The sequence below is a fragment of the Canis lupus genome, chromosome 34 (genome assembly GCF_048164855.1).
Source record: "Canis lupus baileyi chromosome 34, mCanLup2.hap1, whole genome shotgun sequence".
NCBI classification, from domain to species: domain Eukaryota; kingdom Metazoa; phylum Chordata; class Mammalia; order Carnivora; family Canidae; genus Canis; species Canis lupus.
This window is the reverse complement of record NC_132871.1, coordinates 10,894,749-10,960,538: the sequence shown is the minus strand read 5'-3', so window position 1 is coordinate 10,960,538 and position 65,790 is coordinate 10,894,749. Positions and strand designations below refer to the sequence as shown.

The 65,790-nt window shown below is 55.8% G+C and overlaps 7 protein-coding genes and 2 long non-coding RNA genes across 12 annotated transcripts; 6 read left to right on the top strand and 3 right to left on the bottom strand.

The window, feature by feature from the left end:
• Positions 1-743: 743 nt before the first annotated feature.
• On the bottom strand, positions 744-4,469 carry EVX2 (even-skipped homeobox 2). The gene is made up of 3 exons (XM_072811519.1): positions 4,043-4,469; positions 2,823-3,103; positions 744-1,466 (listed from the first exon to the last, which is right to left on the bottom strand). Exons 1-3 carry the CDS (start codon positions 4,467-4,469, stop codon positions 744-746), a joined length of 1,431 nt encoding a protein of 476 aa, XP_072667620.1.
• A 9,186-nt stretch (positions 4,470-13,655) lies between these two features.
• HOXD13 (homeobox D13) lies at positions 13,656-17,085 on the top strand. The gene is made up of 2 exons (XM_072811039.1): positions 13,656-14,436; positions 15,299-17,085. Exons 1-2 carry the CDS (start codon positions 13,656-13,658, stop codon positions 15,547-15,549), a joined length of 1,032 nt encoding a protein of 343 aa, XP_072667140.1. The 3' UTR covers positions 15,550-17,085.
• A 19-nt stretch (positions 17,086-17,104) lies between these two features.
• On the bottom strand, positions 17,105-20,018 carry LOC140624279 (uncharacterized). Its single transcript, XR_012023767.1, has 3 exons — positions 19,360-20,018; positions 18,825-19,078; positions 17,105-17,676 (listed from the first exon to the last, which is right to left on the bottom strand). It is a non-coding gene; the product is annotated as an uncharacterized lncRNA (long non-coding RNA).
• On the top strand, positions 19,756-23,418 carry HOXD12 (homeobox D12). Its single transcript, XM_072811038.1, has 2 exons — positions 19,756-21,224; positions 21,379-23,418. The coding sequence occupies exons 1-2, from the start codon at positions 20,651-20,653 to the stop codon at positions 21,615-21,617; spliced, it is 813 nt and encodes a 270-aa protein (XP_072667139.1). The 5' UTR covers positions 19,756-20,650; the 3' UTR covers positions 21,618-23,418.
• A 1,255-nt stretch (positions 23,419-24,673) lies between these two features.
• HOXD11 (homeobox D11) lies at positions 24,674-40,067 on the top strand. Of its 3 annotated transcripts, XR_012023698.1 has the most exons (3): positions 27,926-28,979; positions 29,723-30,177; positions 39,931-40,067. XR_012023698.1 is itself a non-coding variant. In XM_072810917.1 (2 exons), the coding sequence occupies exons 1-2, from the start codon at positions 28,193-28,195 to the stop codon at positions 29,956-29,958; spliced, it is 1,023 nt and encodes a 340-aa protein (XP_072667018.1). In that variant the 5' UTR covers positions 27,926-28,192; the 3' UTR covers positions 29,959-32,346. The 3 variants fall into 3 exon arrangements, 1 of the variants encoding a protein (XP_072667018.1); XR_012023699.1 differs by lacking the exons at positions 27,926-28,979; positions 39,931-40,067 and adding an exon at positions 24,674-25,491 and having other exon boundaries at positions 29,723-29,862; XM_072810917.1 differs by lacking the exon at positions 39,931-40,067 and having other exon boundaries at positions 29,723-32,346.
• On the top strand, positions 37,622-40,904 carry HOXD10 (homeobox D10). Its single transcript, XM_072810916.1, has 2 exons — positions 37,622-38,559; positions 39,931-40,904. The coding sequence occupies exons 1-2, from the start codon at positions 37,815-37,817 to the stop codon at positions 40,206-40,208; spliced, it is 1,023 nt and encodes a 340-aa protein (XP_072667017.1). The 5' UTR covers positions 37,622-37,814; the 3' UTR covers positions 40,209-40,904.
• A 2,663-nt stretch (positions 40,905-43,567) lies between these two features.
• Positions 43,568-45,977, top strand: HOXD9 (homeobox D9). Its single transcript, XM_072811443.1, has 2 exons — positions 43,568-44,666; positions 45,013-45,977. Exons 1-2 carry the CDS (start codon positions 43,697-43,699, stop codon positions 45,252-45,254), a joined length of 1,212 nt encoding a protein of 403 aa, XP_072667544.1. The 5' UTR covers positions 43,568-43,696; the 3' UTR covers positions 45,255-45,977.
• Positions 45,978-51,548: 5,571 nt separating this feature from the next.
• HOXD8 (homeobox D8) lies at positions 51,549-54,048 on the top strand. Of its 2 annotated transcripts, none has more exons than XM_072810981.1 (2): positions 51,549-52,173; positions 52,593-54,048. In XM_072810981.1, the coding sequence occupies exons 1-2, from the start codon at positions 51,564-51,566 to the stop codon at positions 52,883-52,885; spliced, it is 903 nt and encodes a 300-aa protein (XP_072667082.1). In that variant the 5' UTR covers positions 51,549-51,563; the 3' UTR covers positions 52,886-54,048. The 2 variants fall into 2 exon arrangements, with proteins under 2 accessions (XP_072667082.1, XP_072667081.1); XM_072810980.1 differs by having other exon boundaries at positions 52,590-54,048.
• A 2,486-nt stretch (positions 54,049-56,534) lies between these two features.
• Positions 56,535-58,477, bottom strand: LOC140624250 (uncharacterized). The gene is made up of 3 exons (XR_012023751.1): positions 58,325-58,477; positions 57,014-57,126; positions 56,535-56,649 (listed from the first exon to the last, which is right to left on the bottom strand). It is a non-coding gene; the product is annotated as an uncharacterized lncRNA (long non-coding RNA).
• Positions 58,478-65,790: the final 7,313 nt, after the last annotated feature.

The window sequence follows — 65,790 nt, the reverse complement described above, 5'->3', positions numbered from 1 at the left end:
CCCTCCCGGCCTCGGCTTTGCCCTTCCTGGGGAAGACCGACCGCCGCAGCCCCCCCCCCCCCCCGCGGCTCCCAAAGCCCCGCGGCCGCCGCGCCCTCCGGCCGCCCTCGCGGCCCTCCCGGGCCTCGGCTCCTCCGCTCTCCGTGGACGGGGCCCCTGACCCGCTCAGGCCGCGAGAACAATTGCCACCTCCCCAAACCCTCGTTTAAAGAAAAGAAAGGATGGAAGAAAGAGAGCAGCAGCAGGGGAGCCTCGGGGGTGACGCCCCCACCCACACACCCCGCGCGGAGCACCAGCGCACCCCAGCCCCTCTTTGTTGTGGCTCCGCGTCGCTCCTGGCCACGTGGTGGAGCAGCCCGGGCCGAGGGCTCGCAGCCAGGGCCGCGGCCCCAGAGGACTCACTGGGGGGCAAGGGGATTGTCTTCGGGAAGACCGGGAGCTCCGGAGCGAGGCGGGAAACGGGGCGTGGGCGGTGGGAAACGCCAGGAAGCTGCTGGGGAGCAAATACAAAAATAGAAATAATTTGAGGGTACACCCGCCGGGTTTTCGCGCGGCTCTTCTCCCCGCATTCGGTCGGGGCAGCTTCCCTTCGGCCTCCCGCGCCGGGGCGCCCCCTGGCGGCAGCTTTGGCAGCGGGCAGCGCGCAGAGGGCACGTGGGCGCACGGAGGGCGCGGGGGGCGCTCAGGGGACTCCCGGGCACACTCTGAGCGGCGGGCACAGCCCCCTGGCGGCGGCGACGTAGTTATCTGGTGAGCGGCGCCTCGTCCCTCTGGTCCGGCGGGCTCACGGCGGTCTTGCTAAGCACCGCGGCCGAGTAGGGCAGGAAGCCGCTCTCGGAGCGCGGCGCCGCGGCGCTGCAGCCGAAGTCCGAGCCCCCCGCGGCCCCCGCGCCGCCCCCGCCCCCGCCGCCGCCGCCGCCGCCACCTCCCCGGGAGCCCAGGGCCGCGGCGGCGGCGGCGGCGGCCGCGGCGGCCGACTGACTGCTGTGGCAACTGAGGCACGAGCAGGGCGCGGAGCCGCCGCTGGGGGGCGCCCCGGCCGCCGCGGCCGAGGAGGCCGCAGCCGCCGCAGCTGCTGCAGCGGCCGCGGCCGAGGCCGCGCTGTTGAGCCCGGCGGCGGCCGCCGGCGTCTGGTAGAGGCCCGGGTGGCGGAAGCTGCACAGCAGCTCCGGCCTCGAGTAGGGGTGCGAGAGCGCACGGAAGGTGTCCAGCGGGCGGATGGAAGTGGCGAACGGCGACGAGGCCGCGGCCGCGGCGCCGGAGGCCGCAGCCGCCGCGGCCGCGGCCGTGACCCCCACGTGCGGGTAGTAGTGCAGCGGCACGTGCGAGTGGAAGGGGTAGGGCAGGCTTCCGGTGGCGGCCGCGTGCGTCATCATGTAGGTGTAGAAGCTGGGGTCGGCCGGGTGCGGCCACGACATGGCCAGGCGCTGCCGCTTGTCCTTCATGCGCCGGTTCTGGAACCACACCTGAGGGGAGAGCCGCACGGCGGCCGGCCCGGGTTAGGGGCTGCCCTGGGCCTCGGCCCCCGCCCGGCCCGCCTCCACCCGCCCCGGCCTCCCGCGGCCCGACCTGCTCCTCCCGGCCGCGGCCCAGCTCCGAGACCCCTCCGCTCCCCGGCCGCCAGGGAGGCAGGCGAGGACGGGAGCGGCCGCGGGCACCCCTCCTCAGCGGAAATAGGCCCCTGCCCTGGGTGCGACCGCCGCGGCTCCTGCCCCCCGGCTTTTCTGCTGCATTTTAAGGTCCCAACGCCACCTTTCCTCTCCTTCCCGCCACCCAGGGGTGCCCAGTCTCTCAATCCCAGGCTTTGCACGGGATTCCAGGCCACCTTCGAAGAGCGGCTACCGCGGCAGCTTTTCTAAACGGGTCGCCGCCCGAGGCCTTGAGTCCCCTGAGCTGCAAGGCCCTGCCCCGAGGGCACGGGTCCGGTCGTGCTATCGAAGGGGACGATTTTGTTGGAATCGTTGGCCTCAAATGAGTGGCGGGAGCCACAGCCTCTTAAACTGGGAAGGAGACTTTTCTACCCCTCCCAACACAGTCTAATGAAGACATCATTCGTCACGACTCTAAACTTTAAAACGCCCGATCAAACCAAAGGGTGACTTCCACGACCTCCCTTACCCCTTGCAGTTTACTCTTTTCTCTCTGTGGAGTGTGAGATCCTCCGTGAAGTGTTCGCCAAGTCGCCCAGCCTCCCAGCTCTCTCTCCCGGATTAATAAAATTAACCAGCTAGAGATCCAGAAGTAAGGACCACTCCGTTGCGTTCTTCACCCCCACCCCCACTAACCGAAGGTTGCTTTTTTTTTTTTTTTTCCCTGCTGCCCAAGAGAAAAATGTTTAGGAAACTACTTTCTCGACCCAATCGATTTTTAAAATCCAGTATTCTTTCCTCCATGTTGTAACGATTTATGTGGAAAATAAATCTCCAAGATCAAGAGCAGATGAAAAGTTTCACCTAGGGTTCGAGCCAGAGGAACAAAGACCAGCCGGCTTTGCCGCCGAGGGGGCAGGGGGGCCAAGGACGTGGGCTCGGGGCACTGGGCAGGCGCTGGGCGAAATCGAGCAGAGAGGCCAGCGTTTGCGGCCTCGGCCTCGCCATTCCCGGGGCCTTCCCAGGTCAGCCAGGCCGGCCAACCCTTAGGATTCGGCAGCTGAGAAATAAATAGGCCAATTCCTTCGGCGTCCCTGCGCCCCTGCGGATTTGCAGGCCCTCAGCTAAGGGTGGCCACGCAGGAAGGAGGCAGGAGAACCAAAACTCAACTCAGACCCCCCACCCCCACCCCCACCCCGGGGAGGCTGGAAAAGGCGCCGCTGGAATCAATACCTTGATGGTGGTTTCGGGCAGGTTGAGCGCCGCGGCCAGCTCGCACCGGCGGGGCCGCGACACGTAGTTCTCCCGGTAGAACTCCTTCTCCAGGCGCGCGATCTGCTCGCGGGTGAACGCCGTGCGGTAGCGCCGCACCTGATCCGCGCCGGAGCCGGAGCCGCCCAGCGCCGCGCCCCCGCCGCCGCCGCCGCCGCCGCCGCCACCTCCGTGCAGGCTGCCAAGGCCAGAGCCCGACGCAGACGTCGTGGTGCCCGCGGCAGAGCCGCTCTCCGCGTACCCTGGCAAACAAACGGCCGACAGTGCGAGAGTCACCGCAGGCCCGAGACCCGGGCGCCGGGGCTGAGCGCGGACGGGGGCAGCCGGGCGAGGACGGCGAGGCGGCTGCCCGAATTGATAGGGTCTGTCATGCTTACAAATTGCTGCCTTTAATGGAATCAATAAAGTTTGGGGAGCCCTTCATAACCAAATAATAAGAACTCAATTAGGAAGGGCGTGTTGTTTGTTGTTTGTTTTTTTTTCTAGGTAATTGGAAATTTTCAACTCGGGAGAAAAATTGGCCAAGGGAAAATGCCTATATGTAGGCGCAGTTTGGGAAGCTCCGGGTTTCCCATGGTCTGAGGAAGGTAGGGCAGCTTTCTGCAGGGCTTCCGACCTTTCTTGGGTTGTCTTTTGGGTTTGGTTAAAAATATTTTTAAGACTGGAGAGACAGCAGCAGCTCAAGCCAGAACCCTTAGGGGGTGGACTCTACTTTTCAACTCTTTCTCCGCTGACCCCAGCAGGTCTCCCAGAGGCGCCCGGCGACGCTCCCTCCGACTTACTCAGGCTGCCCCCTCCGCTCGGCCTTGGGGAATCAGGGGTAACGGAGTTCGGAGCAGCTACCAGGGCACCCTTCCCGTAGCGCGGCGCGGCGGCTGGCTGGGGGCCGGGCAGCCCGCACAGGCTTGAGACCAGCCCGCAGGAACACTCTCTGGGACTCGGGCGCCGGCGGGCGGGTGGGCGGGCCCGGCGCCCCCCAGGCCTGTGCCTGGCTGGGAGGCTCGAGGAGCCAAGCACCAGTGCGGGGTCCCCAGCATGCGCCCCCTCCCCGCCCGAGCCCGCTGGGTGCAGCTTGCCCGCCGAGGGTCGGGTAGGGGCAAAGGCAATCGGAAGGGCCAGCAGGAGCCGCGGAGGAACGGGGAGAGCGGGAGCCGAGAGCGCGGCCAGGGCGGCGCGGTTACCTTTGCCATTGTTTTCCTTGAGCGGCGCGGCAGCCAGGCCGCCGGGGGAGCGCAGCGCGGAGCAGCCCACCTCCACGTCGCTGCTCATGTCCGCCTCGGCGGCCGCCTCTGAGTAGTGACCCGGCTTTTTACGGCCTTCGGCGGCGGAGGCGATTTCGGAGGAGACGGTGCTCTCGCTGCCCGGGTGCTGCAGGTTGAACAAAGTGTCTATTTCGAATTTGCCCTTGGCAGGGAGGTCTCCCAGAGCGCCGTGCAGGGGGGCGGACGGCAGGCGCGGGCTGAGGCGAGCCGGGTGCTGCGAATTTTCCAGGGCCTCGAGCACAGCATTGCCAGCCGAATCGGACAAATTGGAGAACCGCTTGCCGGCCGTGGGGCTGTGCAGCCCTCTCTCCATCAGAATCATCTCTTTTCTTATTCTTTCCATCATCTCAGCTTTCTAAAAAATGTCACAGTGGCCCGGCTGTCCCGTCCTAATGATGGGCTGCGCCTAGGGCTAATTCTCATTCAGCCCCAGCGAGCGCCTCTAAATATTATTATCTCTTTTGGAGGGAGGCGGAAAAATTGTGGGATGCCAGAGCGAGGGAATGACTGGTCAAAATGACCCATACATCCTTCCGAGCCCGAGATGTCATTCATCAAAAAGTAGCGCTCGCTCGTCATTAAGGTACGAATGACGCCGTTCGAATAATCATTTATTGTAACAGGTTTATAAGCAAATAAATACACGCTCCTGTCAGTGGGTAATGAAGGCGGCTTCGGAGCAGACAAATAGATCCAGGTAGGAGGCGAGAAGAGACAAGAAGTGAGGAGGAAGGCTCCGGTCCTTTGCCCGCTCAGAGCCGGTTCTGTTCGCCCGGGGGTTTGGCCTCGGGGGTGAAATTGACAGTCTGATTAATAGAGCGCGCCGCGGCACATTTCCCCCTTCATTTAGGGGCATCATTACGCTCTCAGTTTGCTGGGTTGCCCCTTAGGTCCTAATCATGCAGCGCCTTCCTCATTTTTCCTCGGACATAGATACGTGTTAAATAATAGATAATGCTTTGATTTTCCAGAGTAGATCGTCGGGAAGGGTTTTTTTTTTTTTTTAAAACATTTACAAGCGGGAGGGGGGTAAGGGAGGGGACAAGAGGGAGGATGTAGGAAGAGTTGCGTAAGGAGACCTTGTGCTCCTGTCTGGATTACTTATCTTTTGAATTTCAGAACCAAATATGTATTTTATTTAACAAGTAGGACACCGAGTTTTCTCTCTCCCCACTTCTTCACCTCAGCCTGGCTGCTTTCCTCCCACCCCAGGCTGAGAGAGAGAGAGAGACAGAGACAGAGACAGAGACAGAGAGAGAGAAAGAGAGAAAGGGAAAGGAAATATCTCGGAGTTTTGAAAGCACTTTAGTGCTACGTGGCTGGGGAGGTGCGTTGGGCCCGCGCCTCCAAACGGAAATCATTAGGTCCTCTCTGATTTTTTAACACCGTTTGCGGAGTGAGTTCTGAACTTGAAGTCCTGGGTTTTTTACTTTTATAACCCGGCTGATGGATAGGCTTCTCGCCTACGCATTTTCCCTGGGGGAAATGAACTCGGCTGGACGATTTCATAGTAGAATCCGACAGCTAACTTTAAACACAGTCGCGATTTACAACGCCATATGGGCTGCCCCAGATCCACTTTTCACGTTGCCAGCTTTCCCCCTCCCTCCTCAAATCGAATTATTTGTGGCAAAGTTGCCGAATTTCTAGGTCAAAGGAGAAAAAGAAGGGCCATAGCCTCCTTCCCCCACCGTCCGCTGCCCTCCCTTCTCCACCCTGCTCGGCTTTCTCCTCTCCTTCCCCTCCTCTCCCAACCCAGGCTCTTACCTGTGGCCCTGGGTACTCCCGGTGCTGAGCCTGGGCGCCGAGAGTCGCGGACCCGCCTTGCTGCTGCTTCTTGCGGCCTGAGCTTGGCGGCTGAGCCTCTTGGCGATAACTTTGATGGTCATAATGACGCCGGTGGCGACCATTTTAACGAAGATCAATCTTCACTCAAGGCCTTTGCACATCTCCTCCCGCGCTTGCGCCCCACCCTGTCCGGACCCCCAGTGCACCGTGCGGGCCCGCCAGCCAGCCGCCAGAGAGCACAGATCCGCGGCCACAGGCGGGGACAGGACGAGACGGGGACGCGACCCAGAGGTCGGCCTGCGAGCTTCCGAAGCGGCCGAGAGACCCTGGCAATCCGGGCGCCGGGCGCGGGTCCTGCATCCTCGCCTCAGCGCCAACTCGGACCCCAACCCAGCCCCCACTTCCTCCCTGCCGCCACACCCAGCACGTTGGGGTGTGTTAGGGGCAAACCCAGAATCTATTTGCCCATCTCTCCGTTGGCGCTTTCCTTTTAACCTTGAACCCGTTGGGGGCGCGTCAGGAATGTAAGGAGAGACGAGGTGTTAAGTATATTTATATACATTTATACACATAGGCGATGCCAAAAGTTTCTCTCCTGTTCCCCTCGGCGCCAACTTATTTCAACAGCGCGAGCTTTGCTTAGAAAATCAGTTCCGCCTCTGTAGGTAATAAACGGAATTCTCCCCCAAGGTGAGAAAGGCAAAGCTGGATAGGCACGCGGTGGCTGGCGAGGGGAGAGGGGGGGACGGCGGGGTGGGGGTCGGGAGCCCAGAAGAGGACTCGACTCGGGGTCCGCCTCCCACCCGGTCCCAGAGGCCCCTCGGCACCGAGCCCCAGGAGCCCTCCCCGAGCCGGCTTTCTCGCATTAAGGCGGCCCAAGATCAGCCTCGCGGGTGCCCCCACTTCTCCCCCCGGCTTATACCAGCCCCGGTAGGGTCACCCGGCAAAGCGGAGCCGCTGTCCCGGGAACCTGGGAACGGTACCCGCCCCCCTGCCCAGTCCCACTTGCTTAGGGAACTGAATGGGACACTTCGGTCCAGGTTCAAGTCCGTGGGTGGCCAAGGCCCTGGCGGGGGGTGGATCCGCCGAGGCGCGACCCAGGCGGAAGTCGCAGATGCCTTTATTGCTGTCGTTTGGCGCCCCCGTCTGTTTTATTCGCGGTTTCGGCAGCTGTGAGCCACTTTCAATCGCAGAAGCCGCCGCTGGGGGCTGGGGTGCGGACGGCAACCCCTATCTCCTCCTCCACTCCGCGCTTCTTTCCTTCCCCTGGGGCCTCGTGCCTCTGGTCCCCAAAAGCCTGCGCCAAACCGGACCTCAGTCTGTTGAAAAGGTAAAACACCGTTTCTAGGCGACCTCGTCATCCATCAATGGCTTTGAAAACTTTTGCACTTTTAAATAGCACTAATATTTCGTATTCTAGCAAGCTTGTTATAAAAGGTACACTGGAGGTCGTGTGAGGGAAATACAGTAAAGGAGTATAATTTTTCACGAAACTGCGTTTAGCCAACAATGTTTCACGGGAGACAGTGGACATTCCACTACAGTATTTAATGTCCCTTAATTTATTTAGATTCCACATCTACTAACATAGTAACATTCCAATTTCTATATGTAGCTTTTACTCTAATATTACAAGTGCTTTTTACATATATGATCTCCTCTAAAGTTCGAAGCAACTCTAGAGATGGATTCTATTATCCCTTTGTGGACCTGCTGATTTAAACTTATCTCAGAAAATAATCCAGGTTATAAGGTACTTAATAGCTTTGGGGCAGCATTTTTTTGATTGATTTTTTTTTCATTTTGCATATCTCTTCCTTAAGTACAGGCCTACCTCAAAAACATTAAGCCCTTATAGAGGGTAGTGAGAAGATTAACAGTTCTGTTGATGTTTATGAATGAAATGCCCAAACCTTGCACCGCTCTCAGATTGTGGAGGCTGAAACCTAGAACCCCCCCTGTCAGATGCTCCCAGTTTTTAGGTGTAGCCTCTGGGCCACATCAAGACCTCCTACCCATCACCAAAGTACAGGACTCGCTCAATAAAACAAGACAAGAATCCAGCCCAGTGGTTTGGCAGGAATTCTTAAAGTGCATTGGGGGTGAGGGTGTGGGGAGAACTTTCTCCAACTGGACTGGAAAGCACTTTTTGTTGGAAAGGAGAAATTACATGAAAGAGGTCTCATTTTTTTGTTGTTGTTGTTATTAGGCCTCCAGACTAAGTATTTGTTTCTTGAGCAGCAGCGGGTCCTCCGAGGTGAAGTGGTAAACACTTTTGGCCTTCGACTGAATGTAATAAAAAAATGTGTCCAGGCCGCCCAAGGGGTGGGGCGCCGGAGAGGTGGGAGCTGTAACAGCCCCGCGGCCGCCCGGGCCTGGCTGCGGTCTCCCGCGCCGCAGGCTCCCGGCCAGGCGGGCCCCAAGGCCGCGGGCCCGCATCCCCGCCTCCGGATGCAAGCTCGCTCGAGGCCCGGGGCCGCCTGGGTGCAGAGGGACAAGCCGAGCCGCTGAAGCCTGGGCTTCGAGCCCCCGGTACATTTTCTTTAGGGTAAATGCAGTCCCGCACGGCTTACGGCTTGGAGGTTTCGGTTTATAAGCTTAGGAAGGAGCCGCCGGCTTGGCGACTCAGGCTGGACCCCGTCGTGGCTCCTTCTTGCGGCCATCCCCAGGGTGGCCGTCTTCGCGCCTCTCTAGTCCCTCTGGCTGCTTCCAGTTCTCCTCCTTCCCAGTGGCGCACCCGACCTGGGACGGCCCTGGGTGGGGAGGGGGGTGCTTTCTCCCTGGACTCCGGAGCTACCCGGCCCCACTGCCTGCCTGAAGCTTGTGCGCCCTCCGAGCGACAGGAAAACTTGCAGGGACATCTAGCGCCAGGCCTGGGGAACTGCGCGCTGCCCAGCCGCGAACAGCCCGACCGACCGCTCGCCTCTGCGCCGCACTCCCTTCGCGCCCCCACCCACCCGCCCCCGCCGCTCCACACACACACACACACACACACACACACACACCGCCTACCTTCGTGGTTGGGCATTTCCCTAACCTTCACCCTTTCTCCCTGCTGGTGTCCAGGGTGGATTCCTCAAAGAGACCAAGGGCTCTGCGGAATGGAGAGAGACAGAGAGACAGAGACAGGGAGTGGGAGAGAGAGAAGGTGGGGAGAAAGAGGAACATGTATATTTTCTTTCATTTCCAAAGGCCAACAAAGTGAGCACTTACTGGACTTCAGTCAACAGTGACGTTGCTAGAGAAGTGTCTGCTTCTTCCTATACCAAGGACAGCCCTACACCTTGGGATGTGAGACAAAACAGCAGAAAATCATTTGCAGTCCCAGCTTTTGTTTTGCTGGGAGGGGGGAGCAACAAGTTACTACAGTCTTCCAGCACCCCCTTCTCTGTGAGATTAGTGCTTCTCTAAGAGGGAAGACTCCTACTGGGTTTAATTCTCACCAGGACTGGAGTTCTCTCCATCCCAAACAGGGGCCCCGGTGCCCTGCGGGAGGCAAACCTGGATTCACTAAATAGCATTTGGGGTTTAGAGAGTGTTTTGTTGTTGTCGTCGTTGCAGACAATTTACATTTAATAAAGCCCAATTGATTGTCAAATCCAAATGGATACATCTCCATTCCATCTCCAGACCTAGAAAGTGCCCAGACTGAGGATTCCAGCATCTGGCTTTTGCTAGAGACCCATTTCTTTACCGTAGGTTTGCTGCTTTTAATTTTCTTTTAGATTTCCAACCTGAAGAAAACTGGGTATTACCTACAGTGGGAAAATCAGCTTCAAAGTTGGCAGGGCACAGATTTGGTTAAGAACACTGTTGAGCCAGGTCCGCTGGATTTAAGGCTTTATTTTGGAATTAAGACTTTATTTCTACACTTAATTTTTTACTTCTTACAAGTTAATTAGGAGGGTGTCCTGCACTTCCTGGTGTGGCCATCAAGGAAAACACTTTCAAAGGAATTCCCAGCACCCCACTCTGATAGGAGTTTTTAATTGTTGTCCAGCCATAATGGCCACTGATTACGTGGTTAATTGATCTCATTGCTGTTTTGGCAAGTAGAGGAACTTAGGTTCTTCAGTAAATCTAATTCTCAGACTTCATCCACCCATTCCCCAACCCAGGACAAGGACAGGATTCAAAAGATCATTTACAAGAGGAGGACAACAGAGGATGTGACTTTCAGAACATTATTTATTCCCAAAAAGGGTGCCTATGGAGAGAGAGAGGAGAGAGGAGAGCAAGTGATGGGAAAGGAGGGTAGAGCTGGTCTCTCTCTCTCTCTCTCTGTCTCCCTGCCCCCTTCTTCTTCTTCTCTCTCTCTCTCTCTCTCTTTTCTTAAAGGTTTTATTTATTTATTCATGTGAGACAGAGAGAGAAGCAAAGACACAGGTAGAGGGAGGAGGCTCCTGCAGGGAGCCCGATGTGGGACTCGATCCTGGGACTCCAGGATCATGCCCTGAGCTGAAGGCAGGCGCTTAACTGCTGAGCCACCCAGGCATGTCCCTTCCCCCCTCTTCTCAATAAGACTTTGGGCAATGAGGGGTTTCTCACCTAAATCAGGAAATGTGACCAAACTGGTTTCACTGAATAACACATCAGTGTTTGGAAACATTTCTGTCTGGTTGCAGAAGATTTTCATTTAACCAAGATTATGCCTGTGTTGTTAAAACTCCAACAAAATACACCCACAGGGTTCAGTCTGTGCTCCTGACCAGTTAAAGAAAATTATTCCCATTGAGTTTAAACCTAAAATCAATTCGGATGCAGGGTACACAAACTAAATGAAATGTTTCCGCAAATTCAGCCTCAAAATTCCTCCACCACCTACCACCCTTGGCTTATAAACTATGTGTCTTATTAGTTCATAAACAGAGCAGCCCTGACTTTGCCTGGTACTCAGCCACAGCCCTATGATCCAATAGCAGCGGCTGCCCTTGGGGTGCTGGGTTTAGGAGCCCTCATAGGGTCCAGTCTGAAGCTCTTTCCTAGGGGGAATTCCCTGCCCCAGGGCCAGGACCCAGAAGGCTGTACTGGAAGCAGGTTCAGCGGCAGGATAGCAAGAGGCAATGCTCTTTAGTGCTCAGAACCTCTCTCATCTCTGAACATCTGCTAGGATGGGCAGAGAAACCCCAAGTCCTGTGCGAGTCCCACAGGGCAACTGGAGACAGGGCCATCATTCAGAAGTGTCTCTCAACTAGAGCATTAATTCGAACTTTCCTCCCAGTCCTGCACAACTTAATTTTAATGCTGCAAAATTAAGCCACAATTGAAGGGCTGTCTCAAATCAGCAAAACCTGACCAATTCTTCCTAGCTTAATTTCATTTTCTTCATTTTTTGGCATATCATCAGCTATTAAAATCTATTTATCAGAGAGAAAATGGCACAGATGTCTCTGGTGGAGGGAAAGCACAGTCTTTTAGTTTTAAAAGACTGAAAGTTCATTGGTTCCAGTTACTTCTTAGAAATTATTTCAACGAATTTGCTTTTTGAGGCCACGGAAAAAATTTTTAACTATGTATTTTCCCTTTTTGCAAAAAAGCAAGGGAGAAAAAGGAAGCATAAGAGTGTTTCAGGCATTCCAAGATTGGTTTGGTACTGAAATTGTTGGGTAAAGAGGACCTAGCCAAACTCTTCCAGAAAGCCAGCAACTCTATCACCTGGCCCCCGGCTGGTGTTTTTTAAAAGCCGATTCAGCTTTCGTTACTAACTTTTGCCCCTTTCTTTCAGGTAGCCAAAATTGTTCTCACCAGCAAACTTCTATTCCTTATTATTTTTCTGCAAAGGCTCAGGCCCCTCTGACTTAAATTTGATCATGAACACATCTAGGACTTCAAAAAGGTCAAATTCCCCTGCTTTTCCTTTCCAGCACCCCTCTCATAACTTTCCCCTTTATTTGAGCCTTTTATGGTTACTGGGTTTTGCGTGTCAACACTCTCAACACCAGCAGCCCACCCTGCAATGCCAGGCCAGGCCCGGGAGGGCCTCCTTGGCTTTTTTATTCGCCCCATCTAGTCATGTCTTGGGTCCAGGAATGGCCGGGCTGGGTGATAAGCTGACTTCACCAATCACAGGCTCAGGGGAGCGATTTTCTTGGAGATGGGCCTGCCTGGGGAGTTGATGCTACAGAACCGAATAGGCTCCCTCTGAGGGCTCCTGCACCCACCGCAGCACCTTCGACTGCTCAGATGGAATGCTGCTCCTAAGGGGGAGCCTTCAATTTACCGCTGGACACACACTAGCTCCCCACTGATGGCTAACACGGAGGGTGGTGGGCTGGGGCTCTGTGGCTGAGAAATGGCACGGAGGGATGAATCACGTCAGGGCTGCGATGCTTGACACCAAGAGCCCACTCTGTCCCTTTAGAGTCCAGACTCAGTTGCTCGGGGCTGCTCCTATCTGGAGCCCCAACTTGACTTGGGGGAAAAAAACCCCATCCTCTTATAATTTGCCCCCCTCTCAGTTCTCTGCAGTTGGCAGCTTGGAAAAGAAAGCGAAACAAAGGTCCCTGGGAAAGTGAAGTTTTCAATTAATTGGTGTGAGTAATGGGCGGGGGTGGGTGGTGGCTGCAAAATGCAAGAGGCACTGGGGCTGCAGGGGAGGCGCAGAAGTTTCGCGGAGGGCAGCCGAGCGGCTTTCTCCAGGTGCCCTCCACCGGCTCCTCGGCGGGCCGGGGGAATCCGCGCCAGGGCTGGGGAGCCCAGTGGAGCCCGGTTCGGGGACGACTCCGGGTTGGCCTGGGCAGTAGGGGCGAGTAGTGCGGATCGGGCGTCAGGAGTTTTCTCGCTGGGGCAGATCGTCAGGTTGGCCGCGCCATGGCCGCGTCTTGTCTTCTGCTTGACTTGCTTGTAAGCCTCGGTCTCGGTCCCGGCCCCAAGGGCGCGTGGTGGCATTCTCCTGGCGGGGGTGTGTGTGTGCGTGTGCGCGTGAGCAGGGAGCGTGGGGCGTGGGGCGTGGGGCGTGGGGCGTGCTGCTCCAGCTGCTCCCCAGCCGGACGATCCCCTCTGACAACCTGCGTGATCCGCCCCGGCCCGTAGCTGTGCTCGCGGTGGGGGATCCGCCCCTCGGCTCGCGGTCCGGGTCGGCTCGTCCAAGGGACTGCGGGACGGCACCAGACGTCCGTGTCTTCTCAGCCCTCTGACCCTCTCCGTCCTGCGCCTTCGATTAGCTGCGCGGCTCGGGGATCCGAGCAGAGGTGGCAGAGCCAGCCGTGGCCCGAACAAGGCGCAGGCCTCGGCGCGCGTCTCGGTCGCAGACTGGGCCTCGGATGGGCGGTCGCGCAATCAGCGCGCGGGGGCCGGCTGCGGCGCCACCGCCCGGGTCCGGGGAGGGCGGGAAGGGGCGGCGGGCTGCGCCGGGGGCTGGGAAGGGGCAGGGGCCGGGTGGGTGGGTCCGGCGGGGCCCGGGCCGCGAGCCAGGCTCTCCCGCGCCCCCGCCCCCACGTGGCCCCGCGCAGCCAATGGCGCGGCCCCGAGCGGGAGCCCTCGGGGAGGGAGGAGGCCCCCCGACCGGCCCAGGCCCCCTCCCAACCTGAACTTCGTTTTTATAAACGTCCCGCGATGAGCTAACCTGTTGGAGGGCGGGCGGGCGGGCGGGCGGGAGGCGGGAGGCTCGCGGAGGGAGAGAGGGCGAGAGGAAGAGGGCGGGAGCGAGAGGACGGGAGAGAAAGGCGAGGAGGGAGGAGGCGCGCCGCGCCATGGTGTCCTGCGCGGGGCCGGGGCCGGGGCCGGGGCCGGGCCGGGCCGGGCCATGAGCCGCGCCGCGACCTGGGACATGGACGGGCTGCGGGCGGACGGTGGGGCCGCAGGGGCGGCCCCCGCCTCCTCCTCCTCCTCCTCGGCGGCGGCGGCGGCGGCGGCGGCGGCGCCGGGCCAGTGCCGCGGCTTCCTCTCGGCGCCAGTGTTCGCCGGGACCCACTCCGGGCGAGCGGCGGCCGCGGCGGCGGCGGCGGCGGCGGCGGCGGCGGCCTCGGGCTTCGCGTACCCCGGGGCCTCGGAGCGCGCGGGCTCCGCCGCGGCGGCGTCGTCCTCGGCCGTGGTGGCCGCGCGCCCCGAGGCTCCCGCGGCCAAAGAGTGCCCGGCGCCCGGCGCGGCCGCTGCAGCGCCCCCGGGCGCCCCGGCCCTGGGCTACGGCTACCACTTCGGCAACGGCTACTACAGCTGCCGCATGTCGCACGGCGTGGGCTTACAGCAGAACGCTCTCAAGTCGTCGCCGCACGCCTCGCTGGGGGGCTTCCCGGTGGAGAAGTACATGGACGTGTCGGGCCTGGCCGGCAGCAGCGTCCCGGCCAACGAGGTGCCCGCGAGAGCCAAGGAGGTGTCCTTCTACCAGGGCTACACGAGCCCCTACCAGCACGTGCCGGGCTACATCGACATGGTGTCCACCTTCGGCTCCGGGGAGCCCCGGCACGAGGCGTACATCTCCATGGAGGGCTACCAGTCCTGGACGCTGGCCAACGGCTGGAACAGCCAGGTGTACTGCGCCAAGGACCAGCCGCAGGGCTCCCACTTCTGGAAATCGTCCTTCCCAGGTAGGGGCGCTGGGGTGGGGGACGGGGAGGCCCGGAGGGAGGGAGGGGGGGAGGGGAGAGAGACAGAGAGAGAGAGAGAGAGAGAGAGAGAGAGAAGGGAAAGAAAGCTCTAGGAGTGTAGGTCCCTACTTGGCAGCGGCGCTTGCCCTCCTCGCCCAGCCAGGCTTAACCTGATGGAACGTTCCTAGAGTTTGCCTGGAATCTGTACCGCTCTCCTTGGAGCTAAACTGCCCTCCTCACAACCCTTTTCATGTCGCGTGCAGGCACAAGCCTGTTTTTCCGCCTGCGGTTGAGGGTGTTTGCGTGCCCTTGGCTTGGGCCTTGGCCCCTCCTTCCCGAAGAGGTGTCACAGAGTTGGGTCCCACTTTTGAAGGCTATGACTGCCCCAGGGTCACTACTAAAGCTTCTGAGAGCTCACGAATTCCAAACACTGGAACACAAGAAATGGAAGCTTGAACAACAACAACAACAACAAAAAAAAAAAACCTTGAATTTTTTTTTAAAGTCTGCGTATGTTTGCATGTGTATGTGTGCAACCAGCATTTGCAGAAACTCTCCTTATAACTGTCCTCAATAAAAAAAAAAAAAAAAAAAAAACTGTCCTCAATAACCATGCCATAAAAGTGAAGGCTTGTTAAGATGCTGGTTTGAGAAACCATGACGATCCATCAAATGGCCTTCACTTTGAAGTGTAAATAATCTTTCTTTAATAATGTGTAAATAATATGTCTGTAAATAATAATAAAATGCAAACAGCCTGGTTTTCTTTATTCCCCATACTCCTTCCAAACGTACATACACAGCCCCCAGTGGTGCTCCAGGAACCCTGGTCTAATTTTTTTCATGCTGTTTTTTATACCAGGGGATGTGGCTCTAAATCAGCCAGACATGTGTGTCTACCGTCGGGGGAGGAAGAAGAGGGTGCCCTACACCAAACTGCAGCTCAAAGAACTGGAGAACGAGTATGCCATTAACAAGTTCATTAACAAGGACAAGCGGCGGCGGATCTCGGCTGCCACGAACCTATCCGAGAGACAAGTGACCATTTGGTTTCAGAACCGAAGAGTGAAGGACAAGAAAATCGTCTCCAAGCTCAAAGACACTGTCTCTTGATGTGGACCAGATTGGCCAGAGAGAGTTTAAATGCTTTCAGTTGTCTCCAAAAGACCTTTGGAAAGACTTGAATATGTATTTAATTCCCCCCATCTCCCTGCCAATGATGGCAAATTTTGTGAATTGTCTTTCTTTCTTCCCCTTATCTGGCTCTAAAACCTTTTGCTGCCCAACCTGACTTTGTAGTTCTGTTCCTTACTTGTTTATTATTGATTTTGTTCTTGTCTAGGTTTTTTTTTAATGATGTTTTTAATGTTCTGTTTCTCCCTCCAGGCCAGTATAAAGGACTTGAAGTATTTTTTTAATAATCCCCCCCCCACACACACACACACACACACAATAATTTCAGAAGTGCCATTATGATTTTAGGGTCTTATTTTCTTGAGTCACTTCATATGTCTGTTTCCAGCACTGATTATCTTCATAATCTATTAGGAAAGTACAATTTGCAGTCATTCATATCCTGTGATTGGGCAATTTAATCATTAGCTCTCAGCAGTCACCCTGAGGCAAGTGGAAACAGCTCTGGGCAGGCAGTGCTCTAGGGTCACTGGGAAAGTCTAAAAACAGGCCGCTGGAGGTACTGTGATGGCTTTAAAAGCAGCTACCTTATTAAATAGGGTTTGTATCGATATTGGATTGAAGACAATCTTTCCTACTTTGGGTCTTTCATTTGCTGTTGTAGTTATATATGTTTAGTATACCTTGTCGATTTGTGCTTTTATAATCTTTAATTTGAAAATAATGTGTCCTCATGGATGCCTTCATTTCCCCAGCTCTCGATGCAGATATTTAAATGGCTGCAATTGTGAGAGTGATCCGTGGAGGGATAAATGCACACCTTCTCCTTGACCTTGGGTCTGTGGGACTAGAATTGAGGGGATCTCCTCGGTCCCCTGAAAGAGACTGAATCAATGTGGCCATGGGTGGAAACTTTAATCCAGAACCCAATGAAGAACTTGACTGTCTGAACAAATGTATTGAGGCTTTTGTTTTAAAACAGCTAACAAATATGAAAAATGTGGAGCTCTAAAGTTCAAGATTTTAAAAAAAATGTTTCTAAAAGTGATGACAAATAACTACTTTTAAAGTGCTGCATATTTATACAACTGAGAGATTATTTTTGTAGATGCAATGTCTGTGAGCTGGGATATGTGTGCAGTGCTTCAGGCATTTAAAAATCATTTTTTTTATTCCTAGGGAGATGCAAATAAACAGAACTCTCTTGTTTCCTCTGTGTCTTTATATATTTGTTTTCTTTTTCCAAGCTTGTGTTACCTCTCGTGTTCTTATTTATTATAAAATCTTGTTGTCCTGAACATTACAATGTTCCCTATCGATGAAGGAAACCTCAACTCCAGTTCTACTCTCTGAAGCCTCCACTCCACTTCCGCCACCCGTCTCTGCCCTTTTCCCTGTGGCTTTAACATAAGTAGTGATGTCTTTAAATGAGAATATAATTTGTGGTGTCTAAAATGGTATTTTTTACCAGACAAAAAACATCTCCAATAAAATTTTACTTCTCTTTCAATATTATCACTTTATTCAAATAGCTTTATTTTTTTTTAAATCAACATGTATGTTTGTGTCTGGGTATACGAAATTGTGCTGGCTTGAAGGTGTTCTTCCTAGAAAGACGGTTATAAATATCTACTCTTGGAAGGTCTTGAAATTAGACATATCCATATTTGGCAGTTGAAAAAGAAACATCTCAGGCTGACCCCTTATCGCCTTCTCCGAGCAGCCTCCAAACAGCATCTGAGGACTGAAACCATAATTACACACCCTAAACCTCTAGACGCAATTTTTAGGCACCATGAACTTTCTTTTCGAGGCCTTTTGGCCACTCGGGGAAATGGCCGCTGAGGAACTGGGTGCCTCATCGTCGTAGGCGCCCAGGCCCGAATCCATTTAGGGCTTGCTAACTTTTTGGTGTGTAAGTTAAATACGCGTGTTTAAAACTTCACACAATATGTAAACTCTTCTCGCGGGAGGGCTCCCTTGTGCATCTGCCGGAGGCAGCGCAGAGACCCCAGGTCCAGAGCTACTTTCGTTTTCTCTGGCCCGGCTTGATTGCCCTCCTGTCTTGCTCCGATGCTTGGCTGTGCGCCGCCAACTTCGATTTAACTAAAAGATAGAGACAGAGACACAGAGAGACAGAGTCAGAGAGACAGAGACAGAGAGAGAAAGGGACAGAACGGGCTATGATTCAACCTGGAGAAGAAATAACCCCTGAAAATGGGGACACATCGACCCCGACCTTCCACTGTCTGGAAGCGTTTCTAACATTTTCTCTGTTTTCCTCACGGGACGGGCTTTCATGTGAAACGGGCCTGTTTTCCCTTCTTTTTCCAACGTCATTTGCCCCCCCCCCCCTTTTCTCCGTGAATTCCGGACTCCGGAGCCGCGCTCCATTCCCAGGTCCATTTCTAAAGGTTTCCAGGCGGACGGGGCGACGGCCTCGAGGCTTTTCCCTCCATCTGAGGCTTGCGGGTCAGTTCCCCTCCGCCTAAGAGAAATGGGAGTTTTGCTGAAGATTAAAACTGCTCCAATGCTCTCCGGTGGAATTTGAATTGATGGCTAAATCAATAACAGATGAAGACTTTGCTATTTATACGCATTCCTTTTGTATTCCGAATTGGGAGGGACTGGAGGGGCCGGTAGGTGGCCGGGGCGCGGGCGGGAGGCCCGGGGCGCCAGGGCGAGGGGGGCTCGGCAGAGCGGCCTTTCCCTCGGGTGGAAGCTGCGAGGCCGCGCGGAGGGCGCCTCCGGGGCCCGGCGGGTTTCGGGCGCCGCCGCTGGGGACTCGAGGCCCGCGCGCCTCCGCGTGAGCGGAGCGAGGGAGGCTTTGCGGCCCGGACGCACCGCCAGACAAAGGGGCGGCCGCGACGCTCGCCCGGGTCTGGCAGCCTGCCGGCCGCCTCCGGCTCCGCTGTCCCGGCCAGCCTTGCTGCCACGATCTCCGGCTTCCAGGGACGCTCGGCGGGGCCTGGCAGCGGGCCGTGACCGCGCGGGCTGGCGACCCCAGGCCGGCTGTGCCGCCCTTCACTGTTGATCTTGACCGTGCGGCGGCGCGGCGCCAGGCGTGGAGCTCGCTCGCCATCTCCTGGGCGGTCGGCGGCATTGGCAGAGCTCGCGGCTCAGCTCGGCGGCCAGATCCTCTCCCGAATATTCCCCCCAGCTCTGCAGCCAAGCCTCCCGCCCCGCCCCCGCCGCCCCCGCCGCCCCCGCCGCCCCCGCCCCCAGCTCCCAGCGCACAGCTTTGCCTGCCGGACCTCGGAAATCCTAAATCCGGGCGCTGAGGTGGGGCGCCTGGGCACCACTCTGAGCCAAGGAGAAAGGGAGGGAGTCGAGTTGGTCTCGCCTGGTTTTCACTTCGTTCCTTTACATCTTTAGTCCCCAGGGGTAAGCTGCAGCTGTGCGGCTGCCTCGGGGTCCGGAGGAGACACCCCTGCACTTGGAAGTACCGAGCATCGCGGTGTGCTGAGGCCGTGGGAGCCTGCGGGGATCCCTGGGGAGGCGGTAGCCCCTGGAAAACGGGGAGAGTTTCCCCCAATGAGAGCCTGGATCCCCTAAATCCTTAGGAACTGAGGTCGCAGCTTTTGCCTACACCCCCCAACGTCCCCCACCCGCCACCCCCAAGGACGAGGAGGGGCGTCCTGGTCTGCAGGTCTGAGCTCCCAAGGAAACCCCGACAGAACCCTGAGGAGTCCCGGACGTCCCCATCCCCACCCCCTGCCCCCGCCCTCGAGCGGGAGGAAGAGACCGACGGCGTTCCCCAGAGCCGCCCAATTGGTCGCCATAACTCACACAATAAAGTCGCAGCGCGGTGGTCAGCCTTGCCCTCCGGCGGCGCCTGTGTGGTCTCCGCGCCGGAGCTGGCGGTCTAACCAATTCCAGCTTGGCTCGGGACCGGCGAGGCGGGCTGCAGGTTGGGGCGGGCGCCAGTCACGCGGTCGCTGGGGTTCTTGGGACAGAGGCGGGAGAGGAGGACCCAGAGCCCCCTTGGCCAAACTAAACCGGAGGCTGCCGCACTGCTGCCGGCGACGGAGAGCGGCCCCAGCGGCGTCCCTGTCCTCGGGAACCCCGAACCCGCCCGCGGCCTCGGCGGCGCCCAGCCCGGCCCCCCTAGCCTGCTGCCTCGGTGTGCCCCGCTCTTCCCGAATGACTCTGGCTCTTCCGTCCTTCCACACCGGGTCCCGGGAGCTCTCGTCCTGCTCTGCCCACTGCAGAGGAGTCGAACAGCTTGGAGTTCTGGTTGGCAGGACGTAGTCGCCAAGGTGACTCCTGGCGATAAAAGGAATGTAGCCTTTGGCCACGGTTGGCCAATCCAGCTGCCCCTTCCCGGGGCCAGCATTCTCCATGGACCTGGACGGCCGCAACTTTCCTGGGAGCCGAGGGCTTGGCCATGGAGAAGCACACCAGAGTTGGTGTGAAACCGCCTTCCTGGCAGCCAAGCCTGGGCAGAGTTTGTGATGCCTTCCTCCTCCATCGGCAAACTTCTTGGACTGTGCCGGGTTCAGGCAGTGTGGGGGTCTCCACCGCTAGACCACTAGTGCAGAGTCCTCTCCAGGGTGACGGGGTGGGGAGGAATCGGCGCAGGAGTAGCATTGCTCAGGCCTAGGGGACACAGCCCGTGGCCCCACCACACGGTGGGCTCTCCGTACAAGCCTAGAGGTGCACAGTGCTGGAGAAGGCCTTAGCTGCAACTTAAAGCTGGTGGAAGCAAGCCTGGCCAGGTAGCCGGTGGAGAAAGGGAGTGCAAAGCTAACCAAGACCAAGAAGGATCCCAAGGGACACTCGGGCAAAGGCACCCAATGTCCCCAGCTCCAGAAGCTGAGCCCGGAAACTCCCAGTGGTTTCACCTTCACTCAACGCTCTTGGGTTCTGACTGGCAGCCTCGTCCTTCGCCATCGAATATTGCGGGTGTTATCATAATACCCTGAAGGGGGGGAAACGGGTCGGGGGATGTAGGCGGTGCTGAAATGACCGGCTTTGAAGAACCTGCAGGCAAAGTTTCGTCCAATCGTCTGAGCCTGTCCTCTTATTCCCGGTTGTAACTAAATACTGCTGCGAGCGCAGCCGAAGCCCTTTGTTGGAGATGTGCGAGCGCAGTCTCTACAGAGCGGGCTACGTGGGCTCGCTTCTGAATCTGCAGTCGCCTGACTCCTTCTACTTCTCCAACCTGCGGCCGAATGGCGGCCAGCTGGCCGCGCTCCCCCCCATCTCATACCCGCGAGGCGCGCTGCCCTGGGCCACCGCGCCCGCCTCCTGCGCCCCAGCGCAGCCTGCCGGGGCCACCGCCTTCGGCAGCTTCTCGCAGCCCTACCTGGCCGGTTCCGGCCCGCTTGGCCTACAGCCCCTGGGCGCCAAGGACGGACCCGAAGAGCAGGCCAAGTTCTATGCGCCCGATGTGGCTCCCGGGCCGGAGGAGCGTGGCCGGGCGCGGCCGCCCTTCGTCCCCGAATCTGGCCTGGCCCCCGCGGCCGCGGCTCTCAAGGCCGCCAAGTACGACTACGCGGGCGTGGGCCGCGCGGCGGGCGGCTCTGCGGCCCTGCTCGAGGGGACCCCCTGCGCTGCCGGCTTCAAGGACGACGCCAAGGGCCCGCTCAACTTGAACATGACAGTGCAGGCGGCGGGCGTCGCCTCCTGCCTGCGACCTTCGCTGCCCGACGGTAAACGGTGGCCACGCTCCCTGGGCCAGTTTGGGCAGGGCTGGGTGGCCAGGGGGGGTGCAGGGGACAGTGTGCAGGGGGAGGGAGCCGCTGGGGGCGGGCAGGCGACAGGGAGCGGCCAGCCGGGCTGACTCGGGTTGGGGCTGTGTTGCAGGCCTGCCGTGGGGGGCGGCCCCAGGGAGGACCCGCAAGAAGCGGAAACCCTACACCAAGCAGCAGATCGCGGAGCTGGAGAACGAATTCCTCCTCAACGAATTCATCAACCGCCAGAAGCGCAAGGAATTGTCCAACAGGCTGAACCTCAGCGACCAGCAGGTCAAAATCTGGTTCCAGAATCGGCGTATGAAAAAGAAGCGCGTGGTCCTGCGCGAGCAGGCGCTGGCGCTGTACTAACCCCGCGCGTGGCCGCCGCTGGCCAGGCCTGCCTTTTAAGGCCGAGGCCTGGCGTGAAGGAAGAGCCGGGACTGGGGGCTTTTCCGTCTGCCCCTTTTCGCTCCTCCATCCCAAGTACCCTCCCGCTCAGTCTGCAGCCCCAGAAGCCAGCAGAGGACTTGGAGACCTGGCCAGTTGGGCCTCTGCGCTTCCCACTCTCTGGGAGGAGCCTGCAGAAGTTGCAGTATAACCTTGGCCTTGGGGCTTCCTGAGTGGGGGCCTGGGGTCACCTGTCCTAGCTCTCTTCTGGGGTATTTACATGGCGGCTCACCCTAGCACCCTTGTACTTGGATTTCTGCTTCCACCTAGACTCCCTTTCCTCTTCTCCCCAGTCCTTTTTGAATTTAACAGGCACCTCTCTAGAGCTCAGAGTGGAACTGAATTTGGGAAGTCCTTCTAAGGAGTAGGAAAGGGCTGCAGGCACAGTTGGGTCTCTTTGCCGCCAAAGCCCCCTGCAGCAAAGCCAGAAACTTGGCTCTGGAGAAAGCAAAGGGCACCGCCCCCCTCCTCTCTGCCCTGGCTGATTTGGGAGGACAAAAGCCACCCTTGATATTCAGACTTTGGGAGGAGAGGGGAGAGGAGGGACGGTGTGGCCGGACAAATTCGAAGATACCTCGGAGTTGGGTCTGGGCTGGCCCTTCCAGCTGGACAGAATGGGGTGGATACTTCCTTCCCAGGGATTGGGGCAGGGAGGCGGAGGCTCCAGGACCTAGCGAACTGCCATCTCTAGATAGGACTGGTAAAATTCTCCTACTTCTCCTGTCTCCTCACACATGTCTAAGCCAGAGCCCTGCACTCTGTAATTGGACTCAGCTCTGGTGAGGACAGCTGCTAATCTGCTTTGAGGCTGGGTTGCACTAGGAGGTGGGAAAAATATCCAGGGGGAGGAGAAGGCAGTGAGCAAGGAGAGGGGTGTCCTACATTCCAGCTGTAAATATGACCTCCCTGTTGAGGTGGGTAGAGGTGTAGACATGTCTTTCTTGAATTAGGATAATGGGCCACCGTTTGGAGATGTGAAAGCTCCTCCACCAGTCAGGGGGCAAAGAAGGAGGCCCCTCAAATTCTCAGCCCCTGGTCGCTGCTCTGACCAAGTAGAGAGAAGTTCCCTTCTCTTACCCTTTTCACCACCGGACAACTCCACCAGGGGCCTTTCTGTGCCTCAGCCACTGTGCCTTTTCTGAGGCCATGGCTGGCTTCCCTCGATGGAGCTGGAGCGGTAAGGCCCTGAGCCCTTCTGGGCTTGCTTTCTGGAAGCTGGGGTTCCTGATGCCACATGGAGTTGTTTTGCATATGTTGGGTTGTCCTGGCTTACCCTCAGTGAAACTGAGGGAGGCCCCCCCAAGCTCCTTCTAACACCCCTGCCCCTTTTCCCTCTCCTTCTGAGAAGTAGCGCCCCCCAACTCCTACTGAAGTGTATGACAGCCAAAGAGTTGAAGATTCCTTCCCAAAGTCCAGTGATTTATTTTCAGTGGAGGACTAGGCCCTAAGATATGGAGTGGGCACCTCACAGAGAGCCCCAAGCCTCCACCCAAACGACCTCAGTTTATGTTGACTAATTGCAATTTCTTTGCTATCTAATAGTTGTTGTGCATGGTTTCTGTTGTTTTGATTTTGTTAAACAACAACAACAACAACCCAAGAGCTTGTATATATCAGATACATCGAAATGTTTTGAGTGGAAATAAATATCCAGGTCCCAGTCAAGGTGTCAAGGGACTGATGTCAATTTTTCAAAACGTTTCGGATTCCCTCCTAATGATTTGAGGCCACCAAATTCGTTTTTCTTTCCTGATTGTGGTTTCACTGCAGGTGTTGACTGTTCATTAAATGAGAAAATGGCTTCCAAGTCGGTCAGAAAATGGTGTATAAAAGCCTATGAACAAGATATGTATGAAACATCTGAGTGGGAGGCGCGGGGACTGTGGGCAGATTTGAGTGTGTCTCCCACAGTAAGTGAACTCTCAGCTTGTTGCTGGGCAGGGCTTCTGTATTTTGCCTAAATTCTCAAACTTTAAGGCTTGCTGTTGGGGGTGGGAGGCTGCTGTCAAGATATGAGGCTCCTCAGATTTCAATACAAAACACGTCTCCCTGGTCAGGCTTCTTTAGAACAGGCTGTGCCCGCTGGAAATCCTCCATACTGACATCTCTGCCTGGAGCCCAGTAGGCTTCCTTGGGAAATGTGCCCTCTGCACCCCACAGGCCTTAGGAGCCTCTAGCTGAGGCTGGGAAAGTTAAAACCTGCTCAGTATTCACCATCCTCTTGCAGATCTCAATTTCAGCTAGCTTTGAAATGGGAACTAGACAATTGCTGGCTTTTAGCAAGTGGAAGAATTAGCAAAACCATTAAATCTCTAATACCAAGTATTCATGGGTTCCAACTCCCCTTTCCTGAAATACATTTTGATGTGTATTTTTTAAAATGTTTTTTAAACAGTTCTTTTAAGAAAAATATAACGGTGGGGGGCAGGGTGGGGTGGGGTGGGGTGGGGTGGGGGAAGAAGCAAGAGGCTGCAGAGGCCCTATCTTCAGAAATGTTTTCTCACCTGATGGGGCTCAGAGAGGTATTGGTACCTGGAGCTGGGTCTCTCCCCCAAAACAGCAGAACAAAGGCGGAGGCCACACGCAGACTATAGGTCCAGAGGGCTGGGTAAAGGACTAGGAAACCGGACTTAGACGCAGGCCCTGGGATAACAGAGAGAGACCGATTCTTTCCAATGTATGCCATTAAATCATCACATTTTTTCTCTTTAGCCTGGGATGTGGGGTGGGAGGAGAAATTCATGGAGACCACTCCCCAAAGAGATTGAAATTATTCTAAGTGCAAAATCTCGGTTGTCCGTTGGGGCTTCAGCAGTGTTTTTTCAAATTTGTCCCCTTTACTGATCTGCACAAATACAAAGGCGGTGGTGTCCTCTCTCCTTTCCTAGCCAAGGTCCTGGCAGGGATTTGGAACCACGGCGAAATTCCTAAGAAACAAACGCGGAGAGAAATGATGCTGAAATCTGAGTGCTCAACATTCCCTCGCACAAAGACAAATGCGTCCTCCGAAATGCTGCAGTCCAGGCAGGCCTCTTGACCAAGAAGAAGGGTTTTAAACGAGAAAAAATGGCTTCGGCTGGCATTCAACCAGCTGCAAGCTCAGAGGGCCGACCGGGGGACTCTTAAGGCCTGGGGGCTCTCCCCGAGGGAGGCGGGCTGGGGAGGCTTCCGGGAGGCCGGCGGGTGGAGGAGAAATCCGGAACCGTTGTAAATATTCATGTCTGCGGGAGGGGGGGGTGCCTCTTCACCCCGCCTCTCCCAGCTGCAATCACCCCCCCCTCGGGAGGAGGGGGGGGCACCGCGCCTGTCCGACCGTCCTTGGACAAAGGTGATCTCCCCACATTTTTGTTCTCCAGTCACTTGACTTAGGGAGCCCATTCCGAAGGCTCTGCAGGGAAGGGACTGGCTCTGGGTGTTTTCCCTCGCGTTTCTCCTCTTCTTTCGTTTCCTAAAAGAGCATAAATAATTAAAGTTTGGCAGGGAGGAAAAGCCTTCTTGCAGAACTGTAGTGGCAATAAATGAAATGACTCAGAATCCCTTCCCCAGTCAGCTTTTACGAGAGCTGCCAGACAGTGTCTGTTCACGTTCTCCAGATACCAGGGGCGCCCTGACAAAGTTAAGGTCAAGTTAGTGTCTTATCTTGGGTGGCTCAAAATTACCGCATCGCGTCTGGGCGCTGCGCGGAAAGCGAGCGCTCGCGGAGCAGCTGGATGTGCCGGAGGGTCGGATGCGCTCCGCACGCTTCGAGTGGGGGCCGCGCGGGCAAGGACCAGGCCACAACGCCGGAGGCTCCACGGTAGGTCCTCGCGGGGCGCGCGGGGCGGGGGGCTGCGCTTTTCCTTAGGTTTGGGGGTGACGGTCGAGGAGGGAGCTGGGGGCCGAAGGCCGAAGCCGGCTGGGCCCGGAATGAAAGCCCCAGGTGGGGCGTGGGGGCGGGCGCCCGCGCCGCGGAGCCGAGAGGGGTCGGCGGCCCCTTCCCGGGTGCACCCGCGCGCCGCTGCAGATGGCGCGCCCTCCCCCGCCAAAGCGCGGCTCCAGCCTGAGCCGCCATCGCCATGTCGTTGAACTTGAATGGTGCCGTCCTCCCCATTTCCCTCTCCAGCGGTCAGCAGGCTCCGCTTTGGGGGCAGCGGGCTGCCTGCGCCCCACCCCGTGCAGAGAGAAGGTGCGAGAATTACGCGCACTCCCAGACACGTAAAGACCCGCCTGGGGGGGGGGGGGGCTGCCGCTGCCCTGGGTCCTGAGCTGCCGCAGGGCCAGTGTGCAGTGTCCGGGGAGCCATTTTAGGAGACAGATCCAGGGGCGTCGACCACGAGCCCGAAAGGGAGAGGCTGGGGCGGGCGATGGAGATGGGAGGCAGATAAGTGCGCGGGCGGTCTGCTCGGAGGAGAAAGGGGCGAGCGGGGATCTGGGCGAGGGTGCCAGCTGGGAGGAGGGTGCGCGAAACGATGGGCAGTTCTGGGGCGGGGGAGCCTCCTGGGCCTCCACTCGCCACGGACCTGTTTGCGCAGTGTTCCGAGCAAAGCAGAGGTGGGAGGGGGGCGGAGGAAGAGTGGGAGGGAGAACAGGAGGGAGGAGAGAAAGAGAAGGGGGGGGACAGCGGCCAGAAAATAGATATGAGCTCGGATCACCCGCCTTTTCTCTGTCTGTCGGCTCGGTGGGCAGAGCTGGCCACACGGGCACTGCGGCGGCGGGCCAGGGAGGGAACCAGCTTCACAGCCCGCACCACCTACCCTGGCCGTAGGGCTGAGGCCCAGAACCCAGTGCGGGGATTGCCTGGGCAGAGGAATCTTGGGGAGAGGGCCGACTTCCTGACCTCGGTTCTGGGATTCGGGTTTGGGGAGCTTCCTTCCGAGAGACTGATTTTACCTTTGGAAAGCGCCGGCTCTCCTGCAGGCGGGAGTCCAGGCCTCGCCTGGCCCCCAGGGCTAGGAAAGAGGGAGACGGCGGCCTTGGAGGAAAGCGAGGCCTTGGGGCACATGGATGGGGGGTTCTCAGGGCCAAGTGCTGCAGAGAGGCTCAAGCCAGGAGGAAAGAGCTGCTGAGAGCACTCCGCCCCCTCCCCAGGGCCAGCGGACCTCCCGGGGGCTCCCCCCCACCCCCGAAGTGACCATGCGGGCTCAAGGGCACCGCAGGAGCCTAGGGGAGAGCCGGCGGCGTGGATGCCTAGGCCTTGGCGGGTCTCCGACGCAGGGAAGGGGCTGGTTGTGAGGCGGGCTGGTCCCGGTCCAGGCCAAAAAGCAGAGAGGGTGAGGAGGGTGGAGGCGCCCACAGTTGGTCTGGGGCTGCTGGGGAGTGGGAGGCCAGGCACCTTTAGAGTAGGAGGACTCCGGATCCTTTTGTTCACCAGACCCCCCAGCTTCTAGAAGGGCCACCGGGCGTCTCCGAGGTCTGAACTTCCTCCTTGCTTTAGCTTTGGGAGAGGAAAGGCAGAGAGGGGACAGGGGTGGTGGCACACAGCTAGGGGAGAGGAAGAGAGAGCATCAGGGGACAGATAGGCAGAGGAAAGGAAGAGGAAGGAAGAAGGCTGGAGGGAACGCGAGAAGGGAGCGGGAGAAGAGAGGACGGGCGAGAAAGAAGCGAGAAGACTGAATGGAAAGGAGGGAAGGAGAAAAAGAGACGGGAACAGAGAGAGGAGGAGAGAGGGCGAAAGGTCCGACTGGGCACCGAGGCCCTGGCCTGGGTGAGCTCCTGGCATGGTTTTGGCGTGGGGTTTTTCGAGGCTGGCACTCGCGCTCCGGGGGTCAGGAGTGGAGGGAACCAAGTTATTCTGCGCTGAAGGCGCAGGGCTAAGAAATATGTAAATCAGGGCTCCGTGCGCCCCGAGAGAGGCGCAATTACGCCCCTTGAACAAGAAGCAACAAGCTCCTGACCGGCGAGCTGCAGAGGGTGGCGGCGTCGCGGGGGAGGGAGCGGCTGCAGGAAGGGGTGTGGGGGTGGGAACCTCACAACCTCACACCTAGTCCCCTATGCCCCGGGCTGGGGCTCCCCCCTCTGCTCTCCGCTTCTTTCCCTTCCCCCTTCCTCCCCCTTCCTCCCCCTCCCTCCTCCTCCCCGCCGGCCTCGGTCCGCGTACTTAAAGCGGCGCGGGCGGGCGGGCGCGGGCGGGCGGCCCAGCCGGGCGGTGGCAGATGCACCCAGCAGTGGCGGCCGCCGGCGGCGCACAGGTGACCGGCCTGCGGCTCAGCCCGGTCAGGGGGCGCCCGGGGAGCGCCGGCTGGAGAGGGAGACCGGTCCGCCCCCAGCGCGCGCGCGTCTCGGCGCCAGGAGCCGTCCCGGGGCGTGTTGGCGAGAGCTGATATAGATATAAGGACATTTCTCTCCATGGCGTCACGTGACATAATTACCACCAGAATCAATCAAGATGAATTGCACGTCAGCGCCCGGTGGGGATTTTTGCTTAGTTGATCCTGGCCCAAGCCTCTTGTGCAATCGATGGCTCAGGTTGGCGGCGCGGGGAGCGGCCCGGGGCTCGCCGGCGCGCACGCCGCGGAGCCATGAACGACTTTGATGAGTGCGGCCCGAGCGCAGCCAGCATGTACCTGCCGGGCTGCGCCTACTATGTGGCCCCGTCGGACTTCGCCAGCAAGCCGTCGTTCCTGTCGCAGCCGTCGTCCTGCCAGATGACTTTCCCCTACTCTTCCAACCTGGCGCCGCACGTCCAGCCCGTGCGCGAAGTGGCCTTCCGCGACTACGGCCTGGAGCGCGCCAAGTGGCCGTACCGCGGCGGCGGCGGCGGCGGCGCGGGGGGCGGCGGCGGCGGGGGCGGCCCCGGCGGGGGCGGCGGCGGCGGCGCCGGGGGCTACGCTCCCTACTACGCGGCGGCCGCGGCGGCGGCGGCGGCGGCGGCGGCGGCCGAGGAGGCGGCCATGCAGCGCGAGCTGCTGCCTCCCGCGGGCCGCCGGCCGGACGTGCTCTTCAAGGCGCCCGAGCCGGTGTGCGCCGCGCCCGGGCCGCCGCACGGCCCCGCGGGCGCCGCCTCCAACTTCTACAGCGCCGTGGGCCGGAACGGCATCCTGCCGCAGGGCTTCGACCAGTTCTACGAGGCTGCTCCCGGGCCCCCGTTCGCCGGGCCGCAGCCCCCTCCGCCTCCCGCGCCGCCGCAGCCCGAGGGCGCTGCCGACAAGGGCGACCCCAAGACGGGGGCTGGCGGCGGCGGGGGAAGCCCCTGCGCCAAGGCGCCCCCCGGCTCGGAGCCCAAGGGGGCGGCAGAAGGCGGCGGCGGCGGCGGCGACGGCGAGGGGCCCCCGGGGGAGGCGGGGGCTGAGAAGAGCGGCGGCGCAGGTAGGCACCCGGCGCGGGGTGGGCGGCGGGGCCGGGGGCCGCGGGCGCGGGGGGGCGGCGGGGGCCTCCCTCTGCTTGCGCCGTTTTATGTGCTACTTTATAAGCGTTCGAAGGGGTTTATACATCCTATAAGATTTCCCGGGCCGTTGTAAAGTGTGTTTACGATAGGAAACCAATTTAGGTGGGCTTAAGGTAGACTTCGAAGGGGACGTTAATCGCCGGAGAGAGCTTTTCCCCAGTTTGGGGGGGGGGTGGTTCTGGAGAGCTTGGAGTGCGGTGGGGGCAGATTTCAAGCCACTTTGTGAGTGTGGACACTCGAGCCTCCTGCTTTTAAGGGGGGGTGGGGTGGGGAGATCCTTGAACTGGACTTTATCCAAGCCTCTGGCTGACGCGCGCTGCTGGTTGGAGTAGAGCAGATGCCTGGGCGCGCTCGGGTTTCTCTCCCTTCGGGTTCCAACTCAGAGCCGGCCTCGCCCTCTGCTTCTCCACCTCCGTGACACGGTGTGTGTGTGTGTGTGTGTGTGTGTGTGTGTCCTGGCGTGAACACACGTCCACGCCCGCACTCTCTCCTGTGCCCGCCCATATATCATCCCCCACGACGCAGGCAGGGCCTTTCAGTGGCGGCAGGGGACGTCCCCAACGGGGCCGAGGCCTGGCCCTCGCGCGGGCCTGGGCCGGCGGGCAGGCGGCCGGGGGTGGGCAGTCAGCCGCCTCTCTCACCTCTTGGTCTCTTTGCCTTGCAGTGGCCCCCCAGCGGTCCCGGAAAAAGCGCTGTCCCTACACCAAGTACCAGATCCGCGAACTGGAACGCGAGTTTTTCTTTAACGTGTACATAAACAAAGAGAAAAGACTCCAACTCTCTCGGATGCTCAACCTCACTGACCGGCAAGTCAAAATCTGGTTCCAGAATCGTAGAATGAAAGAAAAGAAACTGAACAGAGACCGTCTGCAGTATTTCACTGGAAACCCCTTATTTTGAGAGCTCCAGGAAGCACCCCTCTCCCAGAGCCCCACTCACCCACCCACCTCCCCACCAGCCTGCCCTCGGCAGGCCCAATGTCCTTGGGTTTAATGACGCCTCTTCTCTGTGGAACTCCACGATTCCTTCCCACGGTCAACTCGGGACCTCCCAGCGACCACTGCTGCCTGCCGACGAGGCCGGGGACTTGGCCGAATGGATCCTAATAAGGGGAAAATGGTAAATGCAAACGTCCCTTTACAATTTTACCGCCAATGTGCTGTTGTTCTCGCTCCCTCCCTCCGAGTCCCCGTGGGGACGCTGTGGGATCTGTAGAGAGTTAGGCCGCTGGGCTGGAAGGCACTTGTTTTTGTTCTGAGTTTAAGGGACCCGGCCATCCCCCTTGGTGAATGCAGATTATTTAAACTCTGGGAAATGTATCTTTGGTCTGTCGTATCAAGGCATAAGTCACTGTGTTTTGTGTGAATAAATGGTTTCTAGTAAAATGGAGGTTACAGCTTGAACACACTATATGATTTTTTTCCTCTTTAAAGAAGTTTAGTGTCTGATTAGGGTATTTTAGTGGTCAGAACCTTCTCCCATATGCAACTGAAAATCAAGTGAAATGCTCTTTAATCCTGCTGAAATGAGAGTAGCTCTCTCCCACCCTCTCTAGGCTACACTGATTTGTTAAAAATCACTTCAGGGATGAATTTCTGAACTGAGGATCTAACCCAGCCATTCTGGGGCTGCTTTCTCCAGGCAATCAGGCTGGGGCAGCAGGAACCTTAAGAAGGAAGTCTCTTCCTCCCATTCCCAGTGTAGTGAACTTGGAATTTCTGAAAAGACAAAAACCATTTTTAAAAAATTGTTAGAAAATCCAAATTTACTCCTAACAAGATGTCAAGGAGCCAGGGTCCCTTAAAAAAAAAAAAAAAAAAAAGCAACCAAAATTAGAAACCTTCATGGAAAATAATGGTTTGCTAAAAAGGAAGTTACCAGTGGGGAGAGGGATCCTTGCTAGTGTCACAGCAGGCATACGGCAGAGAAGGGAAGACCCCTCCCTGGAATAGGGCCTGAGGCTGCAGACCCACTTCTCACTGCATTTATCGCTTCAAGTTAAAGAATGTGGTGGGGGCTGAACTGCACTTTATGTTGCAGGGCCAGGCCAGGCTGTTTACAAAACCTTGAACTGTCTAGACAACACCATAAAAGCCAAAGTTCTAAACAGCTTAATTGGGTTATATTATACACCTTCTGGTGGGCCCAAAAGAGATTTCCGCAATGTGCAATAAACTGTAGGAGTGAGAAAAGCATCTCTCCCTCTGAAAAAAGTAAAGTGAATCGTGACTCTTAACCTCTTCTAAGCCCAAAGTAAAAAAAATAAATAAAAAAAAATCCATAAGATGTACAGTACTCCAAGCATCTGCAGAGGAGGTATGCATTTCCAAATGCAAAATTTTTTTAATTACCAAAGTTTGGGGGGGGGGGAGGAAAAACATAAGTGCATAAGTGTATGCCTTTGAACTTCCAAAATGTCAAGGTCATCACCTTTAACCTTTCTGAATAATTAGGCGCCTTAAGGTTCTTCTGTGATATTCAGCCGCCACCCACTCTCACACACACATGCTTACACACCTCCAGACCCCCACATACATTTATGACCACACAGCATCATATCAGGGGCTCACCATAAATCTAAGCAAATGCCTTAATTTCAGGATCAATAACCTTAATTTCCCTTCAAACATTTGTGTAATTCAATAGCACTTGACTTCTTTTTAAAATACTGGTTAGATTTAAGTGTCTACCAGCATGTTTTTTTTTTTTTTTTAAATACAGATGGTATATATACTGAGGTGGATTTTTTTTTTTGGAGGAGGGGGTCATAGATAGCAATCCCCTTTGCTCTAATGAAAAACCACGGCTTTAAAAGCAGGCATTTGAAAGAGGAAGCTCTAGTCAGATTTACAGCTTCGCTATATTTGAAAAAAAAAAATGTTACCCCGTCAGATAAATTACCGAACTTTCTTTGAATATGAAAATATTCCTTTTACAAAACTGAAAATATTTATATTGTTTTCCAAAGTGTCCCTCAACCTTTGGTGAACATGGCAAGAGAAACAAAGCCTACAATCGAATAATTTCGTTCGGAAGGGGATTCCTTTGTGTGGAATTCTGGGCGTCCGTTAAAATGTCAATGCCCTAGTAGTATGATCGTTGCAGGAGCTTAAAACTGCTTTATTTCTTTCTCTCTCCATCTATCTTTTTTTTTTTTTTTTTTTTTTTAACTGCGTCTAAATGTAGCAAGCTTGTGTGTCCACCACCTTGGGGAAGCCGAACCAAGAGATACCATTTCCCGTTTGCATGGCCTTGGAGAGCCACACGGGGGCGTGCTCACGTTCCAGAAGCCGCGTCTGGCGCAGAGGCCGCGGTACCCTATCTTTCCAATAGTGATTCTAATAGGCAATCTCAGCCCGTTAGTAACAGGCGGCCACTAAGTATTTGTTTGCTGTTTGTTTGTTCTAAGCAACCACGAGGTGTGCGAACTTGTGTATAGACAGAGAAAAGGGAGCTACCCGGATTCCTGAAACAGACAATCACCCAATCGTTGTCCCCTCCAAGATAACGCTGTTGCAAAGAATACCTTGCCATAGCCTGGTGGTGTCAAGGAGAGATTTTTTTTAAAGACGAATAGGTACATTTCGAAATTGGTCATGCCACTGCGAGTTGATTCAATGAGGGAAATTAATGTTCTTGTTGGTTTGAGTATGGAGAACGATATGAGGGTAGGACCAGCTCCTCCCCAAAAGCAGGGTCCGCCTTGTACCGACCGACCGCCGGGGATGATTAAAAGGCTTTTGTTTAAGACAGATCGGGGCGCCGGCAACTTAGCTTGGTGTGGTCTCAGGGAAAATGAGACGCGTCGGGCCCGAGGGGGTCGTTGTGGGCCAGGGGGTGCCCCCCGCCCCGGCCATGCCTGGCACCCGGGGGTACCGGCAGCGAGAGGCGCCGGCGGAACCCTGAGCTGGGGTGTCTGGGCCCGGCTGGGCTGGCGCGGCCGCGGGAAGCCGCAGGCCGGCCCGGGAGCGTTTGGACTGCGAGGCAAAGCGGCTTAGAAAGGGGTTTGCATTTGAAGCCACGGAGCTTTGCATTTGACAGGAGCCCGGCCGCTCTGCGCGGCCGCCTGCGGGACTGGAGCACAGAATGTGATTTGGGCCCCAGCTCTTGGCAGCAGCCTTCTCGCTGCACGCCCTGCGGGCCCCCCACGCCCCTTCCGCACAGCCCCGGACTTTGGGGAGGGCCCGTGTCACCATCCTCCGTCCAAAAGAGAGGCTCCAGGGGGGAGGGCTCCAGGACGCGGGCTGTTCTAAGGGAGGGTGGCCGTCCCTTCTGGCCTGAAGTTCATCGTGAAGCGCCGGCAACCCCCAGATGCTGGCCTCCTCGGCTCTGCCGCCTCTGTCGCCTTTCTCCAAACCCCGCACCAAAGGCCCTGAGCCCACCCCTGGGAGCTGGCATCGGCGTCAGTGGAGGCTGGGGCGCCATGAGCCCCCCAGTGAGGCGCCAGCCAGAGGCATAGGTGTTCCCCACAGGCCCCCGTGGCTCCCGCCTGTCTGACCGCGGGTCCTGCTTGGCTGCCGTGAAGCGACATTTCTCAGAGCCTAACCTGGGTCTCAGGCCAGGTGGGGAGAGAGCCCTCCTCCCCAGATGTCGTTGTGCTCCTCTTCGGGCGGGTCCAGCAGGGGCGGGCGCGTGTGGCCTCTGAGGGCCCCTTGGCCTTGGCTGGCAGCCTTCCTCAGACAACGGGTGCTCAGCAGTCTGCGGTTCCTCTCCTGCCAGCAGCGCCCAAGATGGGCCTGAGAAAGGACAGAGCATCGGACCAGGACTTGGGGGGCTGCAGACCCGACCCCTCCTGATTGCTCAGAGCCGGTGGGGCTCAAGGAGCGAGGCCATGTCTCTGGAGTCATCAAGGTCTCAGATCCTGAGGTGGAGGGAAAGTGCGCCAAGTAGGAGTCTTTTGTGTCTGTAACTGAAAAAGGCTCCCCAGCAGCCAGCCCTTTTGCACCGTCCCCACAGACTCTTCACTGGGTTGGTGGTGGCTTCCACAGCCTGCCCATCTGCCCCCTTGATTTCTTTTCACATTGGCTGGAAGGTGCACAGTGCAACCTGGAGGGGCTCCCTGGGGAAGCAGCCTTTAAAATTCGTCCCCATCCACTCTGCCCCCAAAGAATGGCACAGCCCTGAGACCACTAAGGGCCCAAATTCAGGGCAAACCTAGGAGTCCTCAGGTCTACTCAGGCCCAGGGTCACTGTTCCTCCTGGTGACAGAGGAGCACAGATGCAGGCCACTTCTTGATTACAAATGCTAATTTCTTACTAAGGCGACCCTATTAATTTTTTCTCGGAAAAGAGCTGTGCCAGGGAGAAGGAGGTCTTGGTACAAATATGGATATTCATCTCCTTTATAGTGCAATATTGATTTATTATTAATGGTAACTGCTCCAACTGATCTAAAGATGATCGAAAACAGCAGCTATGCAGCTACATTAAATACTCGTAAGCAAAATACAGGCTGGCCTTGGAAGGCACTGCCTTTTCATTCCATTTGCTTCATCCTAGCCTTAGAGTCTCAGCCAAACTTTCCATCCTCCCAGGTCTACATCATTCTCTTGTATTATTTCTATTTTGCTCCATTTTTATTATAAAATTTCTCTGAAATATTGGAGTCTCTGGCCTCAGGGAACTGGTCTGAAGGCAGATATTTGAGAAAGAATAAAATAGAATTTAGTGATAATAGATTCAAAATTATAGGCAATACACATATTTTCTGTGAATGAAGAAGACCCACTTCAAGCCAGATCTAATGTGGGGGTGACTGAGAGCCTGAAGCCACTGAGAGTTGAAACAGAAAGGCCCCCAAATTCGGAAGGCAGATCCTGCTTGTACTGGCTCACCGCAGACCTACCCGCTCCGCGAGGAATGGCTGGGTTTTAGCCTGAATGTTTTCTTCATGTATAAATAAAGATTATGAAAGGGCTTTTGATGGGCATAAAATTCCCGATTAGATTGAACAGTCCTGCCTCACGAGTGGGATAGGGAGAATTGGACAGCCGAGTTCCAGGCAGCTCCCCTGGCTGAGATGCAGAGGGACGACCGTCCTGGAGCGCCAGGCTGGCGTCAGGGCGCCTGCCGAGAGCGTGTGCAGCGGGCACTTTGTCCAGCCCTGGGCACGCTTAACTGGGGCCGGGATCGTGATCTCCACCTTCTGATAAAACTATTTTTGGGGTGCTGATCAGTAGCTGTTAGCTTTGAACAGGACCGTAGCAGACCAGAGGCAAAAGTTGTGTTTTTTTTTTTTTCCTGCCTTCCTCACCCGCGCCCCACCCCCCCACCCCATCTTCAAGCTTAAAAACAGTCACCCCTACGGAAAGGTAATGTTTAAACCTCGGGCTTCGCCGGCCGGCATCCCGCAGCCGCTGCAGCTAGAGGCGCCAGGCTTTTAACCTGACAATGATGTTGTATTTGAACAGCTGCGTAAAGGTTTAAAAGGTCTGTCTCATTGCCACCGCGGAGTTTTTTAAAAGGGGTTATTGTTTGGGCGAGGGCACTTCGAGGCGACAGGCAAAGTGGTCCCAAGGCCGAAAATAATGTTCAGCGCCTGTTTCCACCAGGCCAGGGGAGAGTCCTTTTAGGGAGGGGGGACAGAGGGTTTGTTGGAAAAGGTTTTTGTGAAGGAGTGAGCAGGCTCCTGGTTCCCCCGCAGAATGCCGAGGCGCTTTAATGAGCATCGGGCTCCAAAGAAATGTTCTGCTGAGGCGGAAACCCAATTTGCCCACAAGTTCAGTCCCTGGGCCTGAAATCCAAGGCCAGCCCATGACAGGGCGAGTGTGGGGAGAAGAGAGCCCAGACGCCTTCCCGGACAGAGAACTGGTTCACGATCAGGGTTTCTGGGGCCCCCTTCGTCTCTCGGGTGCAGGGAAGGGGATCTGGGAAGCCCGGGGATGGCTCCCGTGCCCTGGCCCGGCCCCTCAACCCGGGCAAGCCTTTGGAAATCAAGGTTAAAGCTCCCCGCTGCTGCCCCGAGGCCGGGGCTTCCGAAGGGCGGCTCACCCGCCTGCAACCAGAGAACAAGAAAGGAAGTTGTTGGAGAAGTTTCTCATAAAACTCTGAGTTTCCATGGTGGTGATGGTGGTTGTTCTTTAATGAGCTCGACCACAACCCCAGACCAAATCCTCTTTATAGAACTTTCCGTCACCAAAGGAAACAGAGGACCAAGAATCTCCCAATTCCTTTTTTTTTTTTCCTCCCTCCCCTCACCCAAGCAAACCAGTGTCAAATAATTTTAGGAATTGTCCAAAACTATAAAACTCAACTCCTGACAAAAGTATAGCTTTTACTATTTGACGATTTGTGTTAAAACAAAAATTGACCTTCTTGGTTGGTAGCGAAGGGGAAAAATCAATAGTATAATTTTCAATAATTCATAAAGCGAACGCCATTATGCTAAATCTTAACTATTAATCTTATCCTTTACAAAGTCTCGATTGATTTGTTAATAAAATATCTTCCCGTGTGTGGCAACAGCGGGTATAACTCTTTAAAAACCTTCAGAAGCAAGAAAATTACCAAGTAGCCCAAGAATGTAGATGAGAATTTTATTGATCGCCCTGATTCTTCTTAATATGTATTAATAAATTCCACAACCTTTTGTACCTTGCACTTGTCAGAAACCAATGCTTTTACAAAATCCATAAAAGGAAAACATTTTTTTTTTTTTTTTTTTTGCAGAAGAACCAAATGACACCTTTGCATCTCTCTCTCTCTCTCTCTCTCCTACTCGGCCCAGTCAGTTTTCTAAAACTTCTGGAGTCCGAGGGCGAGACTTTTCCCCTCTCTTTGAAAAACAATCTTTTTTCTCTTCCTTCCTTCCTCTCTGCTCATTATTATCAGGGTGTGTAGGGAGGGAAACCTCGAGGTGGTTCTCCCGCTGTGAACCGGAGGGACGCTTTCGAGGACAGCCAGCTGCTGGCGAGGGATCGTCTCCGGGCTGAAAGCTCCCAGCGGCCCGGCCGCAGAGGTCGGGGTGTGGGTCCTCCGAGGGCCGAAGGCTCGCAGCCCCGGCGGGGCGCGGAGGGGCCGGGATCCCGCAGCCCCTCGGGCCGAGGGCGGGACCGGACAGCGCCAGGGCCGCCCGGGGCTCGGGGCCGGGGCTCGGGGCTGGCCAGCTGCCTGGCCTCCGAGCCCTCGCCGCCCTCCGCCTCCGCTCCCCGCGGGAACTTGGCCGCGTCTTGGCGGGCGCGCCCTGCAGTGTGGCCCCCGGGGGTGGGGTGCCTCGGGCCCGGGGGAGCCGACTCACCTTCCCAGGCTGCCCGGGAGAGCGTGAGCCACCGGGCCCCCCCGCCCCGCCCCGCCCGCGCCCCGGCGCTCGGGCGCGGTCCGCCCGGGTGTGCGCGGGGCAGTGCTCCTGCGCGCTGGCGCCCCGGCGCCCCGGCTTCCCTCCCGGGCGCCCCTCTGGCCGAGCCTTTCCCTCCGCCAGCGGGGCCCGGAGGCCGGGGCGGGGGGCGCGAGCGGGGCCGGCCGGCGGAGCGAGCCCCGGGGAGGCCGGCGGGCGCCGGAGAGCGCCGGGCCGGTTGTCTGCAGCGCGCACTATCGCGGGCGCGTAGTAGATGTCGCTGTTGTCCGCGCTTACGCGGCCGGCCGGCCGGGCTCCGGAGCACGTGACCTGCGAGGAGGCTGCGGCTCAAGGCCATTTTCAAATCTCATTGGCTTGGTTGTCATGTGGTCGGCAGAGGCATCCACAATTACACGGGGAATGTTTTCCTAGAGATGTCAGCCTACAAAGGACACAATCTCTCTTCTTCAAATTCCTCCCCAAAATGTCCTTTCCCAACAGCTCTCCTGCTGCTAATACTTTTTTAGTAGATTCCTTGATCAGTGCCTGCAGGAGTGACAGTTTTTATTCGAGCAGCGCCAGCATGTACATGCCACCACCTAGCGCAGACATGGGGACCTATGGAATGCAAACCTGTGGACTGCTCCCGTCTCTGGCCAAAAGAGAAGTGAACCACCAAAATATGGGTATGAATGTGCATCCTTATATACCTCAAGTAGACAGTTGGACAGACCCGAACAGATCTTGTCGAATAGAGCAACCTGTTACACAGCAAGTCCCCACTTGCTCCTTCACCACCAACATTAAGGAAGAATCCAATTGCTGCATGTATTCTGATAAGCGCAACAAACTCATTTCTGCTGAGGTCCCTTCGTACCAGAGGCTGGTCCCTGAGTCCTGTCCCGTTGAGAACCCCGAGGTTCCTGTCCCTGGATATTTTAGACTGAGTCAGACCTACGCCACCGGGAAAACCCAAGAGTACAATAACAGCCCCGAAGGCAGCTCCACAGTCATGCTCCAGCTCAACCCTCGCGGCGCGGCCAAGCCGCAGCTCTCGGCTGCCCAGCTGCAGATGGAAAAGAAGATGAACGAGCCCGTGAGCGGCCAGGAGCCCACCAAAGTCTCCCAGGTGGAGAGCCCCGAGGCCAAGGGCGGCCTTCCGGAAGAAAGGAGCTGCCTGGCTGAGGTCTCCGTGTCCAGTCCCGAAGTACAGGAGAAGGAAAGCAAAGGTCGGTATGAGCAAGTTGCCACCCCAGCGGGGCGTGCAGCCCGGGAACCGGCAGAGAGGGAGCGCCTGGGTGCCCAGCGTCGAGCCCGGGCAGCTGAGGCGGGGCCGACTGGCAGGTGCTGCTCCTCCTGGCTTTTAGAGGGGCAGTCTCAGTCTCGAGATGGTCCCCGCTTCTCCCCGGCTGCCCTGGCCCTCCTGGCTAGTCCTGGCCCCACGCTGATGGCGCCTGGGCAGAGGAAGGGCTTGCCGGGTTTATTTTTCCTGAGCTAGACCTGAAATGCAACAAAAGAGGGCAAATGAGACCTGCGGCTCGTAAACACGGCCCCAGAACCTCCTTTCTCCTGCTCAGATTTGCAGTCCCAGCTTTGCCTTTCACCCAACGATGATTTTAAGGTGGTCCAAGGCACCGTGTTCGTGTTCAAGTGTATGCACCCCGCATCCTGCGAGCTTGGGGGCGGCAATGGGAACGAAATGACTGGGCTGGTTGGCGCTTGGGCTGGGGAAGAGGGCTCCCAGCCTCTGCGGGGTTAGGTAACCTTGGCTTTGTCTGGGGAAAGTGCCGCAAGCTTTGCAGTCCATTTGCAAAAGGGGCAAAGGCTGAAGGGGGGGAAGGATGGAATCTGCAGGGCCCACCCCGGCAGGGCCAGCCTTAGGGCCGGGCTGGGGCAAAGAGCCAGGGGCTCTGGCTTTTTTTGAGAAGGAACCCTGCCCCTATGCCTCTCCCCCAGTGTCCAGAGGTGGGCCACAGTAAGGAGCCACATTTCTGGGGGGAATGCTTTTGTGTGGGGACAAGAAGGAATGAGAATGCAAGAAATTCTGGGGAGTACAATGCCCAGGCAGGTCGGAGAAGGTGTACTCGGTTCCTTGGTTATCTTTTGAAAGAGAAGGGCCACTATAAGCCTGGTTGTGGGGCTCCCCGCCTGTGCAGGAAAAGTGGGGAAGATGTGGCAGACTTGGGGATGTGAGGCAGCAGTGGGATTGGTAGTCTTGTTCAGGCTCTGGTTTGCTTTTTCCACTCCAGCCCAGTTATGAGCTGCCCACTTAGAATGCTGCTGGGGAGATCCTGAAAGTTTACTATTGTACTAATGTTCCGTGCAGGTCAGAAAGTTGAGAGAGAAAGAGACAGAAAGAGAGAGAACCCTGACCACTTAGGGCAAGAGTACCCGCCCATCGTGTCATTTTGGGCATTTAAACTAATCTGGCATCAATTACAAATCCCTTCCAGGGCCCACCTCATATGAGTAATGTTTAATACCAGCATTTCCCAAAGCGGCCTGGCTGCCAGCAGGGTCATGGCCAAGGGTACATTTGAAAAGCCTGAGAAAAAAAAATTCTTGATTTTTTTTTCTTCTTCTCCCTTTAATTTTGTTAGAGGAAATCAAGTCTGATACTCCAACCAGCAATTGGCTCACTGCAAAGAGTGGCAGAAAGAAGAGGTGCCCTTACACTAAGCACCAAACGCTGGAATTAGAAAAAGAGTTCTTGTTCAATATGTACCTCACCCGCGAGCGCCGCCTAGAGATCAGTAAGAGCGTTAACCTCACCGACAGGCAGGTCAAGATTTGGTTTCAAAACCGCCGAATGAAACTCAAGAAGATGAGCCGAGAGAACCGGATCCGAGAACTGACCGCCAACCTCACCTTCTCTTAGGTCCCAGGCCCGTCGGAGGCCAGGATCGGAGAGGGGGCACCGCGTTCCAGGGCCGAGTGCTGGAGGACTGGGAAGGCGGCAACAAAACCTTCATTGCTCTTTTGTTTTTTGTTTTGTTTTGTTTTGTTTCCTGCTAGAATGTGACTTTGGGGTCATTCTGTTCGTGCTGCAAGTGATCTGTAATCCCTATGAGTATATATATATATATATTAAAAAAACTAGCACGTGTAATTTATTATTTTTTTCATCGTAATGCAGGGTAACTATTACTGCGCATTTTCATTTGGGTCTTAACTTATTGGAACTGTACAGCATCCATCAGTTCATTCATTCCATCCAGCAATGTGACTTTTTCATGTTTTTCCTGACACAAAAGGTCTGTGTGTGTGGTTAGTCCATGATCTCATGGCGTTTTTGAATACATCCAGTACTTAAAAGTACTTAAATTACATATATATTTAAAAAAGATTAAGAAAACCCACAAGCTTTGGGGGGAGGGGGACTAAAAAAGCACATTACAATGTATCTTTTCTCAAATGAATTTAGCGATTGTCCTTGGTGAGATGGAATATTGACGACTTATGCCTTGTAGCCTTCCCTTGTGGTGCATCTGTGGTTTGGTAGAAGTACAACAACAACCTGTCCTTTCTGTGCATGTTCTGGTCGCATGTATAATGCAATAAACTCTGGAAACGAGTTCGCTCCCTCTGCTTTCTGAAATGGACAAGTGTTACGGTGGAAATGAAAGCCTTGGGTGAGATTATCTCCCTGTTAAACTCCTTGTTTGGGGCAGTTAGGGGTGGTGATGGAGATAGATAGAGAAGAAAGATGGGAGAGGCTGGAGTAGGCCTAGGGTGCTAAAATTTGGCAGTGGTGGGGGGAGTGATCATCCAGCCTGGGTGTGCTGTTTTCGTAGTTGAGAAGAAGGGGAGTCTTTGCCCCTTCCCACCTTCCCAAGATGGTAACATAATTGAATCCTAGACCCGTGTGATTTCCCTCTAACCGGAGCCTGGTAAGTAAGACTGTGGCCACGCTGCTTTTTTCCTCACAGCTCCCCATTTGTGTGTTTTCCTGTCTTTGGTTTTGGTTGTGTTACTCTTTTAATACTTTCAGTGGGGTCTTGATGATTTCTGGCTGGCGTGCCATCGTCAGGGGCTAGGTTGAAACCAGTCTTGCTTGCCCACCTGGAAGCCGCCGGGCCTCCATTACAGGAACCAGGACAACCAGCAACTAGCATTGCAACGGATCCAGTTCTGCCCCCCCCTTTCCCTCACCCCCACCCCTATCCCAAGCGCAAGACAAGCCAGGCCACAGCGAAGCCGAGGATGGGTGAGTCTTCCCATCCCACTTTGCCCTGGTTTCCCTGTGGAATGATTTCATGCTCGGTCATTACCTTTTAGTGGCCCACACGAAATTTTCTGAAAAGATTTTCCCCACGTAACGCTCCCTCTATTTAATTATAAAATGCTGGTTGGAGCCACTGTATGTAGAAGGCAAGAAAATGTACAAAAGGTGACTGAAAGAGACTTTGCAAATGAACGTGACTTCCCATGAAGTCCAATGTTCCAGCTGCCGACACAGCTTGGAAAAGTCTAGCCAGCCTTCACCGGGAGAGTCCAGGCTTATCTAGTCCTGCGTGGGGGAAAGAAGAGGCCTTAGCGAGAGGAGCGGACAGAGAATTCGTTTCCCCAGGTTGTGCTGTGCTTTCAAAGGGTCTCCACCAGCTTCAAGTAGCTTCACAAAACACATCCTTTCCAATTTTGCTTTTTCTCCCCATAAAACTATGTATTCAGGGGCTCTAAGCTTCACAGTTCTCACCCAGGGAGTCTTTGGGAGATTCAGTATTTATTCAGAGTTTTAAATTTCGCCCTGAAAACCAAGAACCTTCCCCAGTTCCGAGACAGAACCTTGAGGGGAGCCATTTCCTAGGGGTGAGCGAGAGGGAGAGAGACAGAGAGAAGGCTCGGAATCAGGGCCAGGTTGGAAACGCCGGAGTAGATTTGCCCAGACCTCCATTGGTTGGGCAGGAGAAGGAGGGCAATTTTAACTTCTCCATTTAGTCCCTGCGATGTGGGGAGCACCATTAGTTGTTGACAGGGGGCCCTGTCTCAGAGGAAAACCCGTGCTACAGGCAAAGGCATCTCCTCTGGAACAAAATCAGAAAGCCCTTGGCAAAGGCAATCAATCAGGCCATAAGTAGCCATTTACCCCCTTCCTTTCCGGGGCTCGAGGTGGGCTGGGATCCCTCCAAGGGTGCTCTGAGCAACTTGTAGAGTGAGGAATATATCCTCAGCCGCCCGCTCTCTCTCGGGGGCTGCTTTTGTCTCGGCTCCCAGCCGGGCTTCCGAGGCTTTGTACCATGGATTTGGGAGTGACAATGGGCATTTCCCTCAGATTCAAGGCTGCCCAGCATTACTTCTGGAAGCAGGGTGGGGAGGGGGGGTGGAAAAGGGAAGAGGGGGAAGAAGAAGAAATGGGGAGACGGGGGCCCAGGAACAACCCCAGGAAGCGGCCCAGCGCGGGGAGCAGCGCTTCCCGCTGGCCTCGGGGAGGCAGGGTTGGGGCGGTGGGGTGGGCGGTGGGCGGTGGGCGGGCGCGGGCCGCGGTCGCGTTTGGGTTCTGCCCTCTGGCCTGTTCTCTTGCAGGGCCTTTCCGGCAGCCCCGGAGAAGACAAGGCGCCCCGGCCGCCGCTGCCCCCGCGGTGCCGCCCCTGCAGCCCGCCAGCACCCCAGGGCACACCGCAGCCCAGCGGAGGCCGCCGCAGCACCGGGTCGGCGGGGCCCGGCCGCCCCCGCGCACCCCTCGGCCGCGGCGTGTGTCCGCCTCCCGTCGGGGGGTGTGTGGCTGCGCGGGCGGGTGCGAGGGTGCCGGGGGGCGGAGGCCCTCCGAGCTGCTCCATCCGTCCGTTTTATTAGGGACACATTAATCTATAATCAAATACACCTCATAAAATTTTTATTGAAAGGCATAATATCATTACAGAGGTCTTCCACCTGTTTTAAACAACACGACAAGCTGTGAGCGGGCGTGTGTGGGTCTGCGTAGGGAGGGGCGGCCGCGGCCCGGGGCAGAGACTCCCCGCGGGCGCCAGGGGGCCGCCTCCGGAGGGCCGCCGCCGCCCCGCGGGCCCGGGCTGCTCGGGGCTCCGGCCCAGCGGCGCTCGCAGCGCTCGCAGCGCCCTTGGCGCCCGGGACGCGCGGCCCGCGGCTCGGGGAGTCCCGGGGCTGCGGGGGCAGCGCCCAGGTCCGACCCGCACGGCCGCGGGCGGCAAGAGGCGGCGAACAAATAGTCCCCGGCGCCGCCTCCGGCCGCGGTCGGGCGCCGCCGCTGCAGCCGCCGCCGGGCTGGCCGGGCCCCGCCGGACCGGGCTGGCCGCGCGGACCGGGCTCCTGGGCTCTAATTGCGGCGCTTGTGTTGATGATGATTTTTTTTTTTAAATCACAGCAGCCCCCAGTTTGCGGACTGATTTACTCCCGGTATTGGTAAATATGATCACGTGGGCCGCGCGACCAATGGTGGAGGCTGCAGCCTGCGAACTAGTCGGCGGCTCGGGCGCCGGCGGGGAGCGGCGCGGCGGCGGGCAGTGTAACCTTGGTGGGAGCGCGCGGCGCCTCAAAATGTCGTCCAGTGGCGCCCTCAGCAACTACTACGTGGACTCGCTCATAGGCCATGAGGGCGACGAGGTGTTCGCCGCGCGCTTCGGCCCGCCGGGGCCCGGCGCGCAGGGCAGGCCCACAGGTGTGGCCGACAGCCCGGCCGCCGCCGCCGCCGAGTTTGCCTCGTGTAGTTTTGCCCCCAAATCGGCCGTGTTCTCCGCCTCGTGGTCCGCGGTGCCCGCCCAGCCCCCGGCGGCGGCGGCGATGAGCGGCCTGTACCACCCGTACGTGCCCCCGCCGCCCCTGGCCGCCGCCGCCTCCGAGCCCGGCCGCTACATGCGCTCCTGGATGGAGCCGCTGCCCGGTTTTCCCGGCGGCGCGGGCGGCGGCGGCGGCGGCGGCGGCGGCGGCGGCGGCGGGAGCGGCGGGGGCGGAGGCGGCCCGGGCCCTGGTCCCAGCCCCGGCCCCGGCCCCAGCGGCCCACCCAACGGGCGCCACTACGGGATTAAGCCTGAAACCGGAGCGGCCCCGACCCCCGCCGCCGCCGCCGCCGCCGCCACCTCCACCTCCTCCTCCACGTCCACGTCTTCCTCCTCCAAACGGACTGAGTGCTCCGCGGCCCGGGAGTCCCAGGGGAGCGGCGGCCCCGAGTTCTCCTGCAACTCGTTCCTACGGGACAAGGCGGCAGCGGCGGCTGGGGGACCCGGGCCCGGGGCAGGGATCGGGGCCGGGGCCGGGGCCGGGGCCGGGGCAGGCGGCTCGTCGGAGCCCCCGGCTTGCAGCGACCACCCGAGCCCGGGCTGCCCACTGAAGGAGGAGGAGAAGCAGCATCCGCAGCCGCCGCAGCAGCAACTTGACCCAAGTAAGTGCAAAAGAAATTGCCCCCTGATTTATTGCTGAAACCTGTAAGGCTCGAATGTGCAAAACTGATAGTTTTACTAACCTATAAAAACGTCTAGACGCCTACTCTAGCCTAGGCGAGCAACACGCATCCATAAAAAGCTTCCCATAACCACCTACCCTAGGCGCGCGGTTTGTACGGTAAACAGAGCGCGGGCATTAAGGCTTTTTATGATAATTCCCCCCAAGTTGTGAAAAGCGGCCATCCTTGGTGAAATTAATTTAACGACCTCTCTCCCCCACCCTGTCGTCTCTCCTTGCCTCCCCTCCGCCCCTCGATCCCTTTCTCCAAACCCCCCTCTTCGTAGACAACCCTGCAGCAAACTGGATCCACGCTCGCTCCACCCGGAAAAAGCGCTGTCCCTACACCAAATACCAGACGCTTGAGCTGGAGAAGGAATTCCTCTTTAACATGTACCTCACCCGGGACCGGCGCTACGAGGTGGCAAGGATTCTGAACCTCACAGAGAGACAGGTCAAAATCTGGTTCCAGAATCGTAGAATGAAAATGAAAAAGATGAGCAAGGAGAAATGCCCCAAAGGAGACTGACCCGGCGCGGCGCCGGCGGGACCACTCTGGGCTGCAAAGGCAGTGGGGTTTTTTTTGTTGTTGTTTGTTCGTGGATGCTTGATTTCCAGAAATTCTCCAGCGATTCGGACATTTCCTCTCCCCCATCCCCGCCCTTTTTAGGTAGAAGTGACTGTGTGGTTGGTCTCTGTGAGGTATTTGGGGGACTCTGTATTTGCTCGCTTATGTGTCCGAGAAACGAAGTGGCTTTGGGGTTTTGCCTTTTCCCCGCTCCCTCCCTTGACTGAACCGTTGGTTCCGTAGGAAATGCTATATTTTGTGAGTGCACGCTGGATTGAGGGGCCCTCTCCTGTGTAAATGTTCCCTAGGTTTCTGAAAAGTGCTGTAGTTTAGCAATCCCAGCGTTGCTCAAGCAGGGGCCAAGTGCGCCCCACTTCTGAGGATGAAGGCAGAGCGACCGCAGTGGGAGGCCCACCCGGGGGCCCACTAGTTACCAGGGTCCCCTTTCCTCAGGGAGCCTGGGGGCCCTCCACTGAGACCGGGAAGGAGGCCTAGAGGGGAGCCCAGGGCCTCTGGTGGGTCGGGGTCTATTCTCAGTGCACTGGAGGAGCCACTCTCTCCTCGGAGGGCTCGGCTTGCGTGGGCGGCCGCGGGTGGAGGCCCTCTGGGTTCCTGCCTGAGAACCAGTTGTAAACGTTACCGCTTCCTACCAATAAATGCTGACCTGATCAAATGGAGCCCAGACGCTGGCCCTGAACACTGTGTGCCTGCTTTCTCCGTCTCTCTGCAAAATATCACCCTCACAGGACTCCGCTTCCATCCCTGGGAGGGAGACACTGCTGAAAATCTGGGGACCTTCCACCTGAGAAGTGGGTCTGCTGTGCCCCTGAGTCTCCCTTTGTTGGGCAGACCCAGCCAGAGCACAGCCCCGGGGTGCTCTTGGCTGCTCAGTCCTTCCCTTCTGCAGCCCGCTTCCAGCTTCTCAGCGAACTCTGTGCCCTAGGCCTGGTGTCAGCCTTGCAGCAGTGCCCAGCGGGGCCCACGGGCCCCGGAAGCCAGGCACCCTGTGGCTGGGGCGATGGCACCGTCACACCCCTTGTCTCCCTCTGCTCAGGGAGGACCAGCCATCCGCTCCCCATTCTAAACAAGGGGGAGACCAGCTCTGCACTCTGCAGCGACTCCCCCACCTCCTCAGGCTGGCTGGCTCCGGGAGGGCTGAGCCAGTTAGGCTGTGAGCTTCCGCCCTACATACAAGAGCCCCAAAGTGACCTTAGCAGATCGAAATGGTCAAGGCTCTCCCCCGCAGCTACCCCCACCCCATCTCATCGCCCCCTCCCCGCCGCCCAAACTCAGTTCCCGAGTGTGCTTAGCTCCCAGGTCGGCCCTCAGAGGGCCGCACTTAGGGGCTAAAATGAAGGTCATTGTAAGTGAGGGTTCGGCCCAGCACAGCCTTTGCAGGCCTGAGAGTGGGTGGCGCCGGGTGTCCTGGGCTGGGGGGAAGGGGCAGGGGCGATGGCAGAGTTTGGGGGGGTCCTGATGAAAGAGGGGACTTGAAGGAAAAGAAGAGGGGGGCTGGGAGGGAAAGCCAAGGCCCAGATCCGGCCGAAGGTGCAGCGTACCCCCGCCCCTGCGGCCAACCCGATACCTAGGGCTCTTTGAAAACAGGAAGAGCCAAGGTGTCATAAAGCCATCGAGCCGGCGAGACGTCTGGAGGTAATGAGTTTACGACAGGCTCGGCGCTTCGCTTTGAAACCATCTCATTTTGATGTTGTGTTTGTGGGAGGAAGGGAAAAATGCAGACAAAACTGGGTCTTAAAATCTGGACAATAAAATATAAACAAGACTGTGTTGGACCAAGAAGGCAGGGGCTTGGGAGCCCCCAGTGAGGTGTGAGCACCTAGGAAATAAAAAAATGGGGGGGGGTAGGAAAGAGGAGATATCATGATATATTTCTGATCTTTAAAGTGGGCCAGGTACTAGAATTAGCCTACAGTGGGTGGCTCTTTATAATATTTCACTATGGCCACGGTCTAGCTCCTTCTTTTCTCTCTCTCTCTCTCTCTCTCTCTCTCTCTCTCTCTCTCTCTTTTTCTTTCTTTCTTTCTAATTGGCCTGTTCTTTGGGGGGGAGGAAGAGTTAGTGATCTTGAGTCATTTACTCCAGCCGAGGGTCTCCCAGCCGCATGGTTGCCGGTTGGCACACACAAAAAAGAAGTTATTTAAATGCCCTTTCATGAGGATACCTGGCTCTCCATTCCAAACTTTGCAGCAAAAGTATTGTTGTAAATTACATCCCTTTGCTAATAGAAACGTAATCGTTACAGCTGATTTGGAAGAAAACATTTTTGAAATTGAGAAAAAAACATTAACCTCGAAGGAAACACCTAAGCTGATTAAAGTCTTTGCTTTAACAAAAATTCAGGTGGAATGCTTAGTCAATCCATTTCACTCTGTGACTTTTGATATAAATTTAGAAGCTCGTGTGTTGTATATAGAAATGCCAATACACGCAGACCAACAGGGCCTTTCCAGCCACGCAGAGATCCAGCAGAAAGCCTTTAGTTTGTTTTCTATTTCTGCTTTCCCCTGCCCTCAGATTGCCCAGCGAAATGGGCCTGAAGGATTAAAATCACAAAGCTAAAATAGCAAATATTCAGCGTTAAAAGAAAATATTAATAGAACGTCTATCATTTCTTCGTTTTCAAAGTGCCTGGCTCCTCCGACAAAAAAAAAAAAGCCTGTTGTTGATATTTAGAAAGTTGTAATTTTTGTTCAATCTAGCCTGTCCTTTAATTGTGGGCGATTCCGGAATGGGGACCTACTGTGTCTGGCAAAAGCAGCGCTGGAAGCTTTTGAGAAAGACAGTATTGGAAGCTCTCGGGAGTACAAGTATCTTTGGCGTTCAGGAGCCCCTGCTTAGTGCACTTGACTTGTTGACAATCAAAGGGATGAAGCATTATTAGTGTCAGCGATCCAAGCCCCAGTCAAAATAAAGAGCAAGATTAGAACTGGTCGAAAAAAAGGGAAGTTAAACTCGGTCGGCTGGAGGCTGCATTTTGCCACTAGAGAGCGCTGTTGCTCCACTTTGTGATCTCGTAAAGCTGGCTCTGCGGCGGCGAGGAAGGTTTTGATTTAAAATATTTACAATCTTATTTTTAATTCCAAATTAGGATAAATTTAACCAAAAAGAAGCAATGTACACTATTAAATTCTCCAGGCGTGTTTGTTAGGTATAAAATTTTGGATTAGTCAGGATTTCAGAAAATTTGGACTATGGCACAGCTGAAACTATAAAATGTTATGGTGAAGTTAATGCATTCTATCAAAACAAACGTGTAAAAGCATAGATCTTTATTTACAAAGTTAATCGCGCTCTTTCCCCATTCAGATTATAAACAGAATGCACGGGGTGGGGGCGAGGGGGGAATTAAATGTTTTGTCCCAAGAGGACATGTTGTGCTGTAATGCTTTCTTAATTAGGCCAGAATGGGTAGAAATGAATTTCGTGGTGTCTGTTTCTTTTTTTTCTTTTTCTTTTTCTTTTCTTTTTCTTTTCTTTTTTTTTTTTTTTCTGCACCTAAGAAATCACACGGTTCTGGAAGGTGCCTTGTATTACTGAGATCTGGGCTCTCTCTTTCTCCCCATTCTGTTCCAAAGCCCACTCATTGATCCAGAGTTTAAATGCGCACCATTGCACACGCCGAACACTGAAATTTTAAAAAGCCACAATTACAAAGTTGGTTCCAAGGCTTTATTGAGAATAATTCCCTTTTAGTCGGGTATTTGCAAGGTTGAAGTACAAATCGTGGACTATCAAAATCTGTTTGTTCGCCTTCCGATTCCAAGGAAGTTTTACCTGGCGATAGATATCCGGCAGAGAACAACAACAAATCCGGCCCCCTCTACCAGCCCCGGGTCTCCTCCACTCCCTAGTAATCTAAAATAAAAATAAAAATAAAAATAAAGCATGCCTGTATCATCTGGAGATTCATTAACAACCCGTTTACCTTGACCATTGCCAGCCAATCCCCGTAGAAACAATTGAAAAAGAGTATTTAGACATTGTCTTGCTATGCCTTTCCATCTCGGTGTCATTTTCTCCTTTTGCAAAACATGATTCAGTGCACACGGACTGACCTCGGGATCGCACTCACAGACTGGACCAACCCACAAGGAGTAGGGGGTAGTTGAAATGAGCCTCCTGCTGCGCCTTGGGGTGGGGAGTGGGGGGTGGGGGGGGAGCCCGTCTCGGGTTCTTAGACCTTTGTATTGGGCGCGGGCTGCCGGCGTGGAGTGCGCTGGCGTTAGCCGCACGGTCCCAGGTCAGTCCCGAGGCTGGTGTGGGCCTGGTGCCTTCACGACAGTGGGTGATCCCTAAGGCAGAGGGGCTCGGTCCTCTAAAGATTGCACGAGGAAGGCCGAGTGGGCGAGGGAGAATGCACAGTACAGACGTCTTATTACACTTATTGGACATGAATACGCGTAGAGAAGGGGGTTAAACGTAACATGGGGGAGAGAAGACGGTGTGTGACGCTGCGCGGGTTCCTAAAAATCAGCAATATTTTGCCGATTCGCGCTCGACTTGCCCCCGCGACTCGGGACGTGTCTCTTCCTCGTGGCTCACAAGCTAGGATGAGCCTTCGCTTTCCTTCCTTTTGGGAAAAATTAGTAACTTTTTAAGCCGCGTCCGGCGCCCGCTCTGGGCACTAAGTTCCCAGGCTTGGCAGACGAACCAGAACCATCAGCAGACGCTGGGCGCCGCCTTCGGCCGCCTGGAACCGGCGCGATCCCAGCAGCGGCCCCCGGGGCCCCGGGTGGGGGCTCGCAGGCGGCGGGTCCCCCCACCCCCCGCCCCCGCGCTCCGCCCGCGGCCACCGCCCGCCCCGGGCCGCTCCAGGCCGCGGCCGAGACCCGGGGGCCGCGCGTCCCGCCCCGGCGCGGGTTCTCCTTCCCGCCTTGGAAACGGCGGTGCCCGCTTCTCTATTTAGTCCCTCGGCAATGCTAATGCGCGCCCCCCGCGCCCCCGCCGCCCCGCATTCTTGTCTCCCCGCCCCCCCCCCCCCGCGCGAGCCTGGTGCTGACGTCTATCAAGGGTGAAATGATGGAAACTATATTCATGGGCATGATTTCCATTAAATATCAATTAACCTGGGAGCCTCAGCCAGGCGTGCAGTGCGTCAAGGGTAAATGTACATCTCATTTCCACCAGGCCTGCTCGCCTGGAAAAGGCGGCCTGGAAAAGCTCGCTCTGGTGATGCCAGGATTGGGGTTTGGGGGTCACCCTCGCGGCCTTCCACCAACCCCCTGCGAGGGCCCGACCCCAGCGCGCGGCGCTCCCGTGGGTCTACGCCGCCCGCCCTTGCTCCCCGGGGCTGCAGCGCCCGCGTGTCCAGAAGCGCAAAAGCCACGGCCGGCCTCCGGGGGGCTGCTCCAGGGGCCAGCGGAGGGAGTCCTGTGCTCCCGCAGCCTCCTGGGAGTGGCCTCCCTGCCTCCCCCCAAGTGTAAGGTCCTCCCGCGCCCCCGCCCCGCCAGCCCCGAGCCGCGTCCCGGGGCCCCGGGGGGCGAGGCGAGCCCTTGGCAGTGCGGCTTTATGGGCCCCCTTTAAGGCCGGCGGAGGCATCTCCCGGCCGGCGTGAGGAGTCCCGTCGGGAGCGGCGGCGGCGCCTCGGCGGATCCCTCCGCGCGGTTATCTCGCCCCCATCTTCTCCTCCGCGCAGTGGCGTGGTGCGAAAATGCCTCGCCGGGGCGCACCGGGGCGGCAGCCTCGGCGGCGGCGGCGGGAGCGCTGGGAGGGGGCCGCGGGGGGGCCGAGGTGAGAGGTGGCGGCGGGCACAGGGTGTTGGTTTTTTTTTCCTCTCTTCCCTCCAGAGCGGGGGTTTGTAAGCCGGAGCCAAAGAGTGTCCCCGTGGGCCGGGCGCACTTTTTTTCTTGTCCCCGTGCGCTCAGGGCCGCCCGGTGCCGGAGAGGAAACAGTGGAGGCAGCGGGGCAGGTCACCCGGGGCGTCGGCGATTATATTGCGGCCGAGCCGGCGCGCGCCGGGAGAGGCCGGGCGGGCGGCGAGCGCGGGGGCTGGGCGAGGCCCCGCGACCCGCGAGGGAGGCGGCGGCGGGCGCAGGAGCCGGGCATGAGCGCCCAGTAGCCGGGTGCCCGCGGCCGCCGGGCCTCAGAGGCGACGCGCGGGCGGGCGGCGGCGGCGGCGGCGACGTAGCCCGGCGGCCCCGGCGGCGCGAGCAGCCGCCCCAGAGGCCCCCGCGGCAGTGCGGCCGCGCCGAGGCGCGCTCCCTGCCTGCTCCGCACCGCCCGCCCGGGGCCGCCGCCGCCGCCGCCCCGATGAGCTCGTACTTCGTGAACCCGCTGTACTCCAAGTACAAGGCGGCGGCGGCCGCGGCGGCGGCGGCGGCCGCGGCGGGCGAGGCCATCAATCCCACTTACTACGACTGTCACTTCGCGCCCGAGGTCGGCAGCCGCCACGCCGCCGCCGCCGCCGCCCTGCAGCTCTATGGCAACAGCGCCGCCGGCTTCCCGCACGCGCCCCCGCAGGCGCACGCGCACCCGCACCCGCACCCGCACCCGTCGCCGCCGCCGCCGCCCGCCGGGCCGGGGTGCGGCGGCGGGGGCGGCCCGGGCCCGGGGCAGGACTACTTCCAGCCCGGCGGGGGCAGCCCGGCCGCAGCCTACCAGGCCGCCCCCCCCCCTCCTCCGCATCCTCCGCCTCCGCCGCCGCCTCCCCCCTGCGGCGGGATTGCCTGTCACGGGGAGCCCGCGAAGTTTTACGGATACGATAACTTACAGAGACAGCCGATTTTTACGACCCAGCAAGAGGCCGAGCTGGTACAATATCCTGACTGTAAATCGTCCAGTGGTAATATTGGCGAGGACCCAGACCACTTAAATCAGAGCTCGTCTCCTTCTCAAATGTTTCCCTGGATGAGACCACAAGGTTGGGATGCAATTTTTTTATTTTTTTTTTATTTTTAATGCGGGGAGAGGGGGAGAAATCTGCTTTCGTCTCACGTTCTAGCTTTAAAACTACCTTTCCCCTCTCCCTCTTCTTTTCCTTCTCGTGTAGCTACAGTGGCTCTTATTCATAAAGTAATACTTTTTTTTTTTCCCCCTTAAAGTAGAGAAACCGCGTAAAGATGCGGACAGAGCAATCGGGAGGACCTTCTCTCTGTTCCTCTTGCCTGCATATTATATATATATATAGAAATATATATATCAGAGCGAAAGAGACTTGTGTGTATTTCATCCCTCAGCTTGTTCCAGAAAGCTCCAGCAACCTGCAGAGGCACCATGACATTTCTAAAACGCTTATTTTCCTTTTTCTTTTCTTTCTTTCTTTTTTTTTTTAATCAGCAGCTCCTGGTAGACGAAGAGGAAGACAAACCTACAGTCGTTTCCAAACCCTAGAGCTGGAAAAAGAATTCCTTTTTAACCCTTATCTGACTAGGAAGAGAAGAATCGAGGTTTCCCATGCCCTAGCCCTCACGGAGAGACAGGTAAAAATCTGGTTCCAGAACAGGAGAATGAAATGGAAAAAAGAGAACAACAAGGACAAATTCCCAGTTTCCCGACAGGAGGCGAAGGATGGAGAAACCAAGAAGGAAGCCCAAGAGCTGGAGGAAGACAGAGCTGAAGGCCTGACAAATTAACTTCTACCTTTAAAATTTTACCACAGACTATTAAAACTAATGATCAACACATGCTGTTGGACACCATCTATTTTCTTTGTTGGAAAGGACTTTACCTGTATTTCAAGCTACCTTCATGTCACTGCTCTTGAGGTTTCTGCGCTTTGAGAGGGGTTTGGGTGTTAAAAAAAAAGTTTCTAGTATCACACAGAAGCAGCCCTTGAGCTGTCCTATGTAAGGGTAATTTGATACTGACCTTGTTGCTATATTTTTATAATGGTAGTTTTTAATGTCTGAGCTGGTGATTTGCCTCAACAACGTAAACTTCCTAATGATTAGCACTAAATAATTGAATATGAAATGCTTTATTAATCAAATAAGTGCACTTGAACACTTAAAATCATTTCTTTATGGTGAGTAAATTAAAAGAGATCTATTAATTTTTTAAAAAAATATGCCTGCAGAATATTTACTTTATGTTATTTGATTAAAACATATTATTTATGTTCTGTTTTTCTGCTTTTATAATGAATGGTTCGGGTGCCTTTTGTTTACTCCTAAAAGGTTTGAGTGTTTTGTAAATGTAATATCTCGGGGAAAAGTCTGGGCCAAATATTCATAAAGCACATGTTAGCTGAAGAGTGTAATGTGTAGTCCTGCTCTGCAGCTTCCTTAAGCTTGGGGGAAAATGTTGGGCCAATGACAGAAGTTTCAGGAAAATGTCACAGTTGACATTTAATAATTTTCTGTAGTCTATACAAATTATAGCAATTTAACCATCTAAAGTGAATGAATACTTGAAAAGCCGATTATAACATTTTCACTCATTAACTTTTCACTCTGGCGAGTCGCCTTGTGAAATGCCTCTTATTTCTCAACTTGCTTTCGTTTTGAACTGCGCTTGGTATCGCCTGAAATCGCTAGGTCTCTATGCTGTGGCCGCTGCTGTGATTCCGTTTTTTGAATAGGTGCCATATTTATTTGTATTCCCTTCGCTCTGTTTGCACGCCCATTTTGAGCCAACTTGTGTGCGTCTCAGATGTCGGTTGGTACGTCCTCTGCTGTTCTCCAGGATGGCCTCACCTATTGAAACAAGCCCTGAGAGCAAATGCAGAAAAATCCGAGTGTAAACAACCGCTCCAGAATATAGCTAGCTCCTCAATAAAGAAATGAATCTTTTTCTAGAGCTAGTGTCTTTGAGCGCCGCACATAATCCTTTCCCTGAGTCAGGAACCACCATCTGGACTACTAGAAGGCAACGTTTCACCAACGCTTCTATTTGATTTAAAAAAAAAAAAAAAAGAGTGGGGGTTACAAGCACTGTGCAGTAAAAATAAATAAATAAATTCAGGGGAGGGGTCTCTTTTTTCATTCCAGAGAGAGCTGGCTGGGCTACCCTAGCTTCGTCTTGCTCTAAATAACCTTGCTAAGATACTGTGAAAGCTTTGAACTTCGCAAAGGACTCAAGTTGTGGGCCCAGCGGGGGAAGACCCAGGGTCCAGGTTACACCACAGATTATTCCGCTGAGCCTGTGCTGATGCCGGGGTTTGGGATCTGTTATTAACAAGATATCCATTTTCCATTGGAGGCTGCTCCTGCAGCTGCCATTTTATGAGGAAAGAGGAGGGGGAAGAGGGGTAGTAGAGAAGAGGAGAAATTCAAGGAAACTAATATTTCTCCCCCCAAAACGGAAAGCACTTCGTCAGGTAGATATTGAAGAGCTCTTTGCTTTTTCTAGATGCGTTTGTTTTTAAAGAGGTACATTTTAATTTCCAGAGTGCTTTTTATTGCACAGGTAAGAAAATGGAATCAGTTTTAGGCCCGAACCAGCCCCTCAGGCGTCGGTGGGCTATTTGCTTACCACTTCAAGAACCTGGGGAATGTTCTGGTGGGGCCAGAAATGAAGTACCACCTAGCTTTCTATCCAGGGAGGAGGCTGTGGTTGTGGCATTCACGGACCTGAGCCAGGAAAGACAATTTTAAGTCACGGGTGGCCTGCGGCTTAAGGAACATTTGCACGAGAGGAGACAGCTGCAAATGTGCATGCTGGATTTGGAAACGTTCTGCTCCGTGTGCTGCCTGAGACTCTGCTGTTGGCAGTCTCTGCTTTGCTCTGTAGAGCAAAGATGCCAAGCGCCTGAAAGCATGGCTAGGGAGCAGCCTGTGGGGTGGTGGTGGTGGAGGTTGGTGGAGGTGGAGGTAGCGGTGGCAGTGGCGATGGTGGCTGCAGCCGCAAGCTGGTTAGAGCTGCTTGCTGGCTAAATTCCAGCTACCTTTCATTGAAGTGATTCCTCTATTAGCAAAATTTGTTGTCTCCCGCGCAAAAATGCTCCCCAAATTCCAGTTTTAGAGCCATTGATTTCGGGCAAGACTCAGGGGACCCAGTGCATGAATGGATGTGGAAATGAAGGGAAATGAAGGGATGTGGAAATGAAGGGGAGTAGCAATGTCTTTATTTCCTCTCTATTCTGTGTTGCTCTGGAAGTATATACCTTCTTGACCCATCGCCCCAAACCCATAGTAAAATTGTAAGGGGATCAGTGGCTCAGTGGTTTAGCGCCTGCCTTTGGCCCAGGGCATGATCCTGGAGTCCAGGGATCGAGTCCTCCATCGGGCTCCTTGCGTGGAGCCTGCTTCTCTCTCTGCTTCTCTCTCTCTGCGTGTTTCATAAATAAATAAAATCTTTTAAAAAACTGTAGCTCTTGTACAGAGGAAAAAAACCCAACTCTGTTGTAATAGCTGGTGCATTGCAGAGTATTTGTACACCTACAAATTTGGTTTTCTGGGTATATATTTGGTGTATTTGTACATACACATAGATTACACGTTGCAGGAAGTGTTGGTCATAAATAAATGTAGTTACATACGTTTCTTTTGGTAGCTGGGAAAAATCATGGATCTACCTTTAAATAAAGAGTTTGGGGAATTCTCCCTCTTGCTCGCGCTCTCTCTCTCTCGCTCTCTCTCACACACACACACACCTTTTAGTGGCCAGAAACCCCCCATTTTGGTGTTTCATGCAGACAGACTCGAGGTGTCGAGCACAGAAGATACCCCATCTAATTGGCTCAAATCTGTAAACACCCGAGGGTTGCCGTGAAGCGAGCAAACATTTTTGCTGCAGAAATTTGCATAAACCTTCAGAGAATCCTTTGAAAATCTAGGCAATGCTTTTCGGCCCTGGATTGCTTCGAGTCTGCTTAGAGAGGTCTGTAAACCGTTTAGAGAAAAATAGGACCCTCCAATGTTAACATTGAATGAAAGAACCAAGCCTTCCAAGTGATTTAGGTTCTCTGTTTGCGAGGACCAGAAACACAAAAGAGGGTGTGGGTCTCAATGGTTTCTAGAGAAAAGTCAGTTCGGGGACTGCCATTTTGTGAGGTTCCACAAAGCCCAGCACATCGCCTGGATTACCTCTGCACAGGGGAAAAAGTGCAAATATGGCTGCCTTTTCAAAAGTGCAAAGTCTTTTCCCAGCCCCCCTTCCCCAGGCTGAAAAGGAGGGTCATAAAGCTCTGCTTTTATGTGGGTAGGGGAAAATTGACAATTGAGATTATTTCTTAGAAAATTCTAGAAGTGAGCAATCTCTGTTCAGTTCCATATGTACAGATCCGTGTAAAGTGTTCTAGCTTGGAAGGGCCCCCAAATTTGCCCCACATGTTCTTACACATTTTCTTTTGTAATTAAAAACATTGTTTTATTATTCTTCAGTGCATAAGGTGTTGCTATTTCACATCCAAGCTTGTGTCCTCTGCTTCCCTGGTGTTTGATGCTTCTTCCGGCATCTGGGGGTGGACAAGGGAATAAAGAGAACATTTTAATGGACCTTGGCTACTGCTATGGTTCCCTCCAGCAAAGTTAGAGAGCACACTGTTTCTAGAAAGAATACGACTTTTGCTGACAGATGGCAACAGAATTCCTTTAATAAAAAACATCCAAGGTCATCGAAACCTTTTCAAGGGATACAAATGGCCTGCTCCAGAGGGTGCTGTGTGTTTCCTGTTTAAGTCTATGTTCACTTAGGTACTTACTGGATGTGAGGATGTTAATAACAGAAAACCTACCTGTAGACATCCAATGCAAATATTTATAGATGCATTACCAGAAGTCCAAAGACAGTGTCCTTGAAAGGATGGGGGGATGGGTTACCTCTTCCAGGCAGGTTCTGAAGCCTGGATGATCATGCCCGTGCATTAATGATGAGGAGAATGCTGGGGCCCTCAAGGACATTTACTTTCAGCTGGTGTTCTCTGGAGCAGCTCCTATCAGAAGTGCAAAAGGAATGTGACTCCTGCCTTTGAAGAAAAAGGGCTATTTTTTCCCCAAGGCTGAAACTGAGGATCCGCTCTTTCCCCCGCCCCCGAACAAATGGAGCCCCCTCCTCTTCAATAATGCATGGAGCAGGCTTTTTGCTGGACAAATACTGGGGGGGGGGGGGCGGTAATGGAAAAGGGAGAAACTAGAACTAAATTGCATAGAAACAAGAATTGCACTTAGGGGAGACATAGCAAGGGGCTTCACAGGGGACCCAGAAAGACTGCTTCCCCTTTAACCCAGTACTGTCCAGGAGGATATTTCTGCGAAGATAAATGCCAAGTGTTGGGAATTCAAACTGTTTTGGAGAAGTTGACAAGTACTTAAAACCAATTCCAAGCTGAGAGCTGGTTGGTGACTCTCCTGCCCCAGAAACCCCAAGAAATGGGAGGGACCCCAATTTATGTCGGAGAGGCGTTAGGGGGAGGGCGGGCTCTCTTGGCCTGCAGAGCCCAGGTTTCCTGCGCAAGATCACTGGGGCTGGCTCGCCTGGAGAAGAGGGGCAAAAACCGAAAGTGCCTGCCTGCCGCTCGGGAGCGGGCCTTTCTGGGAGGGAGGGGCGGGGAGGGGAAGCCAAGTGACCCGCGCAAGGAGAGTCGGAGGGGGGGAGCCCGGCGGGATCCCCTCCCGAGCGCCTGGGCCGCGCACCGCATGCATTTCCCCTCCAACACAACTCTGCTCGATCCAGCAGAGGTTTCGAGCCAAAGCAAAAAAAAAAAAAAAAAAAAAAAGCAAAAGCAAAAGAAATGCTTCCTAGAAAAGGTGAGAGTCAGGAACCATGGAGGCGAGAGACGCAGGGAGAGCAGAGAGGGGCAGGGAGGAAGAAAGAGGAGAGGGGGAAGGAAGGAAACGGAGGAGGAAAGGAGCGAGCGAGCGAGCAGGAGATAGCGGGGAGAGAAAGAGGAAAAAACATGGCGCTTGCGAGCTGTATGTGCAAAATCCGCAAGGAATTGCAGCAAATTCCTTTTTGTTTGAAGAAAATTTACAACTTGGTAATAGACCTTTTTATGACCTATTTGCGGTCGTCATTGGCTGCGGCTGGTCATGTGCAGGCGCCGCTCGCCTTCACGGCCTTTTTCCTGATTTCCCAGGCGAATTTCCCCCCGCATTCTGCCTTCCTGGAGCCTCACCCCCTCTTTTTCTAACCTTTGTCTCTGCAGAGGTGGGATCCAGTCGCCGGCTGCGGGGCTGCGGGGTCCGCGGCGGCCTCGGCTCCCGCCCGGCGCCCCGCGGGGCCCCACCGCCGCCCGGCTCGGGCCGCGCCGCGGCCGCCTCCGGAGCCGGCGGGGAGCCCGGCGGGCGGGAGAGCCCGGAAGGAGCCCGGGGCGCCGAGGCCCCCGCCGGCGCCCACGGCTCCCGCCCTCCCGCCGCCGCGCCCGGCCTGCTCGGGCGCCTGCAGCCCGCGGTTCCGAGGCGCCTGGGTCTGCAACGCGAGCGCCTCCCTGCAGCCCCGCGCGCGGAGCCCGGCAGCGCCTAACGGACTCCAGCGGCCGCCGGGCCGCCCGCCGCCTCCTGCGCCGCAGCCTCCGGGTAAGAGCCGCCCCTCCCCGCGCCCGGCCCCGCCGCCAGGAGCCCCGGGGCCGCCCGGGGAGCTCGGCCCGACGCCCCGTGCGGCCCCGGGACCCCGGGGCGGCCGGCCGCGCCCCCTGCTTCCCCAGCGCTCCGCGTGCGAGCGGGCGTCCCCCGGGGCCCCGGGTGGGGTGCGGCGGGGCTCCGAAGCCGAAGGGAAGCCCCGTCCCCTCTCGGGACTCGGAGAGGGGGAGAACGGCAGAGGGGACCCCGCTGGGTGGGGAGCCCCCCCATCCCCACCCTGGGGCGAATCCCGAGGTGCCTCCCGGACGTCTCCGCTTTGTTGTGGGTCCCTGCAGGCCCTCGACAGCTCCCAGCAGCGTTTCGCGGCGTGTCTGTGGCCAGAGGTATCTGGGAGGCTAACAGGTGTTTTTTTGAGGGTTGAGGGTTGAGGCTTGGGGTGGGGGTGGGGTGAGTTCTGTGTACCCAGGATGGGTTTGGTTTGTCTGTCCGGGCTTTGGCGAGTGATGCTGGCTAATTTCTAGGGTTTATGGCTTCTTGGGCCTTATGTATGAGATGGCATCTTAAATATTTTTAACCGTTTCTCTAGTTCTCAGAGAATTTTTGCAATGACTTAAGGTGCCTCCCACATCTAATAATCTATCAGGTGAATTTGGATTATGTTATGTCACAAAAATGGGTACATGTTTTGGGAGGTAATGGTATCAGAAAACCTGGTGCAGGCTTTGGGTAAAAAAACCAACAGATACTTAAGAAATTCAAAGCAGGTCTAAGTTCAAATATCGCGTGTGTTTCTTACTTGCCAGAACAGGAAAAGAGAAGGTATTTTGCTCTCTAAATGCACTGTCCTAGGGTTTTGCCCACAAATAAACGCTATATGGCAACATTTTACCCTCTTCTTCAAAATTACTGAACTGAAACATTATAGGCATCAAAAGAAAATCCTCTGCAGGAAAAAAAAAAGGGGATGCTCTTTTATCCCACCGATTTTGAACAGCACTTGAGGATGCATCTCTCGAATCCTCTTGACTATTCCCTCATGAACACCTTGTGAAATATTAAAACCTGTGGACAATCTGCCGCATTGCGCATGGGGTGGACCTGCGCAGCGCTGAATATCGTCTCCAAAGCACCCAGCGGCAAATCCTAATATTCCAAATATTCTTTGTAATCGTTTTGGCCATAAAGTATTTCTAAACAATAAATGACATCTTTGTAGAAAGGTATTTTTAGTAATTAGGGATGGAATCACGCTGGTTTCAAAATGGAGGGCCACTATTTGTGGCCAGTCTGAGGAATTGTCCTGGGTCACTATAATCTCAGGAATAAGAAACTGAGTGATAAATTTTTTTTGCTTGAAATGTCTGTATTTTGTAACTGTTTCGCCACTACAGTACAATGGCTGTTGAGATCTTTGTTTCATCATGGTATAAAAAGCATTAACCATTGAAAAACAGGCCCCTGGTAGAGGCAGGACCTAGGCCTGTCCCCTGGTAGCGCCAAAGCCTAAGGGGCCCCCTAGGCGGGCTGGGACAAGCGTGGGGGTGGGGAGGAGTTGTGGCCAAGATGGGCAAGCCCTAGTGTTCAGAGCTTCAGTGGCTTTTCCCTGGGTTGGGTGGCTGAGTGCGCCCAAGTGACTAAGGACCGAGGCGGACTGCAGGTCTTATTACGCAGGCAGCAGAGGGTGAGGTCATGGGCAGATATGGAGGACTGAAGGGTTCTTTGTAAGCCCTGTGGTAGCATTAAGAGCTTACTGGAACTTAATGGTCGATTGCATTTAAGGGAATAAATAATCTGCAAATCACATTTGAACTCAGGCCAGGAGGAGACCAGTTAACGCTTTTGCTGCTGCCGGAAATGCCTCCATTGTCCCTGTTAACGCAATTTAAAAAATTAAACCCAATTTTTAAAAATTAAATAAGAAACACTTGGACTCTCAGAGCTCACAAGCCAGGAAGTGTAAGTCCCAGCGTCCTCAGCCCGAACCTCTGTCCGTTTACAGTTCACGGGGCCACTGACATGTCCGAGCCTCGGTGTTTAGGGGTCAGGCTGCGAGCTGGGCTTACAGCTTCACGGGGACCAGGGAAAAGAGCAAAGCCCGCTAGTATAAATGTGGCCAAGCACCAGGGCTGAGAACCAAACGTTATTTCCCTATCATACGCTCCTTCAAATAAGTATATTTCGCCAGAATTCTGTTTTCTGAGCTAGAGAAGCAAGGGAAATCGGAACAAAGACAGTATTTCACTCTGGGCAGGCAGGCAGCTGTTAGAGGTATTTACGGCCTTGCCGCAGTGCGGCCGCGGGGCAGGGCACGCGGGGGCACCGGAAGCTAGGGAGAAGCCACCAAGAACTCGGAATTCCGATTTAAGCCCAATTTAGGGCCACTTTTCCGGATTTGGTGTGAATAGATACCCTCTTTCTAGGAACGAGTCCCTTGGACTTGGTGGTTGTGCAGAATGAGGGAGAAGTTGTGCTTTCTGAACGCAGGGGGGGGACTCCCCTTCCCCCCACCCCCCACCCCCCACCCCACGCCCTGATTAACGACTCGTGAGAAACTAGATGTGCAATCGCGGATCCAAATGACAACCTTGAGGGTGTTCACTGGCAACATGGCGATTTTGTGGGTTTGGCGGAACAGGGCTTGCACATCAGAGGATGGCTGAGGGTTTTCAGACAGGTTTTCCTGGAAGAAAAAAGAAAAGAAAAGAAAAGAAAGAGAGGGAGAGGGAGAGAAAGGACGTTTCCCGCCTCGCTGAGACGGGGCGTCCGAGCCCCGTGCAGGTGGGCGCGCGGGCAGCGGGCCGTGGCGGGCACCGCGGGGCGCGGCCAGGCGGCTGCACCGCTCAGCGCCCCAAGCGCCTGCCACGCACGCTCGCCTGCGCCTGGCGCATGTGCAGTGAAGTGGCCCAGCCCGGAGCCCGCCGCGCGGCACGGGCGGGGGGAGGGGGCGAGCGGACTCGGGCAGGAAGAGGGCTCCCGAGCGCTCCACGCCGCCCTCCCTCGGTGCTCGCCGCTCCTCTTGCCTTTCTTGCGGCCTCCAGTCTAAATATAGCCAAGCCTGTTGTCCTTGACGACGTTGTTTCCAGTCGGCTGGACTCCGCACCCCAGCCCCGTGTAAATCTACTTGAGACACAGGCTGCAAACGCGAGCTGGTGGCCAAAGGGACGTTCAGTCCTCTTTCCGGGAGGGGCTCAAAGAAACGCGCGCGCGCACACACACACACTTTTAACACCTTAAGAGAAAAGGTGTGTGCGTGATCCTCGGGGGAGTGCATCGGGTTGTTTTCCAGCCTGGGGCGTCCGGGGTAGGAAGCGGCCTTTGCTCCTGGAGCGGCTCTAACCGCGCAACCTCAGGCCGGTCCCTCCTGCAGCCGTCCCGCTCGCGGCCTCCCGTTACGCCAGCGCAGGACGGTCGAGGGCTCTGCGGGGTCCCTGCGGGGTCCAGCGGCTCAGCAGAGAGCGGTCAGATAAATAAATAAATAAACGGACAAACTGGAGGGATTTTCCGCCTGGACTCGCCTAATTAATGGGGGATGCACGCTCCGGGGCCGGGAGCCCGGGGGTGGGAGGCGGTCTCGGGAGCCTGTCGACTTCTGGCCGCCCCCCGCCCCCCGCCCCCGGGGGACACAGCGACCGGCTCCCAGCCTCGGTGCCCGAAGACCTCCAGGGGCGCGAGGGAGCCTCAGCCTCGGGTTTCCAGGGCAGCCCGTGCCCCTGCTCGGCTGTCTGTCGCCTTGTCCAGGAGGAGGCGCTGTAGGACAAGCGTCTTGCCAGCTGCGGCGGCACCGGGGATGCCCCGGGCGGGGGGAGAGGGGGACACGTGACTGCCCTCCCTCCCTCCTGCGGCCTCCAAGTGCTTTCGGGGCTCCGTGGAGGGTCGGTGCTGGGCCCACCCCCAGACGGCTGCTTCCCGGGACGGGCGGCCTCGGCCGACCGGAGGCCGCGGAGCCCGAAGGCCGGTCCCAGGGTGGCAGGCCACCTCACTTCCTCCGCCTTCCCGGAGGTGGCGCGATTTCCGCGCGGTGGGCTCCTAAAAGCAGGGAACTAGGGGCCCGCAGGAGGAGGACACGACGAGCCTAGGCAGCCCCCTGAGGCCGGGCTGCTGCTCTGGCCACTTTCCCTCCTGCAACTCCGGGTACCCGGAATCGCCAGCCCTGCAAGGCACAGGGCTCGGCGCCTCCCCCCGCAGGGCTCGACCGGCCTCGCCCTGACCCTCTGGGGACGCCGCCTTGGTTCTGGGCTTCCCTCTGGGCTTGAGGGAATCTCATGGACTTTGCAGCGTGGGGACACTGCACATGCACATCTCAGCTCTTCCACACCGCGCACGCACACCCTTTTCACCCCTGCGCCCATTTCGGGGCTTCCGTGGGCTTCGTTTCTTGCACCGCGGTAACACCCAGCCTCAGCAGTCCTCCCCCATCCGACCCCAGGGATCCTCCATTGTCTGTGGGCAAGGCAGTCTTTTTCTTCCCTCTTCCGTACTTAAGGGCAAGGATTCTTAATATCTGCATTCACCTTTGTTTATAATTCAGGTTCCTGGGTCTCAGCCAGACTTATTAAATCAGAGTATCTGGGACCTGCATTTTGTAAACACTCTCCCAAAAGGCAACTAGGAAGCATGCTTATATTTGCAAACTACTGGTCAAGTGTCTCTCCGGCTGCTTCTATGGTTTTTTGATGTCCAGGAGCCAAGTTCCCTTTAAAACTCAGCACCCTGCTCCCCATAGTTCCTGGGGGTCCCTCCCTAATTGATTTTTTAAATGCCACTACCCCCATAGACTAATTGCTCCCATTTAGGGAAGGGGACTTTGATTTCTTGCTAACTTGGAGATTTTAAGAAGGCGAGTATGTTCTCAGTTCAGACTACCTTGGTTCAGATCTTTACCACTTACCTGCTATGTAACCTCAGGCAAGTAGGGCAAATTGCCTGGGCCTATTTCTTCATTTGAAAAGTAGGAATAAGAGTACCTTGAAAGGTTTTTATGAAGATTTTTACTTACATTGCAATATTATTTGCCATGAACTATCCTACCTACCTTACAGATACTAACTCACTGGTCAAGTACTTTACAAAGTGCTTTGGCACATGACGAGCTTTCAGTACATGTTGCTTATCTTAATTATCTTTTTTCTGATCAACATCAGGCCTGATGTTGAAAGAGGCCTGGTTCACTCAGTTCTTGAAGCCTTCAGAGAAGACAGGCCTAGGCTTGGTCACACACACAGGAAGTGGCAAGCCCAGGAGAACATAGTTCTGGGATGCTTCCTCTTGCTGTAGGGGGCCTCTTAGGCCCTGCCCCCTTGGGTCTCCAGTGCCTATGGGTAGACTTCAGAGCCACATCCAGAAGGGAAGTGCCCCTAGCTCCTCAGTGGGCAAATGTCAGACTGAAGAAGCCTCATACCCACCCAGGCATATCCATGGAAAGGCTTCAGGCCTTTCCTGAGAGAGTCTTCTCCACCACCACCCATCAGTCACAACCAGCAAAGCAAGTATCCCCTTTTTAGTCTCTTGAAATCTGGAGCAGGGTAGAAAAGCACAAGGCCAGTGGGCAACAGCAGAGGATGCCAGAAGTGTCCCACTCCCTCCTAATCTGCTTGTATTCTGAGCTCGGGGCTCCAGGGCCCAGGCTGAGCCATAGCTCCCAACATGGGCCACAGTAATGTCAATGTGTATCTTGGAGAGGACTTATCCCCCCAAATCTCCATCAGCCTTACCATTTTTTTTTTGAGATTTTGTCTTTTTAAAAGCTGTGTAAATGCCATTTCATGCTATAACCCACATATGTGCACAGACCCCTTTGCAACCAGGTTCCAACCTCTAGTCCTGGCTTTCATGACTTGTGCTTATAGACTTCTACTAACGAGGACTCTGCAGCCCTTCACCAAGCTACTTCTCTTGGTTTAACCAGGAGTTCACCTGGGTCAGATTTTCTCTCAAAACACAAATAGTCTCTTTAGCTACCAACCATATTGGATGAAGTTTGGCCTATGGCATTGGGCAGTGCTGTAGTCTCCAGTCATCCCCAACTCCTGTGCCATCTATCCTCCACTCTTGCTTCTTAGAGTACTAAGTTGACCATCCCAGACCCTACTCTTTTTATGACCACTGGAGTCTTTTCTAGCCCCTGGCTCCATCATCAAAGGTCCTGTCTCAAGCCCCATTCATTTGGATCCTATCTCCCCAATTGGGGTTTTCTCCTGGGGTCACCTTTTCTTTCCAGAGGACACCAAACCAGAACTCCAGTGAGTAGACTCCAGTGTAGGAGGTAGGGTTGAGGATAATAGGAGAAATGTTCCTTTTTCAGTGATAGAATATGGTGCCAGGAATATGGGATCATATTTCTCTCCTGCTTACGACTCCCTGCCCAGCCCCCCTCTGGCTCAACCCTCATCCTGTGTTCCCAAGTGCCAGGCCTACATAGTCTTCTTCCATCTGCCCCCCACCTAGGGAGTTCATTCAGAGTCTTAATCCCTATCTATCCTGGTTATGCAGACACTTGGTTTAAGAGGAGAGCTCAACACTACCTCTGGGCAAGAGACCTCTTAAAAGTCAATGTCAGAATATTCTTCCCTGAGGCCACATAGCAAGGGCCCTTAGGGTGGACAGAGGGCAGACCTCATTACATTTGGAGTGTAGGTGATACCTGCTGGTGCCCCTTCACTTTCTCCTTCTTCCTGGGAGCTGCTCTGGCTTCAAGGTTGGTGGAACCCTACACGGGCCCCTACCTCATAGGAGCTCTCTGGGCAGGAATTCCCAGGACTGGCCCTTTCCAGCCAAATGGAGAAGGATAGTGCCCAGAGTCTGATTTTTCCCCAAAACTAATTCACTACAGGCTTTAAAGAAGGCTTCAACCTCTCCTTCCACACCTCTTCTTCCATTTCTACCACCACCACTATTGAAACTCCTTGAGAAATCTCCAGCAAATCGGCCAAGTTAGTATGCTGTTCCCCTGAGGCTCAGCCTTTTTATTAGACCAAGTTTGTTCTTTCCCATCCCCACTCTCTCATTCATCCTGGGGGCTCGGGGGCAAGGGAAGACTGTAGGAAGGTAGACACTCTCTCTTTAATCATGTGGCTTGGCTG

What these genes read in the sequence shown, in the direction of transcription:
- EVX2 (XM_072811519.1), bottom strand. Translation starts at nt 4,469, where the DNA reads ATGATGGAAAGAATAAGAAAAGAGATGATTCTGATGGAGAGAGGGCTG. An exon ending in CAAGGAAAACAATGGCAAAG is followed by an intron (nt 3,104 to 4,042) that starts GTAACCGCGCCG and finishes TTTGTTTGCCAG; the next exon opens with GGTACGCGGAGAGCGGCTCT. An exon ending in TGCCCGAAACCACCATCAAG is followed by an intron (nt 1,467 to 2,822) that starts GTATTGATTCCA and finishes CTCTCCCCTCAG; the next exon opens with GTGTGGTTCCAGAACCGGCG.
- HOXD13 (XM_072811039.1), top strand. Translation starts at nt 13,656, where the DNA reads ATGAGCCGCGCCGCGACCTGGGACATGGACGGGCTGCGGGCGGACGGT. An exon ending in CTGGAAATCGTCCTTCCCAG is followed by an intron (nt 14,437 to 15,298) that starts GTAGGGGCGCTG and finishes TTTTTATACCAG; the next exon opens with GGGATGTGGCTCTAAATCAG.
- HOXD12 (XM_072811038.1), top strand. Translation starts at nt 20,651, where the DNA reads ATGTGCGAGCGCAGTCTCTACAGAGCGGGCTACGTGGGCTCGCTTCTG. An exon ending in GCGACCTTCGCTGCCCGACG is followed by an intron (nt 21,225 to 21,378) that starts GTAAACGGTGGC and finishes GCTGTGTTGCAG; the next exon opens with GCCTGCCGTGGGGGGCGGCC.
- HOXD11 (XM_072810917.1), top strand. Translation starts at nt 28,193, where the DNA reads ATGAACGACTTTGATGAGTGCGGCCCGAGCGCAGCCAGCATGTACCTG. An exon ending in TGAGAAGAGCGGCGGCGCAG is followed by an intron (nt 28,980 to 29,722) that starts GTAGGCACCCGG and finishes TTTGCCTTGCAG; the next exon opens with TGGCCCCCCAGCGGTCCCGG.
- HOXD10 (XM_072810916.1), top strand. Translation starts at nt 37,815, where the DNA reads ATGTCCTTTCCCAACAGCTCTCCTGCTGCTAATACTTTTTTAGTAGAT. An exon ending in ACAGGAGAAGGAAAGCAAAG is followed by an intron (nt 38,560 to 39,930) that starts GTCGGTATGAGC and finishes TAATTTTGTTAG; the next exon opens with AGGAAATCAAGTCTGATACT.
- HOXD9 (XM_072811443.1), top strand. Translation starts at nt 43,697, where the DNA reads ATGATCACGTGGGCCGCGCGACCAATGGTGGAGGCTGCAGCCTGCGAA. An exon ending in GCAGCAGCAACTTGACCCAA is followed by an intron (nt 44,667 to 45,012) that starts GTAAGTGCAAAA and finishes CCCTCTTCGTAG; the next exon opens with ACAACCCTGCAGCAAACTGG.
- HOXD8 (XM_072810980.1), top strand. Translation starts at nt 51,564, where the DNA reads ATGAGCTCGTACTTCGTGAACCCGCTGTACTCCAAGTACAAGGCGGCG. An exon ending in TCCCTGGATGAGACCACAAG is followed by an intron (nt 52,174 to 52,589) that starts GTTGGGATGCAA and finishes TTTTTTAATCAG; the next exon opens with CAGCTCCTGGTAGACGAAGA.